The following is a 72,089-nucleotide window of genomic DNA, read 5'->3' as shown; positions in this document are numbered from 1 at the left end:
GACACCGAAGCTGACAAAAACGCCACTCGTTCGCTGAAATGAGGTGGAATTCAAAACATTGAGAATCACCTAAATCGGAACATCGAGAATACGTTTGGGTCTTGCGTCATATCCGCTAACTACGGTGTGCGTGCACCGTGTCCTTAAGTGATACTTGCGGGCTGTAGGACAAACCAAAATGAGATAATATTGACCCGCACGCGGGCCAATATTGCCATGATGGCATATACGCTACTCATTTAAAACAACATAGACGAAAGGAAATGTGGTTGGTGCTGGACTTTAATTGGGAGATATATTGCCTTTTGGTTTTCAACACTTCACTTAGGGCGCTATAGCGTAAAATGATTCCAAACTGTTTTGATTCCAAACTCCTAACGTCAAATTTACGTAACCACCGACGCAAGCATCGGGCGGTGACCCGCAGCTTGTCTGAACAACCCAATCGAACGCTCTCCTCGTTTATAGGAGGTCATCTTTGTTCGCTTTCCAAACCAATAACATTGTCTACACTCAGCGGTTTTTCTTATTTAATTGGCTGACAAAAGGCGAGGAGCACGCTCTAGTGGAGAGGGTTTCGATGGGGCCGAGCCAGAACAGTGAAAATAGATAACCGCATGAAGAGGGTGGTGCCGGCTCCTCCGATTGGTCCACTTCGCATTACTTTGCTTGCGGTGGCTGGTCGAAAATCGCGGCGGCATGCAACGGAAGGATAAGAATGCCGCTAAAACGGATCCTCAGCAAGGAAGAGTTGGCAGAGCGATGTCGTATACGTGCCGAAAGGGCTCAATAACGTTTTACTGTCACGCAAAAAATGTTTATCATGCGCAAATAAATACATGCTCACCGGCAGGTGCGAGTAGCGAGGACCTGAGCGATCGGGGGGCAACGATCTTCTATTCCTTTCGGACCGGGTCAGTCTCTGGCTATTCAGCAAAATTTTCAGTTTTGTTCGGCATATTAATGCATTTTTTTCACGTACACGTCACTTTGACGTGTGAGTTTTCGTGGTTTTGTGAGGTCGCGTGACAGACAGGCGAAGTGGGCGTAGCCAGAAAACATTGGACCAATAATGGTGGAAAGGAGTCAAATCAGGAATGATTATTTTTCTTTTGTGCGGTTTAATCATGCATATTCAGTGTGTACTCGTTATATCAGATGGGGAGCTATCGCGGTTTCGTGACGTCGCGTGACAGACAGGAGAAGTTGGGAGTGGCCCGAAAATGTTTTGACCAATCGTGGAGGCTGATTGCAGAATTGGAATCAAAACAGTTTGAAATCATTTTACGTTATAGCGCCCTTAGAAGCGATCACGACACATCATGCCGGACGGAACTCCAGTCACACTTGTCTAGAGCCACGCACGCTCTAGAAAGCTGTTTTGCGCAGGCTTCCAGGTGTAGATATCCTTAGGCGTGCACTGAACACTAAGCTGTGTCTCATGGTTTCTCTCACTGCTGATGAGCTGCGTAAAACTTAGTATGCCGCCTAGGAGAAAAAAAAATGGCAACAAGGTGTTGCGTTCTTTAAGCGGCGTGTTTTCTTCGACTTTATGCTGTACTCAACGCACACACAGGATACATGGCGCCGCCGTGGTTGCTTACTGGCTATGGTGTTTAGCTGCTAAGCACGAGGTCGCGGGATCAGATCCCGGCCACGGCGGCTGAATTTCGATGGGGGCGAAATGAGGAAAATGCCCGCGTACTTGGATTCAGGTGCACGTTAAAGAACTCCAGGTGGTCCAAATTATTCCTGAGTCCCCACCACGGCCTGCCTCATAATCAGATCGCGGCTTTTGCAAGTAAAACCCAGCAGTTTACTTTTTTAGGATACACGGTACACGTAGCTGTAGACATCACGAAATATCGGTCACCAAGGCGGACTGCCTCAGAATGCTAACAATAACATCGAGAGCGACCTGCTCGTGTGTAGCTTTAAGGTACATAACGGAACAACGTAGCTAAGAGGCGTTCGCGCGCTTTTTTTTTCGCTTAGGTTACTCTAGGAACACTATGAGGCTGCATGTTCCACTGGAAATCTGCGAGTCTGGGTCGCTGTATGTGTTCACTCATGAAACCTGGCAAAGGTTCGGGGAGATGTTTAAGTGGCATGGGTTAGAACCATGCTGCCCTGGCCTGAATGCCTGCTTCGGCCGAACCTTAATCCTTTCTTCGGTGAATATTTTTTTTCAGGAATGAAAAACCAAGGGGAAGAAGTACATTGTCTTGATTTATTGCCACTGTTAACGTGTTGCTTGCAGTCGCGTGGTATGAGTATGTAAGTGTGGCGATAAAAATGCTTGTTAATAAATTTTCTGTGCTTCGTTTGTACCGGTCGATGTATATAGGAACAGTTTGGCTTGCAGATGCAGTTTAGAATCAACATATGGTGTCCCTGGTATGATGTCCCTCGCCGTCGGCGACTGTGAAATTCTGAAGCCATTATTGTTTCAGTCAATACAAGCCCGATTGGCGGTGTTTGCTCGATCGAGGCAAAAGCTTGGCGGCATCCCAGATGTTCGTACGCAAGTGTCGTCACAATTTACCTATGACTGGAGCTTTCGCTAAAACAAGTGAACCGAAGTTGATTGGCGCAGAAATGCAATCTAATATTCGCACTCATAATCGCATTCTTTGAGGCTTTACGTTTGCACTTTGATTGTAGGTTTGCGCTTCCGTGAGTTTATTCGAGTTCCTTGCTAATTGACGCAGTTCGTGTTGGAATACTGTTATTTTTATTTTGACGTGCGTTTCTTTGTGGTTATTGATGACGTATCACTGCATACCAAAACACTGACCAGTCGAATTAACGCTGTCATGTGTTGAAGCAACCACGCCTCCAGAATTCCTAGGACGTTATCGTATTCCCCCGAAAGCACGCTGACCAATGTTGTTTCCTCCTTGACTTCTGTCATTCAGCTGATAAAAGGAGAAATGGATACTTTTCCTTTGAAACAAATATGTATTATTATTACTTGTATTTTATTTATTCTCCATAATCATTGTTTATCAGTCTACTGTGTGACGCTGTATAGCGTCATTAAAACGCCATTTGTGTTCAGAACCAGTGACGTCTCATTGAAGGTTTCGCTGCATGAGGGCATCAGCGTCCGATTTTCTGTTTCGCATGGATATGGAAATTCGTCGCGTTAAAAAGGCGCGGGGAATGACGATTTTCGTAATTTAAACGATGATGTAGCAGGTACCCACCGGTCACTTAACTTTATTTAATAATTAAAACGAAATATTTTAAACATTATTGAGGTGACCATAGTTTATGAGCGCTATAATTACCGCGCTTTATTTTTTAAATGTGTTGTTCATTCACAATTTGAAAAATTTCTCATAAATTAACACCGGCACTGGCATTTTCGTTGTAAGCATGCAAGGTTATGAAGTATGCGTCTTCTCATTCTCTTTTTCCGGGCAATGACAGCCTCGGAATGAAGGCAAGCTTCAAGCTCAGCATAGCACTTGTAGATAACGCCGATGGTTGAGCAAGTTAATCGTAGACTAGGAAAACGTCACCTGCTTACTTTTCGGCTTTTCGCTGTGCGTGCTTGTGATGGGCTTCGCATTCGTATCTGGAAACGCCATTGTGGTCCACTGGCCGTATTATACCGGGTGTTTTTTTTTTTGTAGTGTTAAAAAAATTTAAAACAAGTAATAATCTGTGGCATGTAGCACAGAACTGGTCAGTGAGCTAGATTTCTCGAAAAGGCGGACATTATAACAGCGTATATCAAAATGCATAATTGAAGAACAAAATTTCACTACTGAACTTTTTTACTATATACTTTAGCTCAAGTTTTGCAGTAGAATAATTAAATCCTGTGATTTCACAAGGCGCATTAGCTTAGAACAGCATTTCAAACTAACACCAGTTACAGATGAGCGCTGCCCAACTTGCGGCAGAAATGCGCTACTGTTCTACTTACTAACAAAACAAGCTATGAAGTTTTTATGCACTGAAGCTCAAAATTTACTGCAGCACCAATGGATGTAGCCGGAAATTTTGGGAACGGATATCTCGAAACTGGTGTTATCTTCACAATTTGTACCAAGTGGATACAATTTCGAAGTCAACTGCTACCAATTATAGATATTATATTATGGAATGCTACATCTGTTACAGCTCCTTCAAATAATCCTGTAACCTATGAAAGGAAGGCTATAAGTTGTATCCTACATAAAACGATGAGTTATAAAGGCATATTTTTTATAAGCCGAAAATGCCGGCGAGGCGCATTTACGCATAGGCTATTTCATATTTTACCTTGGTACCTTTGAGGTGACCTGTTGAATTTTTTTTTGCAAATTACGAAAGTCATATTAAACACAACGTTTTCAGGGTTTAGCGTCATGCGGAGAAATCAGCGATCACATTGCACTTACTGCAAGAAAAGTGGCTTTTCGTGATGCACTAGTGGGCGAAGTTTTATTGCATCCCTTTTCACGTGTGCCTTATTTAGGTTATCTATATCAAGATGTACTTAGGAGAGTTTGTAGAATGTGTGTACCTCCTGAATTCAAGCAATTCCAGCCCAACCCATCTCTCGATGAATGTGGACATTAACGTGACTTACATAAAGGCAATGTATATTGCAACAAACCGTATCGCCACCGCAGACACAGAAAGTGGCAATCTCGCTGCTAGCTGAAATGTCACTTCGACAAAGTATATGTGGTATTCAATGCCCCTCAGTTGAAGCGTCGTAGTATTACTCGTATCCTGGCTGCAACTTCGTTGCAAGGTCCTCCATCAAGTGGCGGTGCTCAACGTGGAGGTGTCGCTTGTGGTTCAGGCACTATCGCTTCAATATGGAACTACATGCGCCTTGTATTCGCTTGGCGCATCCATTATGAGATACTGGGCAAGACTTGGCACATGCCAATATCCCAGTATAGCAATCATAAATCTTAAATATTATAAATTATAAATCTATGACCAAATTGACGTTTCTGTGCCCGTTGTTTACAAAAGAACAGTGAAATGGCCGTCCGTGAAACCGTTTATCTACTCTTTAATACGTCACAAAATGACTTCGCATAGAAGGGGTGAAGATTGCCATCCATTGTGTTAAGGGTATTTTAATGGTTCGAATGATGAGTGACTCTATATGAAGCCTTGAGGACACAATTCGGTCTTTCACCAACATGCTTACACCGTCCAAATAATTGGGGTGTCCAGATGCTTGCACGTGCTTCACTAAGGCGATGGTCGACGTGTTTCCCTTTTTTACGCCATTCAGGTTCTCCTTCAAACGTGTTTTTAGCTTTCCAGCCTCACATATACAGGTGTCCCAGCTATCACGCAGCACAATTTAAAAAAAGAGGAACGGCGTTACGCGAAGCAAACCTAGTGTGTATTGTTTCAGTACAGTGGAGTTGCCGCCAGTAATTGTTTCGTTACAATTACCGTTATTAGGTAATTGTAATTAATTATCTAACTCGAGAAGCACTGTCCTAATTATCAAAGTGTCAATGAGAAAGTTCTAGAGAAACATGAAAAACTACCGATGCAGCTTGCGGTCGCTCAATACCTGCTACATAAAAGTGTTTTCCGAGCGTGAAAGAAGCCCGCAAATACACGCTAAGTGCCTCGAGCCGCCAGTCGCGCGGCAATTCTGCGTGTATTCACAGGCTTCTTTCACACTCGGAAAAACGCATTTATGTAGCAGGTATTTAGCAACAGAAAGCTGTATCGGGAGTTTTTGATGTTGCTCTACAATTTTCTCATTGACACTGATAATTAGGACGGTACTTCTCGAGTTAGATAATGAATGCATCATCATCATCAGCCTATATTTTATGTCCACTGCAGGACGAAGACCTCTCCCTGCGATCTCCAATTAACCCTGTCTTGTGCTAGCGTACTCCAACTTGCGCCTGCAAATTTCCTAACTTCATTATCCCATCTGGTTTTCTGCCGACCTCGACTGCGCTTCCCTTTTCTTGGTATCCATCCTGTAACCCTAATGGTCCACCGGTTATCCCTCCTACGCATTACATGGCCTGCCCAGCTCTATTTCTTCCGCGTAATGTCAACTAGAATATCGGCTATCCCCGTTTGTTCTCTGATCCACACCGCTCTCTTCCTGTCTCTTAATGTTAGTCCTAAGATTTTTCGTTTCATCGCTCTTTGTACCGTCCTTCACTTGTTCTCGAGCTTCTTTGTTAACCTCCAAGTTTCTGCCCCACATGTTAGCAGACCTAGTGTGAAGCAAACCTAGTGTGAATTAATTACAATTACCTAATTAAATCTCAGTAACGAAAAAGTTACTGGCGGCTACTTCACTGTACTGGAAGCAATACGCACTAGGTTTGCTTCGCGTAACACCGCTCCTCTTTTCTTAAATCGTGCTGCATGATAGCAGGGACACCATGTATACAAAAAGTGTTTTTCAGAGGGTGAAAGAAGCCAGCGAATGCACGCAAAGTGCCTCGAGCGGCCAGTCGCGCGGCCATTTCACGTGTATTTGCGGGCTTCGTTCACGCTCGGAAAAACACTTTTATGTAACACGTGTTGAGCAACTGAAAGCTGTATCGGTAGTTTTTCGAGTTCCTCTACAATTTTCTCATTGACACTTTTTATCTAATTTTAATATTTGAGAAGCTGATTAATTAATTAAGACGAATTACTTAATTAGGCGTAATGCAACAAAATTTTCTGAGTAGCTACAAGCGACGGCAAACAACGCTGCCTTGCTTCTGTCCAGCTATGGGTCATTTGCATATTTTTGAAATCTTGTTGCATGATAGTTGGGACGCCATGTATATGATTCAACTGGGGTTCGAAGTGCAGCTCGCAGATCTTCGAAGTACTTCTAAGGCCTTGTCTGCACGGGGCACGGCCTACTGCCACGCTTCAAGTGCTTCATCGTCATCAGTCACCGAGGAAATGGATGTTTCTTTTTCTTTTTTTCTAGCAGAAATATAGCATGTTGTGCCGCCCAGCGCAAAACAGTGCGTCTGTCGTTTCACGCAACTTGCCATTGCTTCTTACGGCATGGCAATAAGTAAAAATCTTGTCATCACAAGGAGGCACAACTGCACAGTCTGAATGTCAACAACAAGCGTGGAGCATAAGGAACCGAACAGAACCATGCAAACCGAGCGCACTCGCTAGCTCTGGCATCAGACAAACTACAAAGGAGGCATCTTAGTGCCGACGCGCGCGCCTCCACTCGGCATCATAAATCACTGCAACACGCGCCGCGCTCTCCATCGGCTACGCTGCTTCCACCTCCCCCTTTTAGCCACCGTAGGGGACGCAATGTTGGATGATCATTTTCGTAGATTGTATCACTTGCGCTAGATTTCGCGAGAACCGGCAGTAAACGCATGCGCACGAGGGTCATTCGAACGCGAGAAAGAAGCTCATTGGCTCGCGTGCGCAGAGTCAACACCACCTAGATAGCACAAGGCCTGTTCACTCCGATCAATGAAGTCATGCTACCTGGCCCGAAATTTCCACTGTCAAGCCTGACGTGATGAAGGCAGTGACGTCGAAATCGCCGCTGCTTACTCGCGAGCATCCCCATTAGATTATATATGGCACTCGGGCCGGGTAGCATGACGTCATGGATCGGAGTGAACAGGCCTTGTGCTATCTAGGCGGTGTTGGCTGAGTCACACGAAATCTCGCAAATGTGATCGCCCGAGATTACCGCCCATATATATTCGGAACAGTAGGGGCATAAGTGTCCAGCCTAGAATATCTAATCCTTTTATTGGGCACTGAGAAATAGCAATGATTTTTCCTCGTAGCTGGGAACACAGCTCTTAAGCGATGCCAATAGGAATGAAATAAAAAAGACAGTGCGCTGTCTGGCGCTTGGATGGAATAGCGTACCGTCCTCCTGTAAAACAGTGACGGGCGGTGCGACAATTATAGCGCAGCGTCCTTGTCGTTCTTGCCTGTCCGCGTCGCCTAAGCACAATATTCGTAGTAACTGTATCCCACGAGCAGTTACTAGCCGAAAATCGGTACTACTAGATAGTGTTGCTCACTGCGCCAGCATTTTTGACAAGCCTCGTATCGGCCAAGGCACTGTATCGGCCGCTTAGCAGCAGTAGTCTTGCGTGCTACGTCGAGCTTGTTGCCTCCGTATATTGATAGAATACCGTCCGAGGAGCTCGAGCGCTGCTCTTGACCTCGCTATCCGCTTCAGTGATTTCCGTTCGGGTGAAACTACGAATTTTTCAAACGAAGCCTGTAAACGCTAGCCTGCGCCGGCGATGTAACGCTGAAACTAGTGTGGCTCATACCCGCATTTATATTCGGGTATGAGCCAGTGACAAGAAATAGGCAGAAGGAAGGAAAAAAAGAAAGACGGAAGGGAAGGAAAGACTGACAGAAGCAGGTGCAGGGAAAGCTGCGCCGACGCCGGATCATGTGGCGCGCGCGACTAATCAGGACGGTTTGGTATGTAGCCGGGAGGGAAAGGAAGGGGGTTGGCGCGCACTTCGCGGGTCTTCCCTCGCCTCAGATAAGTTTCGGCGACCGGATGGGAAAGCCGTGCGGGGAGCGCTCCGCCGAGGAGCAGGCTGCGTTTGAGCAACGACTCGCTCGGGAAAGCGCTCGTGGTCGACGTGCCAATTCTAGCATGAGGGCTTCCGAAGCTAAGGCAAAATCCCGAGTTGCAGGAGCGCGATGCTGAGGCAAAGATTCAGTGAAGAGCTGCCTACCCTGAGTTTAGGAGAAACGAAGCGGTACGCCTGCAGCAGCGTCATCTTGCCACAAGCTTCGCTTACCCATATTTTATTTCCTCGACAGGGAAAGGGCCCTGAATTTTTTTCTTTAAGTGGCGCACAGAAACACTTCCTGTTAAAACCTAGCTAATTTCGTGACTTTGCATTGTGGCTTCACCAACAAACTGTTTATTGGGGCCGTGTGTCCAAAACATAGAAGGAGCATAAAGGAGAGAGCGATACAAGAAGGAAAGGCAGGGAGGTAAAGCAAGGTCCCGACCGCTTGGCTACCCTATACGAGCGAAAGCTGGGAAAGAAAGATAAGAACGAGATAATGAGTAGGAGAGTTATTGTGTACGCACTCGCACATAAATGCTCACTCACCCATATGCCCACTCACAAGCGCTCTTATAGTCCAGTGGTTTTCAAAAAGTGCATCAGTGCCTCGGTGACGTTGTACATACTAGTGGTCTTTGGCCAAGGTCCCAGGATCTTAGCTTCCGAGAACGGTCTCTCGTCTAAGCAGCTCGGACTAATACGCAGAACAAGTCGTTAAGGATCGTACTTTGGACAATGACACAGAATGTGTTTTATAGTCTCATCACGTCGGCCAGAGTTGCATGCGGCGTTGTTTACCGTTCTGATAAGGAATGAATAAGCGTTCGTTAACACGACGCCCAACCAGACGGGGTACGCTAGAGTTATTTCACGAAGACGCATGAAAGTCTCCAGTCAATACAGTTGCATGTTGTCAAATTCCGGCGAATTCCAATGCCGAAATTTAATGCTACTGGCAAGTGCCAGTGTAAATATGTTTCTTTCTTTTTAACACATTTTCAGACGAACGCTTACAGAGGACGAATGCATCATTTCATACTCGACTAGGGCCGGCGTAATGCATATATTTTTTACTATATTCTAGTATATTTTACCATCTGCCGCTCACGGCCGACTAATCCCACTGTTAACAGCGGCGGGGGGAGGGGGGAAGGGGGGAAACCACTGGGACCACTGATGAATAGTCGAAAGAGGCAGCATTGTAGTATAGTCCCTACACTATCCCGGCTCAGGGGTGATATAACGCTAAGCCATTCCACCCTGTTTCTATTTCATTTGAGTCAATAGCGCTCCATAATTGTGCCAGAACTTTTGGGCATCACCCGTTTCGGCTGTTGGTCACGCGACGAGATGAAAACTGCGTAAACTTCCCATACGATACGACGTGTACACACTGATTATGCATGATCAAGCCGAGCAGTAGAAACAAAAAAAGGTGTTTGCGACTTTATGCCTATTTAAATTTGTTTCCGGCTGCGTCCATTTTTCCTGTCTGTCACACGATGTCATAAAACGCAAAAACTCCCCCTGTCAAAGTGACCTGCACGCACTAAAAGTGCAATAACATTCCAAACAAAGCTTATATTTCGGGATAGTCGGACACTGCCCGTTCCGAAGGAAGTAGAAGATGCCTGCCGACCGGTCGCTCTAGCGCTCGCTACTCGCAGCTGCCGGTAAGGATGAAATTATTTGCGCATATTTAAAGAAAATGCATGGCGGTATAACGTTGTCGAGTTCTTTCAGCACGTATGCGACATAGCTCTGCCAGCTCTTCCTCGATGAGGACCAGTTTTAGCGGCATTTTGACTTGCGGTTTCACGCAGTGACAATTTCTGACCTGCCACGGCAAGATAAAGAAGGGAAAGCGGACCAATCGCAGACACCTGCACCACTCTCCTTACCCGTTATCTACTTAAACGGCACTAGCTCGACCCCATCGAAACCTTTTCCATTGACGCGCGGCCTTCCCCTCTTGTCAACCAATTATATAAAAAAAGTCAAGGTAGTCAATGCTATACCCTTTTAAAGCAAACAAAAGTTACCGCCTATAAACAAGGAGCACATTTCATCGGGGTATTCAAACAACGCTGAGGGTCAGCACGCGATGCTTGCGTAGGCGCTTACGTAAATTTGACGTACGAGACTGCAACGAAAATCAGAATGAAATAGCTTTACGTTCTACGGCCCCAGGTTTCTACTGTGCAGGGATGCTGGTGGTCCTCCGAGTAACAGGTTCATTCTGCTCAGTCTATACAGCCTCTCAGGATCTAAAGTGTGATCGAAACTTCCAAAGCCAACCATCTACAATGCTTTTTTTTGTAGACTGCATAAACTGCAGCTATGTACAAAGGGTATATTGCTGTGTGGAAGCTGGGTGTACTTGTTAGACACATGTTAATCTTTACCTGAGTTCTGAGCGTGGATTTGTAGCAATGTTATATCCCTATAGGATATTCTCCATTTTTTTGCTTTCTATTCATTAAAGAGAGAACAGCTAGGCAACCGTGGTAGAGCACTTGTATTCCTGTAGTGGTGATTAGAGCACTGCACGGGCTCGGGCTTACCCGAAAGCCCGGGCCCGGCCCGGCCCGTGGGCCGGGCCCGGCCGGGTAAAGCAGTTTTTTCACGGGCTCGGGCCGGGCTCGGGCACGGCGTGTGCTTTTTGAACCTGGCCCAGGCCGGGCTCGGGTTTTTTGACACGGGCCCGGGCCTGGCTCGGGCTTTCTGGTGGTGCGCATGTAACGTGCAGCGAGTTACTCTCGGGCCTCTCAACTCTGAAAAACATTTATCTTTCGGTCTCGGGCCAGGTTCGGGCCGGTTTCGAGCCGGGTTCGGGCCGGTTTCGAGCCGGGCTCGGGCCGGGCTCGGGCCTAAGGTAAAAGGGTGGCGGGCCGGGCCGGGCGGGTAACGTAGAGTATTTGCGGGCCCGGGCCGGGCCCGGGTCTCGCCATAAAAGTTTTGATCGGGCTCGGGCGGGCCGCCCAATCTAAAAACGGGCCCGGGCCGGGCTCGGGCTGCAAAAATCGGCCCGTGCAGTGCACTAGTGGTGGTGTTTCTAAGTAAAAGCGAGAAAGTTTTCTTGTATTTATGCTGCCGAGGCGTTTTAACATAATGCCAATGAGATAGTCCGATTTCTTCCTTATAATTGTTAAACCAGTTACAAATCCACACAACACAGGCACCATTAAGATGGTAGCAATGTGCATCATAGGACTACGCCATTCCAACTTTATTTACGCTGCTACATTTTACGCTTCGGCAGTTGAATTAAATTTGCAAGCGGTGAGCTTATAGCAGATGAGCTCCTCCATTACTTAAGTAAAAAAGTGAGACAGAACTTTCTTTTATCCTTTTGAGAGCGTTTATTTACATTTTTTTTCGTCTTGTACAGGGTCATTTCACAAATCTTGAAAACATGTTTATATGATAAAGATTGTAATTTTTGAAAGCTTACATATCCCACAGGTTGTTCATAACTTTTACAGCTCAGTTTGACCATAAACGTAAATGTGCAAATGACATAAGACAGTATACAGCAGTCGAAAAAAAATTAAATCGCTTTCACCAACCTGCATGGATCGCCCATTGGCAACTGACGGATGTGTTATAGCTTCCATTCCGACATTTCTGCAAACAAACCGCGTTAACCGCTTAATTGAAAGCGCAGCTGAATAAAAGTAATTTTTGGACGAACTAGGAGTTCAGCGCTCTCTTGCATCTCACTGAATATGGTTGCTATTAGACACTTGTCCAGAAAGTTGATTGTTAAAGAACAAGAGAACGTCTTCACCGGTGACAAAATTTGTAATACTCCGTGGACGCAGCTAGATGCAAACGTAGGAACGTTGCTGTGGTAAATAATATTATTAAGAATGTCAATGATAATAATAATAATGAGATTTCATTACTGATAATAATAACCTTAACAGAAAATGTGCAGAAAATCAGTATTTTTGGCATGCTAATCAGCATTTTCAAAATATTTTCCGCATACGAAAACTGCTTGCAATCGCCAGAGGGGGAGGGGGGTCAATGGCGGAGAAAGATGAGATAATGCAACTATTTATTAACGCCATTTTTTCATAGTGTGGGGAACGTTTACTGTTGAAACCTTGGGCCCACATCTACAATATCAACGAAGCAATGTTGATGAGAAGGTCAATATGACATCTCACAATATTATCGCATGCATTCGTCGGTTAATTACATAATGAAGAGACTACGGCCGGTATGAGGAAAGCATTCCTTATGCTCGATTCTATTACTTTCTTTCCACCAACCGTTCACGCCTGGTCGATCCAAGTGTTAATATAGGCGCCACTCCGCTAGGGCCATTGTCGAAGCGCGCGAAAGAAAAAAATAAGTGTTGGTGCAGACGTGTTACAGTACAATGGCCGATGCCTTGCGTACATATATATTATGTTTTCCTGAAATATTGTAGACCATCTTAAGCTTGGCAGGTGGTTCCGTGATGCTCACGAAAGCTCAAAGAAGACCTTTAAATGAGAATTGCTTCCTAGAGCCAGGAGAACCGCATGTGGATAACGCGAACTACAATGAGATAATTGAATGCTTGGACGCACTTTTCACGTTATTCAGCTGCTGATTCTTGAAGGCTGTGGGCGGCTGATGAAAATATCAGATGTAGATCAGATGAATATATTGCGATATATTGAGACGACGCACTTCAATTGTAGAACCTTCACGTTTAACCACATATGTGCGTATTTACCAATAAGCTCTGCAGGACAGTACTGAATTTGGTTTAAATGACAATTTATATTTATTGTCCCACTTTTTCTGCTACATCTGATGTACATATATATCGATAGGAGCGCTGGAAGTGGCATTAAAGCAAATTATTAACCCGCTGCTTTGGCGGGACTAGATTTATGAGAGGAGATAAATACATACGCAAAATAAACCGCGAGGTGAGTCACTCCTGTAACTTATGTTAAAAATATAGTGCACACGTGAATTAATGACCAGAGATGGAAGTCTGGTGTGCTTTCAATGAATGATAGGCGATACGCTATTGAGCACATGTTAATAAACATCGCATGCTCCGTGAATCGCTAAGCATTACGAAAGGAAGCCAGTTGTCACTTGATGGCAAGTCAATGTAAAACATGCATTTCGTTCACAAGCACGCAAAAGCACGAAAACATTTCACCTTCATTTTTAACGTAAATATCTCCCTAAACTTCCTTACTGCGCACTGCTACAACCACGAAACACACTAAATCATTTTGGTGAGATGGCACGGGAATGACAAGGCGTAACAGGGACGAATTCAGCAAGCTTAAACTTTTCGTAAATCAAGCAGCATGCAACAAGAGCGTAACATGAAGCCTGCCATGAACCAGCCACTATCAGAGAAGATACAGTTTTACTTCCGCGAGGCCTAGCACCAAGTTCCATGTCTGCACTGGAATTTCAGCCGATAGTAGCTATAGCATGACCCATTTGGCCAACTTTATACATCCATTTTGAACAATCTGTAGAGAAACGTGCATGAGTGCTTGACAACTCTCCTTTCTCATATTTTCCGTCGTAAACTTCCATGCTCATGCGTATGAACGAAGCATGTGTTCATGTCAATACCGTGCGAAAGGTTAACCTAAGGGTTTATCCAAAACCTTGTTCCATATAGTCGGCACCTAGGCATCGCCAAGGTTGAAGACAAGCGGTCGCCTTGTACATCAATGTCACACTCGTTCAGCAGAGTCATTTAACAATTAGAGAGCCGATCATTACCATATTCGGATAGGTGAGTGACACTAGCTCGACGAATGTGTTAAAGATGTCAACTCATTGCATTTTAGCCGCTGAATTGATATTCCTTTTGAATAATTTACTTTTATTAGGCCGAAAATATTATCAAAACAAATCACACAGATGCTGTTATTATGAAATAAAAGGCTTAGCCATGGGTTACAGTTACGAAGAAAGTCTGTTAGGAGCTGAGCTAAACACACGTCGGTGAAATTATACCAGGCGATAGGCATGATCAATAATTATGAAGTGAAAACTTGTGCACATTTCAATCGCCTGATTAAATAGCATGGCCTGTATAAGATATAAAAATACAGCCGTAGCATTGTTGAGATGCGCCCCAACGAAGTTAAAAAAAGAATGAGAAACATTTGTGTGGGGGTTTATGAAAGAAGCGTAGCCATAACCATGTGTGAACACTCTGGTGTTTTCAGTCTTTCCGTAATATTAGAGGCATTTACCGGAAATTCCTTTCTATCACATGTTTCCATTTATGAATAATCTCACTTTCTACAATGTCGTCAACCAGTACTGAGTGGCACTAGGCCGTGGCCACCAAGCTTTGCAGCACTGTACTGCCTATCTTAATTGTGTGCTGTTGCACGGCACATAAACTCAATAAACCTCAACAACCAATGTGTTATTGTTTCTATGTGCCAGTACTTTGAGCCGGCATATTTGTTCGGTCGAAAACATTTAATCTTGGTAATTTTTCGAGCAGTGTTTGTATATTCTTATCCTTATCTTTTTTCGACCATTTTCGCATCAACAACATATTTCTTCTATTTGCGCAAGGTAATTTACTATCAAGTTCCTACAAAGAAAAGCATGCATTACATTATCTCTTTATAGCAAGTTTGGTTGTTCAGACGCCGAGTATATCAATAAAAATGTGAAACCGCGCTGGAGCTAGACAAACTACCACGCCTCCACGATGAGCAACACAACAACAAGGCCTTGAAAAAAACAAGTCCACTTGTCGAACGTTAGCTCCTGCTCTCACCTTGTTCGCGTGCTGCTCATCGTCTTGAATTTCCATCTCCTGCATTCCCCGCGTTTTCCACGCCTCCACGAGTATTTTGCAATACCAATCCCAAGAAGACGAGGTGTTCCCACCTTGATAGGGCCAACAGTATAGCGATGATTTTTCCTTTTATTTCACCATTTTCTGTATATATATATATATATATATATATATATATATATATATATATATATATGCGCTGTTTTATCCTCCGCCCCGACTAGAAGCTCCTTTGTCTTCTGTATGTTATTTTTTTTTCTTGTTCTTATTTCTTTTTCTGTTGACGAAAAGTGGTTCGGACAAAAAAAGGTATTTTTCTTCTCTGATGATGGCTTTGTTCTTCGTTTCTTGCTTATGATCGCGTACCCTGGGACCAGCTGGTCAGAGGGCACTGTTGTTAGCTCTACGAGGCGCACATCTCTTTCTCGTACCTCTCTTGACAGATATTCTTCCTATCTGTGTTACAGCTTACATAACAAGAATAGTAATATAAACTGGTCCTGGTCTGCCCCGGAGATGAATTGGTAGAAAACAGGCTCAGATTTCCGGGTTCTGTCGACCCCGCCACCCGCAGCCCTAGACAGCATCATCTTTTCCCGTTGGCCCGAAGGCCCCGTTGCTGAAGCGGTGCGCGGGACCTAGGTAACCGGCGTGCGGAGCAACCGTGGACGTTGTTGAGGCGAAGCTGATGCAGCTCGATCGGGGCGCCCGTCCCTTGTACAGTCGCCCCGTGTCCCCGTGCGCCGCTGTTACGGCTCCCACACTGGAGACGGCGCAGGACGACGGCCGGCGGCAACCGACCCGGTAGTTGAGTCCCTGTCGCTTTTGCTCGGCGCACAGGGCTCGAGATGTCTTCCAGCGCTGGAAGTGGTGACGGATAGTGCTGCGTACCTGCAGAGAAGCGAAGCAATTTTGAAGCGCTTTCTGCGAAGTATCTCGGAAGTATTACGTGACGTGGGCAGGCTTCTTAATATGACTCAAGGCGCCGAGCATTTTAGAGATTGAGCGGTTGACTTCATCCGCAATTTTTTTTTCATTTTTGATAAAGGCTGCATATCTAGCTAAAACCTTCAATTCATAGTGAAGCAAGGGCAATGATTTTATATTTGAGGCCAGGATAAATCTAGAGTATGATTCTTCGAACTTGTATTTCAAGGATATTTGTGCGTCCTTTCACCGGTGAAGCAAAAGTACAATGCTCAGCTGTTGAAAAGGCTCAAAGGGTGCCTTCTTGGTGCGTACCAATGCGGTTACGACGTTTTTGCGGAATTCTCAACGTTCTCAAAAAGAAGATCGAAACCATGAGCAGGATTGAGTAAGAATGAACGGAGCATTATTGTGAAAGTCACTTAATTTATTTATGCTGAAGTACAGTAAACGAATGTGTACCATGTACGTGTACCATCATTCAACCTATGGCACAGTTTTCGTGGGACACAATTCACCCCATGGCACAGTTTTCTGCACATTGTTTCGATATTTTGTCGGAAAGGATACGTTGTTCTAGGTATGCTTTCGATACTCACCAACACAAAAATTTGTGGCAGGCTCTAATGATAGCCTGGATGCCCCGATAGCATCGTTATCTATTGTGCTAAAATAAAGAAAAATGTTCCTAAATGAGCAAATGTTCCTTCAATCATTCGAACCACTAGCAAAGCGGGGCCTACCGACAATTTAAGATAGAAACAAAACAAAGGTGAGCAGCTCCAATTACTGTTGCTGTCGAGCGCAGCGAAAGCTTCATTACTTGAGCTTCCCAAGAGAACGAAAACTACCGATGCGCTGGCTAGCAGGAGCAGTGCGAAAACCAGATCGGTAGTGGTGGCAATGCTATTTTTCACGATTCGATCGCTGATGCAAGAAAACATTTTATCAGCGGGCAGTTTTAAAATTTGGACATGTTTTCGCCTAACGAGTTCTTTTCATTGGTGAGAGCTGTGAAAGCTTGTCAGTTGCTGATGTGGCTATCCTGTAAGGTTATTCATTGCAGTTGAATGATTTGATTGTTGATTTCCTAAACTATGTAAACGGGCAGCTGAGCTATAACGTTATGACTCAGCTCCATATCACTAACAAGTAATGATGGCCCAAGAAGACTGGAAATATACCCTTTGGGAAGCACTGGATACTTAACTTACTGTACTATAAATCATTGTATAACGGGACTGATACACACACCTAAAAAGACGAATTCATGATAGCAACAGATTGGATGGAACATTTCCTTAGCGTTTCTTAAAAAATGTACTGCGTTTCCCTACGCCAAAGGGGTGAACAAGCACGAGCAACCTCTGTTTTCATTTCAGTGTCAACAAATCAGTGCAAGTGATCTGCCCTTGAGTATTACCTAAACAAACGCTTTCTAACCATGAGTCACATATTGATATATTGATCTTTCTGCCGTGATCATTTTTCACCGGCTAATAAATGTTAAACGTAATCGCTCGGCGCCTGACATGCCTGCATGTATCGAAAGTTTCTCGAATGTTATTAATAGTTCTATCCTTTGCCTGTAGCACCGACCCTTGTGTAATGTTAGTGTATACGTTACAGGAATTGTGTATTTTTCTGGAAGGTACGCGGGTACCAGCGATTAAGCTGGGACCTTCGATGATTCATGTACAAATGCTGACGCGCTTGAGCCGCTGATAAGGTTTTCGATGATTGCAAACTGTGTTCACAGCTATTTGGGCTTTGAATGTCACTTGATTTTAGGGGCACAAGTTCCCCCAATGAAGAGTGAGGTTCGTCATTCACAGATTTTGCGACGGTATTTTTGAGCGTCACCACAACGAGAGAATATACACATCACCCAAGGAGCCGCCTACTCTTTTGAGGACCTTTTTAGGAGTTGCATGCTTGTTACCTCAAAAATCGAAATGAATGAGAATGACGTTATCTTTTCAGAGCGCAGCTCGTCAGCGCCCGTTTCTGCGGCGCATCGGCGTCGGCGGCCCTCAGCGTTCTTCGTAAACGAGCGTACGAGCATAATGAAGGATGTGTCACAAACGAGCGCGTAATCCAAGCGCGCGCCGCGTGTCATGCAAGCCAGCGAAAGAACACGCCAGCCCCGCGGCAACTTCAACCGATGGGGAGAGCGCATACGCCTCAAACAGCAACGCGAACGGCGGCTAGACGTCTAGAAGAGCATCGACGAAGCGACGTTAACCAGAGAGGGAGAGAGCACACGCGCGCGCCGAGACACCTTCGATCTCACCCGGCGAGTCGAGAAAGAGATTGCTACAGCGTGAGCGTGCGCCAACGGGATGAGTAATCACCCCCCCCCCCCCCCTCGACAACGCTTCGACGGCGGCGGTCGAAGGTACGAGAAAAGACGAGAAGATTCCCAGGCTTTGGCCATGCTACGGGATCACGACTCCAATAGGACGGTTCGAGAACCCCGTCGGAGGCTATGTAACCGCCGTGCGAGTCGGTTCTTTATTCTATGCAGTAGATTTCAGTGCAGTCCGCACCGGTGAAGTGGTGTAACGTGAAGACGAAGCGTCTGCGGAAGAAGGGGATTCCCCGGCAAGCAAGTCGACGAGTTCATCGAGCGTCTGCATTTCCGGAAGAAGTTCCTTCTTCGAGATTTGCTCCGAGCTACGCCGAGATCGTCTGACAAGACCAACACGGGTAAATACGATTGGACACTTAGTGTTCCTATTCATTTTGTAATTTACGTGTTGGACTCTTAGTACAGTAATTATGGACTCTTAGTGTTTGTCGTGAATTATTTTTCTTGTGTATTGTTAATAACCATCTGAATTGTATTGTGTTGTGTCTAGCCTAAGTGTGCACGTGTGTGTGTAACTGCCTCGTGTGAAGAATATATTTTGTTGTGTTTTGACAACTCTGGACTCTGACTTGGTCGTTGGACAGCAACCGGCGTTCGCTGGCGCACCAGAGGGCCCATTCTTAATTGTCCTTGCTTTCGTGGGATTATTTTCGGAAGCTGATAAGTCGGCTTTGGAATTTGGTCCGGCGTTTGCGCCTCGTCCACGGGGTCGGTGACAGGATGAAAGAGCGAAAACGGAGAGCAGCGGGTGATGAAAGATGGCGATAGCGAAAAGAACGCCAGGAGGAAAACGGAGGAGGAGGGTGCAGCTGAATCATGAGGCGAAGCGGAGCAGGAGGGTATGGTGAAGGCGTGCGGAAAAAAGCCTAGTGCCTCGCAAGACGGACTCTGAGGCTATGCTCTGAGGCAATGATGGCTACGAGATGGCGCCAGAGCAGCGCGCGTCATCTGTTAACCGATCACACCACCGATACCGCATATTGGAACAAAGCGTTGCATTAGCGGAGGTCTGCCTATGGCGGCTGCTGTACGTCGCGCCCACGTGTCATCCACGCGCTGCCTCTCACGATCTTCCAATTAGCGGGGCAGTCGCGCCACACTTCGCTCCGTTTGAAACGTGTTGCATGAGCCAGATTGTCCGCTACAGCCAATTTATCGCGAAATGAAAACACGTCATGTTGAAATTAGAAAACTTGCAGGCTCATCAGAAAATCAGATATGGCAGGACAGGGTAATTGGAGATCACCTAGAGAGGCCTTCGTTGTGCAGTGAACATAAAAATAGGGTGATGTTTTAAAACATGGAAAGCCCATACGGAAAATTCACGCGCTGTTGCCGTTGAGCCGTAGTTCTCTTCGTACGGTGATGCCGAACTCGCATGTTTACAGAAGGGGTGGCTGCCACCAACCCCACCTTGGCCTCGTACTACATCTATATGTGCACTGACGGCTCTGAATATACTGCATCGGTGTAGCAAGCTCGACGCCCTGGAATTGACTTGATCCGAAACCAGCTCGAATGTTGTACTGTTATGTGCTTTGCGTGCTGTGCTGCGCTATATTCTGGCGTGCACATGAAGATGCGTTCTTATGAAGCTGCTAAACTTATAAAAACGTGGCGTTTATCATTGTGGTTATGTTAACACGAAAGTGTTTTATGCCGGGTTCCACCAAGACTTCACTGACGTATTTCCGTCACGGAATAGAGGGATCAACCACATGTTTTTTTACTTATTCCCTTCGACGGCTATAAAGGACCAATTGGGCTACAACAGACACCGTAGTTTGAGGCTCCAGGCCTTCACCTCACCAGTCTATTATTTAGAAACGGGCTCCGAAATTGCAATGCACCCATTTTGTGCATTTCGCTTCTGTTATAACGTGGCCTCCGAAACCTGCAAAGCGATCTCTTGACTTGGTACGATGCATCATCGTGTTTCATCAGCTGAGGAGGAGCCAAGTACAAGCGACGGACGCTGACACGACGTGAAAGTCTGATAGGCAGTAAAACTTGCACGTACGGATATTACGTTGCGAAGTTTTCTTTCATAAATTTGGCAGTTTTGGCAGTACGCAGTAAGATAAACAGGAGCACCATCCGTCCTGATAAAGCGTACAAGCGTGTGTCCCAGCGAGCCAGCTGCTTTGTGGCATTAATCACAGCTGGCGCGAGAATTTGTTACTTGCACTAGAGTCTACTAGAATACGGTTGTCTATATTTTTTTATAGTATGCTCTAAAGGCTGTTTCACATGCTGCTACGGGAGCGAAAACATCGCCGCGGTCGCACGCGTCCCAATGCGATTTATTGAGGGCTCAATTCAAATGATTGCGGTTTCAACAGTGCGACTTATGCGATGCCCAGGGTTGCTTGCTGCCAGGTTTTGTCATACACCCCGCATAATTCCTTTAATGTAATGAAAACGACGTGCGCGTTATAAGATAACCTCTCTTTATTAGGACCAAATATTACACTTGTTTAGTCATTCAAAAACGTTTTGAAGTTTACATTTGTTTTGGAGTGCGCAACGGCGGCGCCAGTGTATGATGTACGTAAGCAGCTGTTCGCAGCTGGTTGTTCACGGGCCTTCTATGTGTCGCTCTCCCTGAGATACAGCAAATTGCAAGATGACCTAACATACAGCTACCCTCACCGCATACGCAGTGTTCGGAATTGGGCAGCAGCGACATCGTCATATCAGCGCAACGAAGATCCTCGGGCTACCCGTGCTCAGCGTCAGCTTCTGGAGAATGGAGTATTCGAAAACAAATTGACTCTGTTTATTCGACCCACGGAGTTAAATATGCTATCGTAGGCAATTCATTACGATAGCCTGCACGCTTGGCATGTAAAATTTAATAATCAAGTGAGGTAGGATAACCTTTCAAGATGAATCGCGTGTGGAAAACCGACAGGAAGATAATGCATCTAAACGGCCGTGCGTTCAGCGCAAGGTTGAAACTTCGGGTACTTTGCCGCCTTGTCATTTGCCCTTGCAGTGGTTGCAATCATGTAAACTGATCCGTACGGGCGATTTTTGTATGCTACTCAATAAATTAAGATTGTGACGACCCCAAAAGGCCATGGGGATCGAAAACCTCGTAGTATTGCGAACTCGCATAGGTGTGTCTACAGCATAGGAAGCAAAGGTGAAAATGCACTTCGTTTGCTACGTAGCGCGTCATCGAGCGCATAGAAATTGGAGAATGGAAGCAGTGGCACACGTTTTAACAGCGAAGCAGTTTAATCCAGCCGTAATTTGTGGTGCATATTAGGAAACTACCAAGAAAGAAAATAAAATTAGCTTACTTGCAAGGCGGGATTCAAACCCGCGTACCCGCGGTCCCAAAGCGAGCGTCGTAACCACTACGCTATATAACCAGGCTTGCAGAACATGCATTTATGCGAACCATATGCTTTCGTTCGAGCGTCGTCGTCTTCGTCTACAGCTGGCGCGTTCGTACTCTTGTGCTCTGCGAGGTGAAGATGTTTTGCGCGCTATGAGAGTGAGAGAGAAAGAGACGCATTCACAGAGCGAGTCTCCTGAAACGCGGTGTCGGCATTGGAACGTGGTGTCGGTGTTGCAAGCTGCGCCATGCAACGCATAGTGACGGCCGTAAGTCCGAGACGCGCGAGAAGAAATTATTCTTCATCACGAATAATAAGATGAAACGTTCGCGCGCACTTGCGGAAAATGCTGGGTTACGATAGCCCAGCTTCGCTGTTTCAAGCTTTGCGCGGCTGAGTGCAAGGATAAGCGTTTTTGTTTTTTAGGGGCGAAGCTCCTTGGGGTGTGCGTCTGTCCCTCCTCTGTAGTAGTAGTAGTAGTCGTAGTAGGTAGCCACGTCTACTTTTATGAGACAAAAAAAATTCCGAAAGTTGTGTCCGTAGCGGAATCGAACCAGGGACCCCTCGCTTCTGAACGCGCGGCGCTAACCACTACGCCACGAAGCGCACATGGACACACGCACCACGATGGCAATAAATACCCAACATTAACGAAAGACTGCGCGTTTCTAACGCGTTTGTGCTAGCGCGTTACGGCGCGTGTAAGAAGCTGGTGTAAGACGCTGTGGCCTCTCCGCCTTACCCCCGTATTCATAAACGCTGATGGCGTCGGCAAACGTGGTGCACGTTCCGGCATGTGTAAACGGCTGCGTAAGACGCTGTGGCCTCTCCCCCTTAGAGCACTGCACGTTTCTAACGCGTTTGTGCTAGCGTCCCCTTAAGCGGGAGATGGTGCAATTATAATGAAGGGCGCTGTTATAAAATAGGAATGACGTCACATATGGCGCGTGTCATTGGTGGAAGTCAATCGTTCGATTTAGTGCGGCGAGACTGGGCGAATTACATGGAAGATTCACGGTTTACCGATGATTCCCTCCGGAGCTTCGCCCACTCATCATCATTCACCCCGTGGATATGCGGTGTTTTTTTTATTCTCCCTTCGCATACGTACCGGATTGAGCAATCCACCCTCGCCCGCATTGGACTTGTTGAGCGAGATGCCATTTTCCAAAACTGACCGCGAAATAGCTCTCGGCACAATTTCGACGGAAAATCGCAGCGATCGCTGCGACGTGGAGACGCTGCGACCAACCGGTTTGTCGCAGCCGAAAATCGTAGATTCGGCACAGCGACTGCGATTTTCGTCGCACGCGACGGAAATGGTACTTCCGGTGCGATCAAGTACGCATCATGCGAAACGGGCTTAACTAGACGGCGCGCCTTATCAGACAGATGCAAGGAAGGCGGAAGGGAAGCCTGCGCTTCAATAGATCGCGCTTCTACAACAGCAGCAGAAGAGGTTGCAATTGCGCTCGCAATAAAAGAGGGCTGGACGCCAAACGCTCCATTAACAATAATCACAGACTCAAAGAAAGCTTGCAGAAACTATCTAAGGGGCAAAGTTAAAGCACAGGCGCTCCCAATACTTGTCGGGACTGGATGGGACCCCACGGTTCAATTCATCCAAACTGTGACCTGGGCACCGGGGGACGAGGGCGTCACCGGGAACCTGCATGCGGATGAGGCGGCTCGAGGCTTTACAAATCACCGTGCCGCCCCAGACTCTGCAATAGAGGACCCTACACCCCTAGACCCTTGCTTTGCAACAATTCTGAAATATTTCAGAGAAAATAGAAAGATCTATCCACCCCCGCCCGGTAAACTCAGCGCTGCGGAGGCAACCGTGTTGCGAAGATTACAGACGAACACCTACATAAATTTGCACACACTCCACCTGATCTACCCCACGGCATACAGAGACATATGCCCGTGGTGTGGAGCAACACCAACACTCTTTCACATCACGTGGGAGTGTGCAGAACACGGAGAAGAACATGAAACAAACGGCACGTTGAACGAATGGGAGGCGCTGCTGTCTAGCCGGCCTTGGAAGATCAGCTACGACTGATCCAACGAGCTGAGCGGATAGCCCGTGATAGTGGGGCCTTGGAATAGGGGCACCACCCTGCTGGACAAGCTTCACCTTTAACCCCCTACCCCCTCTGTGGACTGGGGTAGGAGCTTGTGGGATTTCTGATTATAATAAAGTTTTACTACTACTACTACTACTACTAGCACCAGGAGCTGCGTCACCAGCAACAGCGGCTCAAGAGGGGCGTGACCTGTAGCGAGGCATAGTGTGCTTTTCATTTGCGAAGCCGTTTGTTGTAGTGATATGCACGCAATTCAGCTCTTGCCCAAGCGGCACTGTGTGTGCGCGCGCTATAGCGAGTACGGCTTGTCCCCTGCCGAAGTTCGTGGGCACATTCGGTTGCGTTTAAATGCAGAAAGACTTACTTCTGTAAGTACCAGTATCATGGCAGCGGCTGTTAAGCATGTCGCTTTTTTTGTTACGATCGTATGCTTTAGCTTATGTTACATTTGTTAATAAAGAGCCGGCAGATCCCACGCCCTGTGGGAATCGATGTTATGCGACGCAGTGTGCGGGGATGGTGGTGATGCAGTGTATCCTTATGCCTCCCTTTTAGTGAACTGTTTACTGTAACAATTGTACTGTGAAGTGTTTGTTTTGTGCTTGTCGAAGCGGCTGACTGTTTTGGCCACTATGAAAATATCTTACCCATGTATGTTTAATATTCGTAATAAATACCACGAAAGAAAAAGCCGGCAGATCCCACGCCCTGTGGGAATCGACTTTAGGGGAAGCAGTATGCGGGGAGCATACCAAGTCAACGAAATGACCATGAGAGCACCAAGACGTAGGCGGCTCTTTCGTGACCTACATGACACTCATGTCATGACATTCATGTCAAGAGTAGTCAGGAGTCCGTTTAGCTACACTGAAGAGACCTTAAGGCAAAAGCCTGTCATGCTCATGACTATGACTTCGACCATCAACCTTTAGAGTTTTCCGTCACTTAGTACCGCGTCCGAACCCATTCCATTGGTTTTTGAGTGTTTATCTTTTTCCATTGAGTCATTCTTTTTTTTCTGAGTCATGGTTATTACTATGGCTTCTACGCAATCCTTTAGTGTTTTATTCACTTAGTGCCCACGTCAAAACCCATTTCATTGGTTTTTGAGTATTAATCGTTTTTTGCTGAGTCAGTCATTTTTGCTGAATCATGCGGATGATTATGACTTCTACCATCATCCTTGAGTGGCTTAAGAGTGTAAATCTTTTTTTTTTCTCTGAGTCATCGTCATTTTTTGATGAGTCATCCTCATGACTATGACTTGTACTACCATCCTTTAGTGTTTCCTTAATTTAATACCCACGTTCGAAACTATTTGAGTGGTCTTTCAGTGTTAATCTTTTTTCGACGAGCCATTGTCATTTTTCCTCTCGTGGTCATGACTATGCCATCTACCATCATCCTCTAGTGTTTCCTTCACCTAGTACTCTCGGCAGAACCCATTATAGTGGCTTATGAGTGTAAATCTTTTTTTCTCGGAGTCATTCTCATTTTGGCTCAGTCATGGTCATGACTATAGCTTCTACCACAATACTTTAGTGTTTCCTTCACTTAGTGCCCACGTCCAAACCCATTTCAGTGGTTTTTGGTGTGAAGCACCTCATGCGCTCGAGCCGTTGGCGTCTCCTGTCGACGTCGTCACGGTAAGGCAAGCGGCTCGCGCTTGCGCTCGTGCCCCTTCTCCTGCGTTCGTCGTCGTGGTCGTCTTCCACAGCTGGCTGCGTTGCTGCTCATCATTCCAGCGTATAATTTTACTTCTCTTCTTTCGTCGTAATGGGGAGGCCGCGTTTACGGGGTTATGAGCCATTGCTTAAGGCAGTATGAGTCCATTAGCGGTGCATCACTGCATGCTTCGCACCTCCCCAAGTTTCACGTTAGTGGAGCTGCATTTCGTTCAATGGGTCATTTCATACTTACGCATAAAATTTATTTCAGCGCTTAAACCGAGCCTACGACTTAACTCGTGGTAACTGTAATAAATAACAAAAACTTAAATAGTACGAAAGGCTTCCATAATGCCCAAACAGCTGAGGGAAATAAAGAAAACAGTTATCGTTTTTAGAATGTTAATATTTTTCCGTTGAGCCATTGTCCTATTTGTCAAGTCATGGTCATGTCTATGACTTCTACAATCATCCTTTAGTCTTTATTTCATTTAGTGCCCACGTCAGAACCCATTTGAGTGGTTTTTGAGTGTTAATCTTTTTTCGCTCAGTCATTGTCATTTTGCTGAGTCATGCTCATGAATGACTTCTAACAACTTACTTTAGTGCTTCCTTCAAATAATACCCACGTCAGAATTCATTTCAGTGGCTTTTCAGTGTTAATCTTTATCGCTGGCTCATTGTGAAAACCTACATGACACGGACGCAATGACATTGACGTCATGACCTATCACTTATGTTTGTGGTACACTCCTGTCATACTATGCCAATTTCGGTACCGAGTGAACGAAACGACCATAAGAGGACCAAGACGTAGGCGGCTGTTTCATGACCTACATGACATGCATGTCAGGACATAATTTATGTTCGCCATATACTGTTGTCATAGTATGGCAATTTGGGTACATACCAAATTAACGAAAAAACCATGAGAGCATACTGCCAAAGTAGCAAATGTTCGCCAAGAAATGCTTCGCATATAACCCAGAAATGAATAGCTGTGAACTGTCTCCCAACTTTGTACATACATGCGGTAGATCCCTAAGAGAAATTCTGATGCATAGCTTTGCCTACTTTAGCGTATTTTATTAAATTGTGTGTGTGTTAATGAACTTGTAATTTCCGCCATGTTACGGCGTGTATTCTGACATACTTAATCGGGCATCCTATACACAATATGAGTTCTGCCACCAGGCTGACTTCTCCAGGTGCAATTAAAGCTTTCAGGTGTCATTCCCACAAAACACACCTCTTAATTCGGTGACTGGCGGCATCAGTTACTTAAAATTAGTAAGGACAATAATTTTAATACATTCAGGAACATCAGCACATATCTGTGTTATGCTGCAACTCTGCTTAACAGAAATGCAATTTTATTGATGTGACGGTCAAGAATCTAGTAACAGACTGATACACACAAGGCATTTCATACTGTTTTCTACTTGTGTTAGCATAGTGCGGGCAAGCACCATACCGAGCCAATATGCCGGTACTGCTTCGCTCAAACCGCGCGCTATTATTGCCCTTAACGCCGCTACTATAACGGCGATGGGTAACTTCGGCTACGCAACATTTTTTTTTTCACTTTTGTAAATCAGCCGATCGTGTTTTTTTTTACTCATTACAGTCACTTTCTCTGTTATCGCCGCAGGCAGTGACAACAGCGCAAGCTCGCCATCGGCCACTTAGTACTTAGATCGCTGAAAGGGTTCTCGAGCAACACGTTCGTTTCTCGACTTGGCCGCCGCACGGCGCTTATATTTGGTACGAACATCCAGCGAAGGATGAAATGGAAGGGAGTAAGTTAAAAAGCCAACAATAAGAAAGGAAGATAGCGTATTCAGATATTTCGGTAGAATACTGGGTGCCTATTGTCGCCGGGACATTAGTTGGCCGCGCCAATGGCATTGCTAAATAGACGCGTCGGCGCTCCTGTATATTTTACACCGTGGTTGGCAGCCACTTCTTTCTGCATTTGTGTATCATACCGGCTTTCATAGAGTTCCTTGCCCTCTACAGGGATCATATGCGAATGAAGTGCGTGTTTCGCAGTCGGTTGGCGTTCGACGACATCGTTGACCAGCACCATACACGTTAAGGCAGATCCACACGACGGACCAAATCACTCTTTTGGACCGCGGTCCGCGCCTCACGTGACAGGACGACAGCAGTTCGAGCAGACCGCTGTTGGTCCACGCAAGACTGCGGCCCTCGCGGTCCCACCATTCGCCGACGCTTTTCCCTCCAGTTTTGGCGGCGGACCGCATGCAAACCGCAGTGATTTTAGCGTAGTGAACGAATGTTGTCTGGCAACACAGTGTTTTGAGCGAAATACAATCTGAATTTCGGCTCAGCAAAAGCAGTTTCGACGACTGCAATGCGCGATACATGCGTGGCGCGGGCGCGAGGGGTTGGCATGGGTTCGCGAGTTTGTTGAGTCGAGAGCACTGTGGTCGAGTGTGTAGCTGGTTGCTCCGCTGTGTCGTCTGCTATGGCGGTCCGCTGTGTGGATGTGCTCTACGCCGGACAGGACCGCGGCAGACAGTGACGTCGCATCACGTGACCGATCGGCCTGCGGACTTGGTCCGGCGTGTGAATCGGCCTTTACCAGCTGCCTATCCGCGGCATTAGAAGCGCCCCTGCAACCACCTACGACATGGTCACACAACATCCCTATGATTGTGCGAGTGTTGATGGCCTTGCCATTACGCCACTAGAACTAATAATTACGCAATTTTCTCTTTTTTTCTTCCCTTTCCCTCATTTGTATCGAAATAAAGACATTTACTCGCTTTGTAACACGTGTGTTGCCATTTTTTTGACGGTGCGGTGGGCGGGCGAGTGCGGTTGCAATTGTCGGCGCTCCAGCAGACGCCCCGAAAATGAAGTTGTCGAAAAGGGGTGCGCAGTAATTTGCCATGAAAATATAGCCTCAACTACACATGCATGATGCGCGCTCATTCTATCAGTTGCTCGCACTTCTTTCCGTCCTTGTCATTTCATCCGAGCTCTGCTTCCTTCTCGCTCTGAAACGATGCGGTATGTTAAGTGCGCTGCCACTTTGCCTGTGCCCTAACTTTGCGTCAGATTTTTTTAGCTAAGACATTGCGTACTAACGTCGCAGCTTAGTGTATTCCGCGTTATGTTTTAAAGCGTGTAGATGTGTTCAGATAGGCACACTGAAAATAATTTTTTCCTCAGTATGGGAAAGTAAATTTAGTGAGGTCATTTTAGTAACCGTTGCAATGCAATTACAATTCAACAGAGGCCTTTGCCTAGGTTTATTATTTTGTGGCCTATGCTGCGCCTTATTACACACAGTGAATCAATTTTAGCAAAATAATAAAACCCACAAGCTGACTTGGTGATTTTTATAAAGGCCTCTTGCAAATGAAGGCTATTTACGTACGTCGTATTATTGATCGAATTACGGTTGTTTTGCTACTTACCTCTCCATTAAAAAAGCAATAAAGAACTGCCACAGTGAATCCCTGCAAAAGAAAAAAAGAACAACCACTGTAAATTTTACCAGGAGCAATCATATCGCAACGAGGAAGATGTGCATGCCAATGTCAAAATTATGTGTTATAGCCCTTGAAGGTATATTTCTCGAGATAATTTATTCGAATACAACTCCCATGGCAGCACAAATCCATCCGAAATACGGAAAGTAATTAATGAAATGTTCGTTATCACACAGAATGTCATACGAGAAGGTTCGCGTATGTGGTAGGAAAGAGGAATCCTCAAAACGAACTTTTTGAGGGTTCTTGAAGAATGCTTGGTAGTTGATGACTGGCGGGTCATACTGACAAGTTACCGTAGCTCAGCCATCATAAAAAAAGTTTAGTTTTGTAAAAGTTTTAATTGTCGTTCTGTGGCTGAACTTCCAATAGAAGAAGAGTGGGCTATGAGCAACGTTTAGGTTCGGCTCCCAATTACTTTTGACTGCCCGGGGTTCATTCGCGTACCAACCTCTCAACCAACAAATCAGAGGGTGGTACTTGTACGCAAGCCAGCACTTCTAACCCTAAATTCGACAAATACGAAATGCGTTGAACAACGAGGTTGCATTTTTGGCCGCTTTAGCGCTACAATGGAATACAGGGGAGCATAGGAAATAATTCGTCCTGAACGAAAGAAGTAACGGTTTACATACCGGGATACAATGCCGTTCCTCTGAAAGGTACAACTATTCGCGATATGTCCTATTCTGCTAAGAAAGAAACGCTACCCTAACTACTAGCTTAAGCTGACATTCAAGATATGCCGGAGTACTACTTGCCTGAGTAGAGAGGAGTGTGATTTGCAAATAGGTGAAGACAATCTTGGCAGTTTTGTGAGACGGAGTCCAGATCACCAGAAGGTATGTGACTCCGAGCAGTGGAGTCAAGACAAGCAGAGCTTTCGCTGCTTTTCTGCAACAGATTTCCAGTCTTTGTCACGTAAAGTGCGCCGCCGTGGCGAAAGGGATCTCAAATTAGAGCCCGACATTTCGCAGGGAAACGCTTTCGGCTGTTCTACTTTTTAAGAGCTGGCTGTAATCTTAAGGACTTGTACAGCTCTTGATGATGTACCCTAAACTAAGAGCTGGTATCGCCTGTACCTTATATAGGCAAAAGGATATGCACACGCATGTATTTCTTTGACTTCTAAAAACAAAATTTCAACTAATGTTTTAAAGAGTTTATATGTAACTCGTTGATGTAGGGTATACATTTTGTTTAAATGATACTTTCATTTGGCTTACAGGGGACACTTTCAAACGATGCTTTTCTATTCAGCAAGAAATCCCTGCATTGCTTAACCGCGCACGCCTGATAATTGATAGTTTCCACCCAAGGGTGCTTAAGCGCACCGTGGTGCGATTTGGGCAAAACTCCCGTGTCACAATAACCTAAATTTGTCTGCACCTATACACAACGTGAACAACTCTCGCACTTTCTGCAACATCTCTGCCGAATAACACTTGATAAACGCGTGGCGCGTTCGATGATAGGTGTATGCGTTTTCTTTTGTAAAAAAAACAAACAAACATCAGAAATGTTTCTGCAAACCTAGTTTAGGTATCGCAGGCAACAGGTAATGCAGTAGAATAAATCTGAAAAGCGGTTCATTTAATAGTTCTTTACTCTTGTGATAGCTGTTGGTATTATATTTTTTTCTCGAGAGGCAGTACTAAATATACCATGCGAGACCGTAATAACCCGTTGGTTTTCTTTGTCCTAGTACATGCATAGCTAATTTAAATATTAGCCAACATTACGTCTAAAACTAGTCTGTTATGATGGTGATAACCACGTGCTGAGTTTTGTTACCTGTATTGTTGCGTTTCAAGTGTAGTTGTGGCTCGCAGTTTCGTAATTAGTACCCACATTATTTCTCCCATGAAGAACATGTTAACCTGGAAGCAGAAAAAAGAAGTGCTTATAGGTTATGCCTAGACGCACATAGCACTTCGACTACAATATTTAGAGTTCCCTAACTGACAATTAGTAGCATTACTGTGAACAGTTATAATGTCATTACCGCCACAATGCGAACAGGTGCACCTGGAAGTTGCTCGAAACATTGAAATTGTGTTTATTACACCGCGTAGTAAAAGACACTAACGCCTAGAAAGTGCTGATAGCGTTTCATTTTGAATGACAATGGGCATTTAACATTCAAATATCTTAAAAGGTACGTGCGGAGTGGCCAAAAACATATTCGTTAAGCCTCCACGGGCCACTAAAGATGTCGGAATACGGGATACACGAAAACAAAATTTCGTTAAAGCAAATGCATGACTCAATGGAATTGAATAGTGCAATGTCCCCCTGCATGATCTACGCCTTTGTTTCGTCCCCGCATACTGGCCTGGGTTCACAGTCGCGATCATATATTGCCTTTTCGCGATCTCTGTGATCCGAAACTGGTACCGCCCTGTGTAACTGTTATAGAAAACAGAGGTACTGAGGATGCCTGAATTTCTATATATATATTTTAATAAAGCATTAAATACACGAATATAGGACTCATATTGAAAGGACAGCATAAATTTCTTAAGTGCTCGTTGAAAAATGATCAACAAATGAAGAGCTCATGTACATAAAAAATATCGCGACTCGTCTTGAAGCTATGCAGTTTCACAACTTTTGGCGTCTGCAGCTAATTTTTATAGTGCACCAAGTTCAATGTTTTTTTTTTCAGGTTGTTCCTGATTCATTGAATATATCATATTCAAATCTAGCTTTCTATATTGTAATTCTGTTCTTGCCGCTATGTTTAAATTTAATTTCAAGAAAAAACAGCTCATAAACGGGCTAACGTATTATCAAGACGAAAATGCTATGCCAAAGAATTTGGATTCGAAGTCGTTTGATCCTAATGAAACGTTGCTGGGCTCACATCTGTTGCTGGGCTCACATCGGCGTTCAGGTTCCTGTTACTAGTGATATTGATCGGCATGTGAATGATATGATCACCTTGCCAATCGCGTAGGAGTTGTTTTGTAAATAAGATCTTTGAAGGGGCTTATGTGATGTTTCAAACATAAATTACTTGAATTTCCAGAATCTAGCGATTGAATTCAGCGTTTTTGTGACGTGTCATTTTAGCCGTTAATCTTCTGTGCCCAGACAGACAGGTACTTATCGCTGGAGCAATCTTGGAATAGCTCCAACAGAGCATTTAGCGAAGCGCGTAATGTTCGCAAAGAATGAAAGACCATAAGCGGATGGCGTCGGAAAAGTCCGCCGTATTATGATTTACTGTCTGGGGACTTACCAAAAGGACAATGGCAACAGGACAGATGAAGACGCAATCGTAAATGTCTTTCAACTGCCAGACGCACCTGCGAAAAGAACAATGGGGAAGTTTCGGATGTGAAACGGCTAAGAGAGGTTCAATGATTTAACCCTCAAGAAATGCAGAAAACAATGAAAGGGATACACTTTATTTTTGTTGGAAAAGAAATTGTAAAGTATAAATAGTCGCATTTATCTTTCAAATACAAGGCGTTAGCAAGAACTGCAAATATCTTCCTTAAAATTGCAACAAAGGAAAACGGCCTGCAAGATTTATTGCCGACATTGTACGTCACATAAGCCTTAAAATTGGGTAATAGAGGACTCAGGGAAGGCCAGAAGCTTTTTGTTTTCGAAAAGCTAAGGAAGCTCTGCCGCTAGCGTAAAATACGGCAAGAAATTAGAAAAGAACTGGCAGGAAATCAGCGTTATTATTTTTCCGAAGACAACAAAGGATCTGTGGTCGACATCTTTAAAACGCCGTTCGCAGGAGAGACAAAAACACAGAAAAAAAGAGAGAAAAGAAAAGAAAAAGAAGGCAGGAACTTCCGTATTGAACGAGAGCAAGGAAGATGTTTTCTTTGTCTTTTTTTCCTGTTTTTTTATTTCTAGCTTGCTTTATTGTTTCTTTCTTTATATATTTCTTTATTACTTTTTCTGTATTTATTTATTTCTGTCTGTCTTTAAGGTAGCGACCTGACATAATAGGCATTTGGGGTTGCTAAATCAGAGGCTTGGCTACATATTTCTCTCCACCTTAAAGTATTGGTAGATATCTGCCCTGTTTTGAAATGCTACCATGCATCTGTCAGAAAGAAACTGTCGTGCTAAAGCTAGAAAAACATACTGCGCCTATGATGTTGTTTGTAAAATTTTTTATGTACGCTCCACCTGAAAAATTAAAAAAAAACATTAACATGAATCGACTAGAATGCATTCAAATTAGTAAAAAAAACATTCCACTAGTTTCCTTTAAATAGCTGTAAAGCGTGACACTCACGTCATTCTATCATCTGTCTTTTTGTTTAACATGGGACGCTTTATAGAGGAGCTGTTGCTACGCGTAGATATACAAAGTTGAACAATGACTAATACTATTTCAGCCGACAAGCGAGCTATGAAAATGTGATTTGCATAGACACATCTTGGCATCTTGGCGGACACATTGGCACGGAACCTGAAACTGAACAGATGTAAAAAGCTAATGTTTGCTAACTTTTTAGCTTTTGAATGTGGAGTCTATGTTTATAGTATAAATAAAAGTAATGCTCTTTTGTGAGGCGTGTTGTAAATTTTTCGGTGGATATCGTATTTTGAGATACAGATCCTCCATTTTATGATTCTGAGTGGCTAATTTGTCACTCAGGCGAAATCCCGAATACAAAAACGCGCCATCGAGCGACTTAACTCGCCACGTTGTCTTTTCTTCATTGTGCCAGTGGATAGCGAGAATGCAACCTTTATCAACTGTGTCCCGCTTTCAGGCTGGTGAAGATTTCGCAAAAGAGCTGCTTAACCATTTGACGCATACTTCGGCCTCTGTAACTGCCACAAAATACGCGACTATGGCCACGTTGAACAATAATATTGAGCAAAATAAATACTGCAGAAAGGCAGAGCGAAATTGACTTGCCTCTGGATACGACCATCTTTGAGTAAGCAAAAAGAACGCAGAACCTAAAGAGAAAGCTCTAGCAGTTGAGTAAACTTGGCGTGCGTTCGCCAAGTAGGCCGAACCACCTGTCCAAGCGACAGTTGCATTGTTGGCTGGGTGCTTTAGATATAATTTGTGACGCTCTACCTTCAAAGCTGAGGTATTTTGCATGTTAATGACACTCACTGTGAAATTGAACTGCTTCAAACGGCACTACAATATAAAAAGTAGAAAAATTCTGACCGAATCTGTCTTAGGATGAAGGTTGATATTAATGCGATTAGCGTTGCAGTAATGTAGCGACACATTGTATTGCAACTGCAGAGGCCCGTTATGTATGACATGCGCATACATCCGGTTCCTATCTTGCACTTATCAATGAATATACCGTGCCATCAAGCAGTGCCGACGCGATTCACACACACGTGGCGTGTGTGTGAATATATATCAAGAAAAGATTGCCTGAATATACAGGCATGTGAGACGGGCTCGATTCCGCCCATGAACTGGTAAATGTTTGTAATTTTTTTGGTATGTAAGTGAGCCATATACCCAGGGGTGCATAATCAGTGGCACGCATTGAGTGACCCAACATGGCATGAAAGAGGTTCTTTGAAGAACGGTACATGACCAGTCGCACATATACAGTGACCCAAGTAAACGTGAGAGAGGTTCGATGAAGAGGGGCACAAGTCCTGTGACACCCAGTGACGCGATTTGGTTCCACGCTTAGCATTGAACTCTGTTCCTTCAGCACAGCCGCCAGGATGCGCTATTCATTAGACCCGGTGACTCAAGTTGTCAGAGAAACAGTTAATTGCAGAGCCCCTGAGAGTGCCGTGAATTTCCCAAATAATTCTGATCGCATTAACAATCTTCGTAATGTAAGAGACTGATTTGATGACACGGGCAAAGCCACTGTTTGCACACTATATATGTATGTATATATACGCACATGCATGTCAAGACAATTTACAGCGGAGCTGCTACGATCAAAAACTGTATCCACAACATCTTCAAATACATGAAATAGAATACATTGCGTCACCTGTAGTAAACGGCGAAGACGACGTGTCAGTGCTAGAACGACATATTTTCCGTGTGCCGAATTTCTCAGGTATGTTAATTTTCGTGCAATAATTTCTCATAAACGCTACTTAGCGTCTCTGCACACGCGCAGTGTAGTGCACACGTGCGAACAAAAGGGATACCTTGATTATGCACAGGCCTGCCTTGTGTATCTGTTTATACAGGCTGTTATTTTCTAGATGTGCCAATTTTAAAAAAATGCCCGTTGCAGATAGCACAATTAGAACCCTTGATCTAAATTACTCCATGGGGCGGTCATTACTTCTACAAAAAATCAAAATGTTTACTTAAACTATCAACGTAACTACACCGATTAAGTTGGTAATTATTTACTTTGCGTAACATATTGTAATCTACGAATTGTAGTCATTGAGTTCGCAAGGCGTATCCACACAGAACGAATCTTCAGGACTGCACCAGTTTCTACATATTAATATTCATGGAGTCCAACGAAATGCATTGGTGGTCCCATTACTTTTGCGCTGCAATGCATAAAACAGTGTTTTCTTTAAAATATAACTTGAACGCCAGCGCATTTTGCGAGAGACTATGAAAATTGATATATCGATACTGGTGCGGTCCTGAGAAACCGTTCCAAGTAGATACGCCTTGTGAACTCACTAGCTAAAATCCGTACATATAAATATGTGCTGTAAAGTAATTAATTAGAAAGGTAAATAATGTAAATATGTTAAATATGTTAAATATTACTTACGATTTCTCGCAGAAGTAGTGGCTGCCTCATCTAGTAATTTAGATCAACGGTAACTTCGATCTGTCAAAGCCAGTTTAAAAAAAATTGATGCAGCTAAAGAAAAACACGCTATCTGTTAGTTTGGGGCACAAATATTCAGCAGATCAGATTAGGAATAGGAAAACAGATCGAAGCTTTACGGCATAGTGTATATCGTATCACTTGAACATGGTTTCCCGTTGTAGATATTACCAGATATATCTCTATGTCAGAACGCGAGCAGTTACATGGAAGTGTCATTAGTTTAATAATCTCTTCTGTACAGTATCACGACATACACAGGGCGCTTACATGGCTGAAAAATACCTGATCAGGGCAATGTTTCCATTTCCACATCCACAGCGTCTTCAATAATTATTATTAGCAGCTGTGCCATGTATACAGCTTGCAAGTTGCGTGAAATAATTTGATAAACATTATGTCTTTAAATCAGCAAGTGAAGCATTGCTTTTACAATATGGGCGTAGTTATTCAGTTTTACATGAAAATAGTTACTTACAAACCGTCGAAGAGGGCAGGGTCATTGCGATTGGCACTGAAGTAAGCCTTTGTGATCGCCCAAACGGTCACCACTAAGGCTGGTAGCCCTGCGCAGAAAGATTCATGACAGTGAATGACTTTCTGTGAAGCGACATACTTCAATTATCTGCTAAATGTCGTCACAATTTAAATGCAACATTATACAGCTTTTACTGTTACTTCATCCAGTAATAGACATCAAAATAAGGTGTAGCCCTACGTTCTATCACCGATAAAACAAAAAACATTGCAAAGCCTCAGAAATCTGACAGTGCCACAGATTTTTTTTCGACCTACGCATGTCAAACTGCTTTACCCGTCTTCCGCCAATAAACCCACCAGTGAAGCAAATGTACAACTGCTTTTTTTTAATCCTATAGCGCACGTACTATGCCTCCAGGGCTGAACTCGCAAGACTTTTCGGTCGTAATTGCATCTTGCCTTTGACCAGCCACCTTCGCCACTAACAAATCAAGTGCTCGAATTGACTGGCTTTTATTCTTACGAACAGTTCTGGCGTAATCAAATGCCATTATTACAGCAAACCATTTCGACATACCAGCCCCATAGTCCATTGCAGCTGATGGTGACGAAGGCACTGCTAGCGTTTTCAAGGGCATCATACCTGCACGAGTGGCTGTCGCCTGAATCGGCATTCGTTCTGCTTCAAGTGATACTGTGCTGCGATATTCTGCGATAATAGTGGCTCACTCAGATCGTCTGCCTGTGCTCATTCGTTTCTCGCTCTTACTTTCATCTCAACCTTCCTCCTGCCCCTCCCTCGTTTCATAGTGTAGAGTAGCGAACCAGCTGTTCTCTTCTGTTTACCTGTCGCGACTTTGCCCTTTCTCCCTTCTCTGTATCGTTCTTTCTTGCCTAAGCACTTTTTCGTTAATATTATGCCAGATTGGCATGAAAAGTTATACAATTGACCCTGAATAAGATGTTTGTATCTGTATTCTGGTCAGATTATTAAGCCATTTTTGAAAACCATTCCTTGCAACATTTGAGTAGACGGTGTCAGTCTCTGTTCAGCTACCAACACACATTATTGCACGGCTGTGAAATAAAAAAGTCACCAGCCCTTCCCCTGTCGAGAAAATGGGGGTAAGCGAAGCTTGTCGTGTATCTGACCTTCGTGGTGATTTTATTTCTTTCTCTCTCTCGTTATCTCTATTTATCTTTATTTCTCTCGTTCTTTCTTTATTTATTTCCTTCGCTTTCTTTCTTCCTTCTCTCTCTTTATTTATCTCTCTATATATACTTTTTCTCTCTTTATTTCTCTCTATATATATACTTTATCTCTATTTCTTTCTATGTCTCTGTTTATTTCTCTTTCTCTCTTTCTTTCTCTATTTATTTCTGACTTTCTTGCTTTCTTTCTAGCCTTCTCCTTCTCTCTTTCTTTTTTTGTCCCTGATATGTGACATTGAGCTTGGACCCTTTCTGTACTAACGCCAGGATAGGCCCACTTTTCAGCGTGACACCACCACCACTACCACCACCGCCGCCGACACCTGTGAACCTATAAAGCTTCGCTTATAGGTTCACATTGTCCCTAATTCAGCTTGTATTATAGGTCAGTGTGCATTTCTGGCATGCTGCCACTCAGACCGTCAAAAATAAAAGGCACTGCTAGCGCTGATTTGCGTTACGGCAAACGAAAGTAGGCATCACAATTTGTTCTGCTTCAATGACCGAGCCCATGTGACAATAAAAAGGATCATTAAACAGAAGGCAGCCTTAGTGTTCCGTGCAGTGAAAGATTAGTAACAATTAGGGGTTATTTCTGATAACTTGTTGCTACAACTTTGTGGCCTACTTTTTCATCATGTGTTAGAGTAATGCAACGTTTGCACGTATGTTCGAAATATATCCGGCAACTTGGAATCTTTGCGATTACCACATTTGCTTCAATTACCAGACAATAAATGACATTACCTGATAAGTTTATTCAGTGTCTTTTTTTACAGAAATGTGATCTAGCTTATTAGGTAATCAGAAGAAATAAACGTCGCCGCAGCGTGCTAATACTGTCGGCTATGCGAACAAACGATCGTTGTACAGAATGGCTCTGTCATTCGTTTCCATGTCATAATCACCACGACCCCGAACACCCCAGGGTTGCTATATCCTGTTTGTCTGCTTTAGCTGAACTTTCGCAACAGGCTTAGGAGGGTAGCCAGCATCATGCAGACAAATGGCTTGTTGTTTGAAGCCGATGCTAATGTGGTATCAGCATGATTTTTAAGAGTATTAAGGCAGTACATAAATACAGTAGAACCCAAACATACAAATCCAACAAATAACGAACGGAGGGAAAGCTTAGAGGGTTATTGTAGTTTTTATTTCAGATGTACAAGTAATAAATTACAGGGAAATTGAAGCGCGGGAGAAAACAACTTGCTGCCAGGGGGGACCGATACAACAACATTCGCATTTCAAAAACACACTTTGCGTGATAAATACAGAGACGGAATCTATATAATAGCTAAAGATGTGTAGTTAAGAAGTATTAAGCAATCGTCATGAGACATTAAATGTTTTTCTTAAGCTTTGACTTCTTGAGGCCGTTCAACCGGGTTTCTGCCCACCTTGGCTAGGTCTAGGTTACTAAATACTGGAGCTGAACTGAACTCATTCCAGCTGGCTACGCTGATAGGTTGTTTTTGGTTTTTCAGTAAAGCTCAATGAAGTAAAAATCATAACTTTTTTAATATGTAGACAGCAGTACCTACATCGCTGCTAATTAAAAAAAGCCAGAATTATATAAATGCAGGATTCCATACAACCATAAAAAATCAATCTGCGGCGTAATACGACTTGCTGAGGGACTGGTTGGTTTATACTTGACATTCTAAAAAAAACAAAAAATGCAACTGAGAGGAAACAGTCGCTTGTCCTTTGATTATTTTTCCCCTCGGTGGTGCGCGTGCCTGCGTGTCTGAGTGCATGTCTGAGCGCGTACATGCGTGCATGCATGCGAGCACTCGCACTTTCTTAGGGTCAGACTATGGCAATCAGTAATCATCTATACTGACTGAAAATGCAATGGCCCAGTAATGCAACGCTAAGGAATACTTGGTTTGCCAGAAAACCATGCTTTGGCAATATTCAGTGGTTGGAATGTTGGGTACTGTAGCAGCAGCCCTCACCCCATCCGACGAAGGCGTAAACGTGTATCCTCACTAGTTCCACTGAGAATGTCTTCACGACGAGTATGTATAAGTAGAGGCCTTCGACGAACATCCAGAAAAAGTTTGTGCCCATGAGGTAAGTGAGCACGATATAGAGGAAACATGCCCCCTGCAAAGACACAAAACAATGCGTTTGAAAAGTAAGGATGGCGGCAGTAGCACTTTAATATATACTTCAATTACAAGGGGCTTGGGACTAGCGTGTAAAGATAGGAGAATTTATCGATAACGGCTACGAGAATCCTGATGTCCCTTTCGATCTCAAGACACCACCTAGAACATCTAGCACAAAAATAAATTCTGAAGAATATAACTGCTTTACGGCTCTTAAAAAGACTTCAATATATGGTTGTGATGACGTCGACTTGCTTAAGCTATATTGTGCTTTTCAAAGCGGTCTTAAAGTTGCAGGTATTCTTCAACTGCTGAGCAGGGCTATTTCCAGTTTCAAGCGACAATACCAAGAAGAATTCGCATTTATAACTTTTTTTTCTTCCTTTGTACCAACTACAGGGCCCTCGACTGCTTATTGAGTAATAGTTTCCTTGTTTTTACGGGTAAAAAGCAGTAATATAAAATAGTGAAATTTCTTTTTTGTTCTGCCCTACATTTCTTCAAGAAAAAAAAAAGCGAAGGAAACTCGCTGCACATTTCCTGCCCTAGCAACAGCATGCATCCAAGATCCCCGTTCGAAAGAGCTAGAATCATCTCAGTAGAAGCAAAGCTCACACATTATTACAGCTGTGGCCACGCAAATAAGATCAATACTCAAGGTTGTTTTCTGATAATTCTTTTCTGATCATTAGGTGTAGGCATGATGTAGGCAATAAACAAATAAACACGGCACTGGATGTGTAGCTCTTTCTAGAGATAGCGGCTCATAAGGAGACACGTGACGAGAAATCAAACCATAGTCGGTCGAACAGCTGCGGAAAATGGCACTATTTGATCCGCCGCTTTGCTACGACAGTGCCCTCGGCCATGAGAGCCCCACGTCTATATTACTGATTCTTGCCGCTGTGATTCCCTTTAGGTGCACGGACGATCATTCCGTAAGGAGCTCTCCAGACTGCTCCAAAGCCTCATTTTCATTGCTTTCGATATAAGTTGAAGTTTAATCTGGCTATTCAGCCTCTGGCACTTTACCGTTCTGTAGACAGGAGATGGTATAGACTGCAGCGTCGCCGTTGTCATCCACACAATGGAGACCAGAAAGTATGTCACCATGAGGTTCACGTGAATGGTATTTCTTAAGCACCGCAGGTCCCTGAAAAGTATTGTAGAACTCTCACATTACCACCGATTATATTCGGCGTATGTATGCGAGAAAATACCCTTCGTATACTATGCTAGATCTGCTTACGAAAACAAAATTCTTTCTTCTTTTAAAGAGACATTCACGAAAATATTCCTGCTAAATATATCTCAATTACAACTATTAGTACAGCTACAAAAAAAAACAGCAGTATTATTGCTACAACAGTATTGTAGCTGCTGGCATTGCATGTGGTCACCTACTCCCTAATATTGTAGGCTGGAAACAACTCTATTTTACCAGCCCTTTATTTAATTTTCGTTAAGAAAGACTACTTACTTGTAATAAAGAAATATCCAGAGGGCAATGGTTAAAGCGAAGAGAGACAACCCGTAACCAATATAGTACAATGTTGTCTCGTCCACCTAAGAAAAAAGAAGGCAAGTACACCACAGGAAACACGACGCAATGCAACATAAGGTGACTACTATGACGCGTTCAGACAAAGACGGTTGTCACAAAAGTAATTTTGTAATAATTTACAATATTAATCACCACAACAACATTACACAATCTGATTACTTAGCAAGCGACTTCTGCACGGCGATTTGATTGGTTAGGTTTAACGTCCCCGTGCAACGCACGGCTTATGAGAGATCCCATAATGGGCTCCAAATTGTTCTCTTGAGGTGAAGTGTCGGGCCACAACAAGACATGGACCCAAGGAAAATGACAGACACTTGGGGCTTCCTTCCTAGTGTCCTTCTCCAGGTGTTGCTATAGTTCATCACAATTCAACGTGGCTAACCAACAAGCACACATTGCCAACCTCGTCAACAATCAAATTATGTTCAACATATAGCCTTATTCACCGTGCACCAAAGCACGTTACATGAACGATTTCGCATTCCGACGCCGCCTGAAGTCACACACCGGGTCTCCTGATCAGCAGAAGAACGCCAAAAGCCACTGCACAACCGCGGAAGATGAGTCTAGTTTTTAATGGCAACTTAGATGGCCGCATCGTTAAATAGCAGCACAAAATGTAAACGGCTGCATTGGAATGGCACGAACTGTAACTAACCTAACAAACCGTTTTAGGATTTGGGCAGACTTATTACGACGAACGTTGTCGACGGGTGTCCCTTAGTCGAAGCATATTTTGCGCTGACGAAAACATTCCGACCCGCTAATTCATACAGACTGCACCACAAATACGCCTTTAGATTTTTCCGGTCTCTTCTTTGCTACGCTTCGGAGTATAGGTAACACCATAAGCGCTAAGCCATCGATTCCATCACAAGCGTTTTCGTGACAAACGACGCACTGATTAAGGCGCGCACTAGCGCAATTTATCGAGACAACAATATAACATATATAGTGTGCCCCAGCCAAGTTTCAAAGCTGTTCAAAGGAAAAAAAACTAATATTTCGTTAAATAGTCCAAGGTATACAATCATGAGAACTATGGTGTTTGATCGTCAGTGGTGCTACGACCGAACACCGTGAGCTATAAAATCTTACCTTGTACCCTGTTTTTTTTTACTATTTTTTCCGACGAACAGCTTGGCTAACATTAGCTGTTATAGATTTTGATTTATAAGCTAGAAAACATTGAAAAACCACCACGAAAATTACCGATGATAAGAAATGCTACATCCATGCAATGAAGGTATAACAGGTTGCAGACGCATAACGGACGGTCGCAAAACTCCGGCATGCGAAGCTAGGGTATCGCAGTTAAGAGACTTTAGAAACGTTCCCTTATACCTCTGACTGAAAACTTCAAGCGCATGGAAGGACTTTGCTGGGTATGTATGCCGATGTGTCCTAGATATAAAAAGTGGACGCGAAAAAAAAATGAAAGATAAAGACGAATACGGTCATTAATCACAAATATAGAAATTGTTTTTGCAGTTCAATAAGGCCAACAAAAAATTTCACTCGACCCTTCCAGCCACCAATAAATTTTTTTGGAAATCTACCTAAACTATATTGTTGACGTCAAAACGCTTTTTAGGCTACATACCTTCTTAAGTTCTGTTAGCAGCCAATTGTGATGTCGTAAACATTATCCAAGGCTGCCGGCCAATGGCTAGCAGCACTTGCGAACGAAGATCTTTGTGACTTCATTACCTGATCGGAAGGGGCCGAAGGTATGGTCCAGGCAATGAATCTATGTAATGTTGAGCTCTGCCTTCAAAAGCAGTTCTATAAATCAGCTTTAGCTTATACGTTTATTATTTGTGATATATATGCGTATTTCTCCACATTTTATTCAATTCGTGTCCAGGTAACAACTCTCAACAGAGGTTTAACAGCGTGTGTAAATAAATAACTAGAACGTAAGAAGTTTATATTATACAACATATCTTAAATGCGTTGTGCTGTATAGATACAAAAATAATAAATTCGAAATGCTTAGTTCATGTGATTATCAACGCTTATAAACGTTTTCGAAACCGTAATCTAAAGTTGTGTTCTCTAAACGCCGTGACAAAACAAAGTAAATCAAAGTAAAACCTTACATTTAGAGAAGAACCTGTGATAAGATACTCAATACCGTTTGCTACGTACATTGCGGATGAGTGTACCACAGAAGGTTCTGCAGTAGACGTTGACGGCGCGTGCTCAGCGGCCCTCAAGTTTCGCTAAGGCCAGTTCCGATATTATGAAATACTTACAACCGCATGCACGTTGCTGTACAGTAGGAATGGAAAGGTGTCGGTGATATCGCGCTTGCATTAGTGTTCATACACTGAGCCTTGCCAAATTGTTCCTGATGCAGAGAACTACGTTAGAAGCGGTTTCTTTCTCCAGATATCACACGACATGCAACCAAGGCAACAGGGTTATCCGTGTGCCGTGCGATGTTTCCGCCAAACGTCGTTGTAAATCCAACGACAATGTTTCGGCGCCAACACAGCGCTTAAACAAAATTTTCTCTGCCCAGATGTTTCGTCACATGTGCTTCTGCTGCTTTCGTCACTCCAGTCGCTAAAAGAGACATCGCAGAAAGTGATCGACAGAGAGATCGATCATGCTCGAGAAGGTATCGAAAACAAGCCGCCTTGAGGGCACAGATTTTTTTCTCTGAACGTATTATGGCGTCTTTTCTATTTTAATATATGTGATTGATCATGTGAGTACAAGCACTGATGTCCAGATTAATTTCGCACACTTTTACGCTGACGAAAACTATAGGGTCAGCTATAACGCGTCGTCATCAATATGCCGAACGAAATCAGGGCTATATGATTTCTTACCTTACGCAAGCGTTTTGTACTGATAGGTATCTGGCGTTGTCGCATCTCTTCGTGGTAATGATGTCCTTGGCACGGCATAAAATGTTTTTTTTTCTCCAGGAAAATAGATATGCTATTTAAAATACTTGGTCACCCAGGGAGGCTGGACTAACAGAGCCTAAACAGCACGCACACCGTGGACAACAACTTCGCCGTCAGCACCAGTGCCACATGCATGACTTACCTCTCTCTCGACATCGACGAGTGGCTTACAACCAGAGTAATCCGACCTGTCTGCCCACGTTCCGTTCTCGAGGCATGTTCTCGTGGCGTTGTCTGTGCAAAATGTAGAGAAACAATACTTCTTGTGGGGGCGTCAGTCATGACAGTAAAAGAATTACACAAACTGAAATATTTGCAAAATGGCCCTAAAACGGTCGTGCCTTTTTTCGTTGTGTGGCTGCAATCACATGATGATTTATTTGTTTTCGGCAGCCTTTAGAGGGCTCTGAAAAGAGGAGCATTGCATGGCGGTTCATGTAAAAATTAACCGTTTGATCCAATATAAATGCCAGTCTGATTTTCAATTATCTAGCCTAGTTGATAAACTAAGCGCCACTGTGTTGGGCAGAACAAAGCTCACGCATCCAGTAAAATGACGCAGTAGGTAGTTTACCACTGAATTCTGTCACCACTAAGTTGAAGGACGTTGAAATTTGCAAATGTGGCAGTGTCACTAAACCCAGTCCTGAGCGAACACTCAATGCCGGCACATTTATTGCGTTCAGCGAATTCTAAATGTGTGTGATTGGATAGACAACACTAAGCTAATTCAGACCATTGATGTGACACCTAGTCCGCTTAATATATATGTAACTGGAAGGTAAATAGTGTGTATAAAAGAACCAATTATTAGCCTTTTGAAGTAAGCAAGCGGAAATTATCACTTACGCTCATTTCACGTAAAAATGAAATCGATACTCTCCTAAACAAAGTGCAGAAATATTGGTATGAGGTCATTAGTATATTGCAGTCTCAAAGGCAGCTCTTCTGTTGCTCAATCAATATTTCTGACGCTTGATTATTTACGAAAAACCATGAGTGATTGAATACCGCGAAAAACAAACAGCCAAAATGGACAATTTGAAAGGCCGAACGTCGCTAAGGCAAATTATTGTTGAGCTCGTAACATTTGCGCAGTTCACACCTCCACCTAACGCCCTTTATTGACGAGTAATTGATTAGTATTATTTTTATACATAATGAACTTTCCATTGGCACTGGCTGTGGTACGAAGGGAAACTAGAATAGATATAACGTTTCATAAAATATACATTCCTCCCTGACCGGACAGCTTAAAGACGAAAACAAGAAAGGCTAGTAAATTAGCAAGGATACTGTGGAAACTTGGGAATGCTCTAGTGCATGGCATGAGTTGAAAGCAAGCACCAAAAAATGACCACAGCATGTGCGCAAATCCTTCAAACATAAAACAATTGGTGCCAAATGTTCAAAATGTAGCATATCAGTAATTCCTTAAAAGGAAAATATTTCTCCTAGATCAAGGATAAAACAGGAAAGAGAGTAAGAAATCCAAAGTAAAGATAGCAATAACGCTTAATTCTAGCAAAGGAAATGTAGTTTGACAGTACAAAGACAAAACCATATTACTTAATAATAGCCAAGTTCATTAAGGCTCATATGTGGATGTCCCTGCTTTTCGAATAACGAACACCGCACCACGACACAACTGGTTTAACGGACTGTATAGTGTCGCATTATAGAGGTGGCATTCAGGGGTTAGTCTTTACTTCCTATAGGTGGCATTCAGGGCTTAGTCGTTACTTCCCACCAGACGAAACTCCGCTATTGTGCTAGGAAATTATCAGAGCGAGTGGGGACATGAAAAGGTCCGGAAAAAAAACCAGGATATCAATGAACATTGCCTCTTTCTTGCTTTCTCTTTATATGTTTAGTATAAGGGCTTGTTTGCGTTACAGCACATGCTCACATCTTATGACGCCAACGGGCTGACACCCATGTGATGATCCACGCTAAAATATGGTATCACGTACTTCTACATTTTTTTTCTATGAGAAACTTCGGATGTTTGCTCGCATAAAGAAGGGTCTCTCTCCAACCTTAGATAAAACAACAAGGAGAATAGCTGATGAAGTTGCAACAGATAGTCAGTATTCTATAAAAAAATATCAAAGCATAACAGAGCAAGTGCGAAGGTCAGGAAAGCAAATAGAGTGAAAAAAGGCTGCAAGTTTACAAGAGCAACGCCAACATGAATATGTAATGGGAAAGCAGAACACATAAAAAAATGCATCACCTTGCTATCCCATGCTTCAGCAGCCAGGCATTGCATCATCCCTATTTGTTTTGCCTGGCGAGAGATGTGCACTAAGCCTGCATTTAAGACCAGCTGCCGTCCTTTGTTTATCATGTAAAATATGATAGTATAATACAGATAGTCGGCATTCGCAGCTGCGAAGTCTCAGCCGGCTGAACATGTTGTAAGGGCTGACAGGTGATTCATCTCTCATATAACGCGAAAATGCTGTGTTACAAATGTACCCTCTCGGAAACTCGTTCCATGGTACGAGGGCGCTGCAGGTGCAAAGCACTGCTAACCCGACCTTCGTGTTTTGTATGCCTGCACGCATCCCATTTCTTATGTCCGTGACTCAAACACGCTGACTTCCGCGAGCACCTCCTCTTAGAAAAGTGAAGTGATGGCGCCAATTTTTATATTCGAGAACTACGCATCCAAATCTGCGCCTCTCCGCTCTTTTGGTGTAGGTAGGTATTTCCAATGCAGAGCTGCAAAATGCTTGTACCAGCGGAGGCCCTGTATGCCGGACAAGTAATGCCGTTATTGATATAAGGGAAGCCGGCTGTGAATGAGGGGACACGTTCCGCACATTAAGACATGACACATTTACATAGCAACAGATGAAATACAATGCTGCGCTGATAACGATTCGTAGTACAGCTAAACAAAAAGACTGTATGATGATTGTTTGCAGCACTGAGGTTATGCTATTCTGCGTATTTGCTTTCGCCTCAATAACCGTACACGGTAAGGGAAAAATTGCCGCTTCAGGGAGCAACGGAAATTGAGCTATTTGGAGATGCAGGCCACAAAGCGTATCTTTTTTCTTGGGGGGGGGGGGGGGGGGGGGTCACAGTGCCCGAAACGGAGAAGCATGCCGTGAGCACACCGCTGCATATTGCGGGGCAATGATCTCTCAGGGGCTCCAGCTCCGCGAAACGGTCGACGAAATTGCGCCTCAGAATTCATAAATGGGAACTTGCGAAACTCACTCCATGCTTTTAGAAGGCGACGAACCGTACAAGACCCGCCGCGGAGGCGTAGTGGCTATCTTTTCTGTTCTTTTTCTAAAAAGATTTCGAGAATTGAATTTTTTTTTCAGGGCGCGGCTGTGCAACGAGCGCATAAGTTGATCTTGCCGCTATTAAAATTGTTTATTCACTACAGTTGCACCTCAATTTTGTTGCGTGTAGTACATCACCTGGGTTCATTTTCGTGTTCACTTAGTTTCTGTCCTTTGTCCCTCTGCAGCGGCGCAGTCGACAGTCCATGCAATTTTTCGCTGTCGTCTTCGGCGTCGCCGTGATGCTCTGTATAAAAAACACCGACCAAACACTCCGTAGAGATGGTTAACCAGCGAAACTGAAACGTGCGGCCCCGGTGTTTAGCAGTGGGTTGATTCCGACGCTGTATTGAAGCATTTCTCAATTGTTGGTTACTAGTTTGTGTTTCTAGTGGAACGCAAGAGCCAATGGCGGGCGGATGCTTCTAACCACGATGCCGAGTTACCTCGAGATATCGAACGCATGAGTCAACAGCGAGCCGAGGAGACGGCGTTGCGGGCAGAGCAGCGCCAACGTGGGAATGGCGGGAACGCACTCGCCGGGGCCAACGCCCGCTTTCGGCGGGAGTTTCTCGAGCGGCACTTTGGCTTCGGCTGCGACGAAACGTCCACTTTAAAATCACAAAGTGGAACGCAAGCGCCAATGGCGGGCGGATGCTGGTAGCCACGACTATAGTGCCTAGAATATACGTATATTCGGCACTGTACCACCACGCCGAGCTAACTCTAAATATCGAACGCATGCGACAACGGCGAGCCGAGGAGCCGGGATTGCAGGCAGAGCAAGTACGACGCAGAGAACGACGTCACTAACGGAACTGCCAATGGCGCGCGTGCTTGTGTGCGACGTAGAGATCGTCGTAACTGATGGCGCAACCAATGGAGACGTTTAGAGAAACATGGGACGAACGGTTTTTCGTTTCGCCTAGCCATATACAGCTTTCGCTGTAAAATCAAAATGCGATAAGATCGTGAACGCGCGCCGTATGCTGTAGGTGCGAGGGAAATCATGAGTTGCTGAGCCGAAAAGGATGGTGGCTTGGTGCGCGGCGGCGGCGTCGTCTCGCGTGCGCAAGGGAGGAAGGCGGAGAAGGTGTGCGTAGACGTTTAACGTGCGCAAGGGAGGGGGAAGTTGCGCTCGTCCCCGCGCGTCCTATCTTGCAGGCAAATCTGCGGTGTGTTCGAAAGCTAATCGATCCGAGATAATGTGAAAGCTGAATGCTTTGTGTGCACTGTGTTCTCGCGCCTCTGGATGGTGTGGAACCCAGAGATCCTGCGGCAGCGCGAAGGGGCATTCGCTCACCGCTGCTGCCGCTCTTCATCACGCCAGCGTCCTGACAGCGAGTCACCGAGTCAGACGTGTTCATGGCTGCCTCTGCGCGCGTGACACCATGCTTGTTAATTCGTAAAGAAATGTTTACAGCACCTTATACAGCTAATAATACCACTAACCTGGCTGCGTGGTGCTCTTCAATATATATATATATATATATATATATATATATATATATTGAGAGAAGAGGTTTATTGGCGGTGTCCTTCAAGGACGCTACGAGTTCTAAGAACGGCGAGGCAGCGTGGAGCACCGTCTCCAAAAACACCAGCGACCAACAGCGCGAGCAGAGTGGGCCAAGTGTTGGCGATGCCGCTGGACGGAGGCACGTCTTCTTCTTAACAATCGCCCCTGCAGAAAAAGAGCCATCTTGGCGACCTAAGATGTTGTTGGCAGAGGGTCATGTTAGGGCTTGAGACGCGCCACGTGGACGAGGTCACGTCCACGCCGGCGCATGTCGTCAGATGGAGAAATTGGCTCGATGAGAAAATTCACCGGGGACGTTCGCTTCAAGACGCGGTAAAGCCCTTCGTACTTTGCAACGAGTTTTGAGAAAAGGCCTGGAGTTTGGCAAGGAACAGCCAGCCATACAAGAGACCCTGGGGCATACGTGGGACTGGGCAGTGAGTCGGCGCGTCCTTCCTTCTGGCGCTGTTGTTCTTGTGACGTAAAGGTGCGCGCGAGCTGGCGGCACCGTTCGGCTTGTCGGGCGGCTTCGTACACAGGTGGGCACTCGGAAGCGTCAGGACGGTATGGAAGGAGAATGTCGATGGTATGCAATGGCTCCCGTCCATATAGGAGGAAGAAAGGTGAAAATCCCGTAGTAGCTTGCATCGCGGTGTTGTACGCGAACGTTACAAAAGGAAGTACGCGGTCCCAGTTGCCATGACCAGATGCCACGTACATCGCGAGCATATCACCGAGAATGCGGTTAAACAGTTCAGTGAGCCCGTTAGTTTGTGGATGGTAAGCCGTGCTCGTTCGATGAACAATGCGGCATTCCGAAAGCAGAGCTTCGACGACCTCGGAAAGGAAGGCGCGACCTCTATCACTGATAAGTTCTCGAGGTGCGCCATGTCGAAGGACGAAGCGATGTAGGACGAAATAGGCTATATCCCGCGCTGTAGCATTCGGTAGAGCAGCAGTTTCGGCGTAGCGTGTCAAATGGTCCACAGAAATTATGATCCAGCGATTGCCATCCGGTGTCATGGAAAGCGGGCCGTAGAGGTCAATGCCTGCGCATACGTAAGAGGCGCGGCAACAGGTTTCGCTGCCTGCGCATACGTAAGAGGCGCGGCGACAGGCTGCACTGTCTGGGTATAGGGAAGAGGCGCGGCTACAGGTGGCTGGTGGTGGGCGACGGGAACAGCTTGGGCGACCTCTTCGGCAATGACAGTACGGAGCGTCGAAGGCAGACGACAGGACGGCTCCGGCGTGAAGGGGACCAAGGAAAGTTGACGGGCAACCTCTTCGCGCACGAAGTCCTGAATCTGCTGAAGCAGTGGAGAGTGGTCGGAAACGGCAACCAGACTCGCTAGCGAGTCAGCGGTAGACAGAGGCTGCGGAGTCAGGGTGCGTTGCTTCTTCAGCTCTTCGTAGCTCTGGCATAGCGTGACTACTTCAGAAACGGTGCGCGGACTCCTGGTCAAAAGCATCTGGGATGCGCCGTCATCGATGCCTTTGAGGATGTGCTGAACTTTATCAGCTTCGGTCATAGCGGCGTTGACACGTTTACAAAGGTCTACGACGTCTTCAATGTAGCAAGTGAAATTTTCACCAGTCTGCTGTGCACGGGCTCGCAAGCGCTGTTCAGCGCGTAGTTTGCGCACAGCAGGTCGACCAAACGCTTGAGTGAAAGACGTCTTGAAAGTTGACTATGTCGGGATGTCGACTTCGTGGTTATGAAACCAGAGTTGGGCAACGCCAGTGAGATAAAAGATGACGTTGGTCAACTTCTAGACGTAGTCCCACTTGTTATGCGCGCTCATCCGTTCATACGACGTAAACCAGTTCTCCACGTCCGTTTAATCTGTACCGCTGTACTTCGGATCACGTTGCCGAGGAGCCCCGGTGCAGATGACGGGCTGGGGCGCAGGCGCCGGCGGGTCGGTGTTGTCGATCATGATGGGCGGAAGCATTCGGGTTCGAAGCTCCAGGGTGCAAGCGGCGGGGGAAATCCAGCAACCTCCACCAATAAGAAGAGGTTTATTGGCGGTGTCCTTGAAGGACGCTACGAGTTCTAAGAACGGCGAGACAGCGTGGAGCACCGTCTCCAAAAACACCAGCGACCAACAGAGCGAGCAGAGCGGGCCAAGCATTGGCGATGCCGCTGGACGGAGGCGCGTCTTCTTTTTCACTGTATATATATATATATATATATATATATATATATATATATATAGCAATTCCCCTGTGAGAGTGCGATTTGGACGCTCCGTGAGGCCATTTGTATGCGGATGGTATGACGTGGACAGCTTGTGCCTAGTTGCACAGGACTGCAGGATGTGTGCGATAACTTTTGATAGGAATGTCCGGCTACGGTCTGTGAGAAGGTGTCGTGGAACTCCATCTAATAAAATCACGTCGCTTAGACGAAAAGCGGCGACATCTGTGGCGCAGCTTGTAGGAAGCACTCGGGTGATGGCGTAGCGCGCTGCGTAACCCGTGGCCACAGCGATCCACCTGTTCCCAGAGGTAGATAGAGGATAGATAAGTCCTAACCAACCCGAAAGAATGGCTCCGCGCGAATGTCGAGTGGTTGAAGGAACCCGGTAGGGAGCGTCGATGGTGTCTTGCGTCGCTGCCATTTCTGACACGCTGCTACGTATCTTCGAACGGAGCGAGCAAGCCCTGTCCAAAAGAAGCGTCGGCGGATACGGTCGTAGGTACGTGACACACCGAGGTGGCCGGCAGTGCGGAGGTCGTGAAGTTCGTGGAGAACAGCCGAGCGAAGGTGTTTAGGGATCCCAAGGAGTAATGCGGGGCCGTCGGGGTGAACGTTGTGGCGGTAGAGTACGCCATCTTCAATCATGAATAAGCAAAGGGAACTGTCGGCAAGTGACGATTCCAGGCGATCAATGATGATACGCAAGGACCGGTCACGGCGCTGTCACCATGACCGGTCATTGCTCCATGTCGGAGACATGGAGCAATGGAAAAACAGAGAGAACGCAGGCGTCAGTGTCAGTATCAGACATAGAGGTCGGGTCTTCGACTGGGTAGCGAGAGAGACAGTCTGCATCCTGGTGTTGGCGTCCCGACTTGTAAGTCACTGTGTAGGGATATTCTTGTAGTCGGAGGGCCCAACAACCGAGCCGGCCAGTAGGATCCTTGAGCGACGAAAGCCAACAGAGCGCATGATGTTCCGTGATTACTGAGAAGGGTTTGCCACATAAATATGGGCTGAACTTTGTAACAGCCCAGACGAGAGGAAGACATTCGCGCTCGGTAATCGAATAGTTGCGCTCTGCAGTTGTCAGGAGCCGGCTAGCATAGTCTATAACACGGTCGTATCCATGTTGGCGTTGCGGTAAGGCGGCGCCGATCCCATAACCGCTGGCATCGGTTCGCATCTCTGTAGGTGCGGACGGGTCAACGTTCGCCAAGACAGGTGGATTGGTGAGAATGTTGATAAGGCGTGAAAATGCGGCAGTCTGAGAGGAACCCCACGTAAAAGGCACGTCTTTCTTCAGAAGTTCAGTGAGCGGTCGAGCGAGTTTTGTGAAATCTTTCGCGAACCGTGTGAAATAAGAACAGAGCCCCACAAAACTCCGGACGTCTTAGAGACGTCAGGGGAATTCTCGCACTAGATTTGACCAAAGCCTTCGACACCGTGTCGCACGACTTCATCTTAAATGAGATTTCTGCATTGAACTTGGGAGGTAGATTTTTCGCGTTTGTGGAGTCCTTCCTGAGGGGCAGGACGGCGGTCGTCAAAGTGGGGCAGACCAAATCAGAACCATTCGCGCTAGGAAACAGAGGCACACCACAAGGGGCGGTGATCTCGCCCCTCCTGTTTAACATTGCAATGCACGGGCTCTCGAAGCGGCTGGCCGCCGTGCCAAATGTGGGACACGCGCTGTACGCCGATGACATTACGATCTGGTGCCCGGGAGGCTCGGAGGCGGCTGTGGAACAGGCGCTCCAGGAGGCCTTGGATGTGACCGAGTCCTTTCTGGAGGGCACGGGTCTCCGACTCTCCCCGACCAAGTCAGAGCTCATGTTATACAGACCGGCAAGGCAGGGGGTTCGGGGGCTCGTGCCGCTCGAGCAGATCCCCATAGATGTGTACACGCGGGACGGCCAGAAGATCCCCAGGGTGAATTCAATCAGAATTCTAGGATTGTTGCTCGATGCCAGGGGCTGTAATGCCAAAACCATTGCGCATCTGACCGCCAAAACCGAGAATATCCTCAGATTAATCATGAGAGTCTCCAATAAGAAGGGGGGCCTAGGCGAGGACAACCTACTTAGGGCGCATCACGCTTTTCTTATGAGCCACATCAACTATGTGGTTTCGGCCCTGCAGTGGACTAAAACTGAAAGGGACAAGCTTGATACGTTGATGCGGAAAAGCGTCAAGAAGGTACTGGGTATTCCGGTCACGGCGAGCACGGACAGGCTAATGCAGCTCGGCGTTCATAACACCACCCTCGAACTAATAGAGGCGCAACAAGCGGCGCAGATCACGAGGCTTTCGGGCTCCAGCGCGGGTAGGCGCCTCTTGGATGCGGCGGGCTTGCGGCCGCGTTACAGTCACAGTGAGGCGGTTCAGCTGGACGAGAGCTCCAGAGGGACCTACGTCGTCGGTCCCTTCCCTAGAAACGTTCATCCACAGCATAATGCGGGCAGGCGAGCAGCTCGTGCCAGGACGATTTTAAAGACAACGGTCGGCCTGGAAACCTTCGTGGACGCAGCTCAATATGGGCGCTCCGGTAAATTCGCGGTCACTGCGGTCAGCGAGAAGGGCGAGCTCCTATCTGCGGCCTCGGTAGGCGCTGTCACGGCCGACGTGGCAGAGCAGGTGGCGGTAGCGCTGGCGATGCAGGATTTTAAAAGGCCGTATATCTACACTGACTCACGCGCGGCCGTCAGGGCTTTCGCTTCGGGAATGGTTGCGAGACAGGCGGAGGCGCTTCTGAAGAGCAAGTCAAGAACTTATTCTGACCCCGTGCATTACATTACGTGGTTCCCCGCTCACATGGGTGACAACGTGCTGCCGGGCCGTCCGAATCCCAATGAGATTGCTCACCGCCGTGCGCGAGAATTCACGCGCCGCGACGGCGGTGAGGCTTCATTGGATCCGGAGGAGCTCGGCCACAGCGACCCGTTATTAACATTTCATGAAATCGTCTCCACTATAAAGAGGAACGCAGGCGCTTCCCGCCTCCACACCCAAATCTATGTAGAGCTCAATCAATCACGCTTAGGATGCTTCAGACGAGGTCATATCCCTCGCGAGGTTTCCTAAGCAGGATTAATACAGAAATTGACCCACAGTGCCCGGATTGTGGGACGTGTTAGCACTCTAGCACATATGCTCTGGCAGTGTCCTGCGTTACGGGATACGTCACTCACCAGCGAACAGGACTGGGACGAGGCCATCTCAAGTACGGAACTCAAGTTCCAGTCCATGGCCGTCCAGAGGGCCCGTGAAAGAGCGGAGAGGCTTGGCCTCCCGATTCCGACATGGGAGCAGCCAGCGGCGAGCCGGGGGCCCCAGCGGGTCTCCACCGGCTAGTCCCTCAGGACCTCAATAAAAGTTCATTGTCTGTCTGTCTGTCTTTAACAGACTGAGGTACAGGAAAAGCTGCTACTGCTCGAACCTTCTCCGGGTCGGATTGTACGCCGGAAACATCGACGAGACGGCCTAGCACTGTGATCTGTGATAGCCCGAAGTGGGACTTCAATGAGTTTAATTGGAGCCCAGCCTTGCGGAAGACGTCAAAGATAGCTGCGACGCGCTAAAGGTGCGTCTCAAATGTAGGAGAAAGCACAAGGATATCGTAGAGGTAACAAAGGCAAGGGGACCATTTGAAACCTTGAAGCAGAGTCCATCATCCGTTCAAACGTGACGAGGGCATTGCACAGACCGAACGGCATAACCCTGAATTGGTAGAGGTCATCCGGAGTGACGAAAGAGGTCTTTTCTTGGTCTTGCTCATCTACAGAAATCTGCCAATAACCACATCGAATGTCTATGGACAAAAAGTATATGGCACCGTGAAGACAATAAAGAGCAGTCGTCGATTTGCCGTAAAGGGTAAACGTCCTTTTTAGTGTGTCATATGTAAGAGGCCGCCTGTGGCGAGAAAAGAAGACGACGATGTACACGGAGCGTTCCGAAAGGCACAAGCGCGAGGCGCGTGACCCGAGGCGTGGTCGAGGCAGAAGCGAGGCTGAGTTGGCGTTGTCGACGTGGCTCTGGGCCAGGAAGGTCGCATCGTCAGCTACGCTCTGACTTAGAGGTTCGGCCGAGTCCGTGACGCCGGCAGTCCGAGGTGCAGCCATCGACCTCGGAGACGTTCGAGCGTGGCTAGTTGGACCAGCGGCAGCATTACACGGCGGGCTGGGCACTCCAGAGAGGATCCCCCTTCAACGGCAGACCAGCGCGTTCGGTAATACCCGGAACGCCACGACGGCACTTGAGAAAGGAGCTGGGCTGGAAGCAACGGCCGAGAACGTCGTTGGCCTAGTCCATCAGGCCTCTCTGCCACGTCAGCATCAGCGACCGGGTTACAGGCGTGCACCAAGGCGACGGCATCGTCAAGATCGCCGGGAGCAACGACTCTGAAATAGACGCGACGCAACTTGGACGAAGAGAGCCCCATGAGTCAGCGTCAAGAAACGTGAGGACATTCCACGTAAGCGGCGAGATAACCATATACTAGTGTTGCCTGACTTTCGTGCGAGAAACGCCAAGAACTACTGGAGGCGGGTTTAAGATCATTTTCATTGTTTGTCAACGATAAGGTTGTATATTAGTTAACATTTATTTCTTCAGTGTGTGCTAGTTTGAGTGAGTTTTTGGTTAAAGTTTTGAATTGGAGTGCTATAAAATATGCTTGCTGTGCTGCCATGCGTCGTCAATCTCATCTCTCATAACACCCGTACACCCCCGAGATCAGTGACAAAAACACACGACATAGCTGATTCGGTTTAGGTGGCGGTAATCAACGCAGACACGCCACGTGCCATCCTTCTTTTTGACGAGCACGACCGACGTAGCCCAAGGACTCGACGAGGGTTTAACAATGCCTTTGGCGAGCATCTTATTTACTTCCTGTTGAATAACTTGCCGCTCTGCCGTGGATGTGCGATACGGTCGGCGGTGACTGGGAACAGCATCACTAGTGTTTATCCGATGCTTAACAAGGGACATCTGACCAAGTGGTCGATTATGAGTGTCAAATATGTCGCGGTAGGAAAGCAAAATGCGATATAGGGCAGTGGCTTGAGCAGATGCGAGGTCCGGAGTGATCATGGGACGTAATGCGGCGTCGAAGCTCATGTCATCCTGAGGGCAATCAGGAGGATCTGGAGACGCATCGGTTGCAAAAGCAGTGACGTGGTCGTCTGTCCCTGACCGGAGCCTGGCCACTACCATATGCCGTCAGGTCACACTTGCTTCGTCAAGGAAAATTGTCAACGGGGAGGCATATCCGATAAGCGGCAAGGGTTACGACGGAGTGTGGCACAGATATATATATTGTGAGGGCATTTTGGGCATATCGTCGTCGTCATCTGTACATAAGACCCATCATCTTGTGTGAGTGCTATTTGTGCATATCGTCGTCGTCATTTGTACCTACGACTCATCATTATGCTCTGTCTAGTGCGGTGCTTCGTCTCTGCCTCGGATGGCTGCTAGGAAATAAAGGCATCGCATCGGTCTACGTCTCACAAGTGGTGGAGTGTGCACCTTGAGTGCAGATCTCAATACGGCCCAGACCAATGCACTGTTCACCATTTTAATGAAGCATGAAGCTTGTTTTGACGTTTCTTCGTGAGGCCTGGGTCAGACCATTGTTGATTGATTGATTCTAGGGTTTTACGTGCCAAACCGTTGTAACTACTCATCGAATTAAAACGGACGGCTCTCGCATCATTCGCCGTCGCCCGTACCATGTGTCACCTTCGGAGCGAAAAGTTCTAGAAGAACAAATGAACTACATGCTGACACGCAACATTATAAGGCCTTCAGCAAGCCCTTGGTCTTCTCCTGTTGTGTTTGTAAAAAAAAGGATGGTTCTGTGCGCTTTTGGATCGATTATAGGGCGCTAAACAAAATTACCCGTACGGATGTTTATCCAATGTACGGATGTTTATCCGATGCTTTGGATACCTTACAATGTGCCGAGTATTTCTCGAGCCTCGACTTGCGCTCCGGATATTGGCTGATTCTAATGCATGAGCCGGATGAAGAAATGATGAGCCGGATGGACTACATTGCTACACATGATGACCATTTCGAGTTTAGCGTGATGCCTTTTAGACTTTGCAATGCACCAGTTACGTTTTAACGTACGATAGATATTGTACTCCACGACCTAAAATGCAAGACCTGCCTTTGTTACTTGTACGACATTGTCATCTTTTCGTCGAGTTTCTCCCAGCACCTACAACGTCTAGACCAAGTTCTCGCGTGTCTAGCAAAGGCTGGTCTCCAACTCAATACTAAAAAGTGTCGCTTTGCAAGCCGAAGCATTAAAGTATTGGGCCACGTCGACAGTACGCATGGTGTCCAGCCTGATCCCGATAAAATCGCTGCAGTGCTGCAATTTCCGCCACCAATCACACTTAAAGAACTTCGCAGCTTTCTAGGACTAGCGTCCTACTTCCGCCGCTTTGTCCGTGACTTCGCCACCATCGCCGCTCCTCTACACAAACTTCTGACTTCGAGTGTGTCCTTTGTGTGGTCGGACGACTGTGTAGCCGCATTCCAGACCCGCAAGCGATTTCTCACGTAAGAGCCCGTGTTCCGTCATTTCAATGCAACCGCCCCTACTATTCTACACACTGATGCCAGTGGGCATGGAATTAGCGCTGTCCTGCTTCAGCGGAATCAGAAGTCTGAAGAGCAAGTCGTGGCTTATGCAAGTCGTGCTCTTTCTCCAGCGGAGCGCAACTACACAATTGCAGAACAGGAATGCCTCGCCATCGTGTGGTCAATACAAAAATTTTGACCCTATCTCTACGGCCGCCATTTCACAGTTGTGACCGACCATCATGCTCTCTGTTGGTTGTAGTCGCTGAAAAACTTGTCTGGACGCCTCGGCCCTTTGGTACTGCGCTTGCAAGAATATGACTTCACTGTCACGTATAGGTCCGGAAAATTACATCAACACGCCGACTTTTTCGCGCTGCCTGCTGTCTCCAAACGCCCATGCCTCACTTTAGGTCTGCACGTCACCATCTAGCCACACGTCTCAGCCAATGCCCAGTAGCCCGGGACAGTCGGTTGCGTCAGTTGACTTTCTTCGTTCTACTGACCTCGTCTCACTCCAACGTACTAACCCATACTGCCGTACGCTGATCGACCGACTTACGGGCTTGGCACGACCCTCCCAATAGTCGCTGAAGACGACAACTTTCACGTTTTAAGCTTCAAGATGGAGCGTTATTTCGATCAATCTGCCATCCTTCCGGTAACTGATGGGTACTAGTCATACCTCGCTCACTTCGACTTGCAAGTATTAGAAGCATTCCACGACGACGCGACGGCTGGCCACTTGGGCTTTCATAAGACGTACGGCCGCATTAAAACGCCTTGTTTCTGACCAGGCCTTTCCACCTCTGTCGCAAAATACGTTGGCTCCTGTGCGTAATGCCAACACAACAAACGCTCGACATTCCATCCAGTCGGTCCTCTGCAGCCTCTACCATGCCCGTCCACCCCCTTCGAAATTGTGGGCAAAGACTTGTACGGACCCCTCCCACTCATGCCCGCTAATCACTGCTGGGTTGTTACCGCAGTGGATCATCTAATACGGTACTCTGAGACAGCTGCTCTTCGCTCTGTTACTGCCTCCGAAGTCGCCGAATTTTTCGTACACAGTATCGTTTTGCGCCACGGCGCACCTCGTGTCCTACTAAGTGACCGTGGCAAGACGTTCCTATCGCATGTCCTTCACGAAGTCCTCGAGGCCTCCGACACCACCCATAAAACCACATCAGCGTACGATCCGCAAACAAATGGTCTTACAGAGCGTTTTCATCGAACTTCGTCCGACATGATGTCAATGTATTTTCGACCCGATCACACCAAGTGGGACACCATTCCACCTTTCGCGACGTTTGCGTAAATACTGCCGTCCAACGTACAACCAATTACTGTCCCTTTTTCCTTGTGTACGGTCGTGCGCAGTCTTTCGTCTTGGACACTACACTCCTTTCAGCACCTGCTGCTCCATCCGCGTCTCTTCCTGAAGAATTTGCTGCTCGCATCGCCCGCTGCTGTGAAATTGCCCGCGCCAACACCGCTATCATTCAGGACAAAAAGAAACTATGATGAGACGCGTCGCGTTGCTTCGTTCCGCCCAGGCGACGAAGTTCTTTTGTGGACACCTGTTCGCGCACCGGGGCTCTGTGAACAATTTCTCCACAGATATCTCGGCCCCTACACCGTATTGCAAAGAACTTCGGCCGTTAACTACCGCGTCACTCCTGTCAGCTCAGCTACTGACTGCCGCCGCCGCACTACGGAAATCGTTCACGTATCTCGCCTGAAACCCTCCATTCGCCGTATACCTGCCCTTTCTAACTGGCGGTCTTTGCTGACAGCTTTCCTGAAGGGGTGGAAGTTAGTGTGAGCGCATTATGGGCATATCGTCGTCGTCATTTGTACATAAAACTCATCGCCATCTTTTCTCTCGTGCGGTGCTTCGTCTCGGCCTCAGGCGGCTGCTCGGAAATCAAAGCAGCGCATCGGTCGACTCTCACAATATATATATATATATATAATATATATAATAAAGACCTTGAAAGACCTGCGCAGCTTCATTGGGTTAGCGTCATACTTCCGCCGTTTCATCCGCAATTTCGCCACCATAACAGCGCCTTTAACGCAGATTCTTGGTTGTGACCACACTCTTTCGACCTGGTCACCGGATTGCGATGCCGCATTCACGAAGCTGCGTCGCCTCTTGACGTCTCCCCCAATCCTGCGCCATTTCGACCCAAGCGCTCCAACAGAAATCCACACGGATGCCAGTGGCGTCGGCCTTGGTGCCGTTCTCGCTCAGAGAAAGGCTGGCTTCGATGAGTACGTCGTCGCCTTTGCCAGTCGTGCACTCACTAAACCTGAATCGAACTATTCTGTAACCGAAAAAGAGGGCCTGGCTATAATTTGGGCCATGACCAAATTACGCCCGTATTTTTAAGGCCGCCCATTTGACGTGATTACTGACTACCATTCGCTGTGCTGGCTGCCGTCTCTAAAAGAACCATCCGGTCGTCTTGCTCGATGGGCGCTTCAACTGCAGGAGTACGACATTCGAGTGCTGTACCATTCTGGCCGAAAACACTCGGATGCGGATGCCTTGTCTCGTTCGCCACTAACAGACGAGGTTACCTCCCCGAAGGCCCCATTGTCCGAGTCCTCCCTTGCTGCCACGGATATCCTTCTGCAGCAGAAGAAAGACCCTTCGATATTGTCAATGCTCAGTTTCTTGTCCGCCGCATCGACAACCACTACCAATCACGCCTTACGTCGCAAGCACATCGCTTCTCTATTCGTGACGGGCTCTTGTACAATCGTAACTACCTCCCGGACGGCCGCAAATCGTTGCTTGTCATCCCTCGGCATCTACGCGCCGATATTTGTGCAGCGTTCCACGACGATCCCCAGTGCGCACATGCAGGTGTACTAAAGACATACGCGCGTCTACGCCTTCGTTACTACTGGCGTGGGATGTATCGATTCATCAGTCATTATGCCCGCTCCTGTCTCGTTTGCCAACGCCGCAAAGATACCCTTCGTCGTTCAACCTCTCCATTGCAGCCTTTTCCCTACCCAGCACGTGCTTTTGATCGAGTAGGTATCGACATTTATGGACCTCTGCCTACCACATCAGACGGCAACCGCTGGGTAATCGTGGTCATCGACGATCTTAAGCACTATGCGGAAACTTCCTCTTTGTCCAGCGGTTCTGCATGTGATGTCGCCTGGTTTCTCCTGCGCCACATCATCCTTCGCCACGGAGCTCCCAGGGAATTACTCAGTGACAGAGGCCGCGTCTTCCTCTCCGACGTCATAGAGGCTCTCCTCAAAGAATGCCGCATCATTTATCGCACCACTACTGCATACCATCCGCAGACTAATGGCATGATCGAGCGCTTTAATCGAACTGTTGGTGACATGCTAGCCATGTACGTTGCATCGGACCAAACCAAATGGGAATATGCTCTACAATTTCTGACCTACGCTTATAAAACCGCCACGCAGTCTACCACGGTATTTTCGCCCTTCTTTCTCCTGTACGGACGCGAACCTTTTTTCCACAATGGACACTATCCTTCCGTAGCGCCCTGACAACACAGAAACCACTACCTTGTGTGAAGCTGCAGCACACGCAGAAGACTGTCGCAAGCTATCCCGTATATTTACGTCCGAAGACCAACACCGCCAGAAACACTATCGAGGAACTTCCCATGCTCCTGCATGCTATGCTCCTGCATGCTATGCTCCTGGCTCGCTATTGTGGCTTTCGGTTCCATCCCCTACTCCTGGACTGTCACCGAAACTCGCGTCGAAGTACCAGGGCCCATACCACGTGATCAACCAAACGTCTCTTGTCAACTATATCGTGGAACCCCTCGAGCTATCTTTATATCATCGCCGTCGAGGACGCGACATTGTGCATGTCCAGCGTCTCAAGCCATACTTTGATCCGCCTGTGTTGTCCTACCCTAGGTCGCCGGGACGGCTTCCTTTTCCGCGGGGGAGATAAATGTACTTTGAAATAATGAGCAGTGTGGATGTGGCTATGAGAGAAAGAGCGACGAAGAGACATAAACATTGTTTCGGTGCTCGATCGGCTGTGCTACCTTTCACTGCTCTATCGTGCTAGTCACGAACGCTGACTTTCCCAAGTGCTTCGTGAGAATATATATATATATATATATATAATAAGCAAGCGTAATCAATGCTTCGCCTTCAGGACGAAACGGCGACTCTTTAGTGCATAAGCACGAAGTAGCCCGGTTTTCAGTTCTTATGTCATTTCATGGCATGAGGTGTTCTAAGGGATCACTCGTCAGCAAAGCCTTAGAAGGCAATTTCCCTAACGAGCTCTGTGTGATCAGATAAACTAATTCGCACCCTTTTCGTGAGGACATGGACGAATAACGAGGGGGCAAATTTACACCCCCTGCGAATTTCACTTGTCCATGGATTACGAGCTAAAGCACACTTTCAAGTGTTGCTCAGAAATAAAATTACGCGGAAGCAAAACAGCCGCGTCCATGGAAAAAAATTACAATAAAAATGGCGCTGCAACAGAAATTTGTAGTTTAGATTGTTGCTGCGTCCATATTATGGGAAAAAAGAGAACACTGTGATTTATTACACCTGGAGACCCTTTTACCTATTTCTGTTTTCGGAACTTTATGATAGCCATTGGCTACTCTGGACAAAAGCTGCGTAGTGTTACTTCCGCATATTTTCAAAGAATGCTTACTGATACCGAGATCGCACTTGAAGAAGCTATGCGTAGCTCACCGGTCTCTGCGCGTCAAACGCGCTTAAATTGAGTAGTCGCATTATAAATTGGGGCAAATCGTGCCCCTTCTACGAGAATTTTGCTTAAATGTACGTCATGGCCCATTTTTTATAGTGTCACTTTTCCAACAGAGTTTCCAACAGCGCCGTCACTTCATTGATTATGCGTATATAAACAACTGCGGACAAACCCTTGTGGAATGAGAAAAATCCAGCTATTAATACTGTAACAGCAGCCATTTCAGAACAACGCTTCTTGCGTTCCTAAAGATAGTGCCGTAATGCCAATGCAGTGGTGGTCTCACTTAAATATTTCAATTTGAAGAATACTGAGCACACATTTCATTTATTCGAAATAAATGAACTGCTCCAGAATTAGTCTTCGAGCTACAATACAGAAATAATCTTCCATCTGGAAATCTGTTTAGACGCAATACGTCTGCGCAGTATTCCTCGGTACCCTGTAGTTATACGCATGCACTTACACATGCAGATACTGTACAGGAGGACGAAGGAAGCGTGTGTTGTAATAACAGTTCACCAAGTGAAGGCTTTGTTCGGCACACAGAAGCTGCACGTGTGTTGTAAATTAATGTGTCCTTTGATAAAATCGTGACGCTTATTACTGAAATAGATAATATTTCTTGGGCATACTGTTACAGGACGTTTTGTGCCTGAATTCAACGACGGTTTGGCAGCCACTGCCAAACCGTCAAGTACTTAAGACAAGCTTTCGGAGGCACTGCGGCCGCAGCCACCTGATTCGACATAAATGATGTCTTTAATGTCTTCTAAGTTTAGTCTATTGCATTTGTAACCAGGACTTCATCCGTGTAACAATAGGAATTCGATCGAAGTCTATTCCGCAACGAAATTAGGCGCTTCCACTCTGTCTCTGCGTCTTAAGAAACAGTGCAAGTTTCACTCAGACGCCGAAAGCAGACACGGCGCTGTCGGAGCAGTCCGCGAACAATTTAACGCGATTACGAGAGAGAGAGAAAGAGAAAGGAAAGGCAGGATTAAAAGTCCATCAGACGCATGTCCGGCTTGCTATCCTAAGCAGGATTTCCCCTTCGTGTGGTATTGTTTTGCTTTGGCATAAAATATCAGATACCGCACTGAACTTCGATGATCTCAAGTATCACGACTCTCTAGCACCCCTGCGGGGAGGGAGATTCTCGCGGTCTTAGGAATCGGCTCCACTGTAGCGATGGAACGCACATATGAAATGTCAGATTACCTACGGGACAACATTATGGTTGCTCCTTTTCCCAAAAACGTGCATCCACAACACAGTGCGAGCAGGCGCAGAGCTATGGCTGTGGCATTGCCCCGGAGGATAAAAGCCTTGCCTCACACGGTCACTTCCGTTGACGCGGCCCAGTACGAGCACACATCGGACTTCGTCGCAACGGTAGTCAATCACGACGGACACGTCACTTGTGCGGCCTCCATCAGAGACAGCACCCCGGCTAGGGCAGAGCAGGCTGCGATCGCTCTGGCACTTCTCTACGATGAGAGAGCTGAAATATTTACTGACTCGAGGGCGGCGGTTCGGGCATTTGCATCTGGTACCATCGCCGAGGAAGCTCATCGAATTCTCAAAAGCAAAGTCATCCAGCCACATACAATCACGTGGTTCCCGGCACATCTCGAACCCCAACTCGACTCCCTCCCCAACCTCAATGACATCGCACACGTCCAAGCACGCGAACTAAGCCTTCGCGCTGACGCCACTGCGAGTCGAGGCTCCGTCGATTCTAGGCTCGTCGAGTTCCGCAACACTCTCTCCACCTTCAACGAGGTTACCAAACACTACTACCTTGGTAGGAGACTATACTCTCCCCCACACGGCACACTAAGCAGACCTCAAGCTATCACACTACGCATGCTTCAGACGGTATCAATTCCCAACCTGAATTTATTTCACTACATCAATCCAGACTACTTTAGTCCAGACTGCCCTAGCTGCGGACAACGTAGTACTTTAGACCACATGCTCCGGGGATGCCCCTCGTTACAGAGGGGCTCGAAATCGATCCACTGCAGATAAGTGGAGCTCTGATCTTCGGAGCTCAGACCAGTCACGCCAATTTTGGGCTGTCCAGAGAGCCCACGATGCGGCGCTGGAGCTTGGTCTCCCCGTCCCGACGTGGGTGCGGCCCGCGTCTTCGTCGCCTCCCTGAGAGGGGGCAACGGAGCTTCTCAGGACCTTCACTAAAGTTCTTTGTCAGTATGTCTGTCTACCGCACAGAGACAACCAAGGCCGTTGCACTTACTCGACGTGTCGTAGAAAAGGTCGTTGAGGAACGAGAAGCAGGGAAGTACGGCCACGGCTCCAGCGTTCGTCACCGGCCAGCAGGACAGGCCATCCCACGTGCGGTGACAGGAGAGAGGTCCCCCGTTGTCGTCTGCGCAAGCAGGAACAGCCGCGTCGTTGTTGAAGGTGGTGATGCTTACCAACCTCTAACGAACAAGCGAGCCACATGTGCATCAGATTTGTGTTCTTGTTTTGTAATAATAGGCACAAGGACTCCCTGGTGTACCTTTACGCAGTGCCAGCCCCGCATATGCGGGTGGCGATGGCGGATGAAATCACACTGTTAACCATTTAACGGGCAGCTCAACAATATTGCTGACCTAAGAAAAGCATATGCAAAAACAATAAAAATCCAAATATTACCCTGTGCCTTTCAATTTACTTTTATTTTTGTGCCTGCCCAGCAGTGGTATTCAATAAAGTGTCGAGTGTGAGCAGCAGCAGATGTATTGGTCGCAAAACCTGAATGCTTCATCGTTATCTTCTTAGTGAACGTGGGGGTCATATTCTCCCTAATTCGAATTATTTTTTACTTTTTTAAGCAAGCTCTTATTTCTCTACTTCATAAAGGCACATCTCAAGAACACACATTAACCTTGCAAAAGCAAGTGCCAGAGACCGGTTTTGGGCCATACATTTACCTGTCACCACCTGGTCAACAATAATTTTGTCCTACTGTCTCTCACTTTGTTTTTTTAGAGAAACCATTTAATATTTCAAATGGTATGTATTTGAGCAAAGTAAGGAATAACTAAAGCAATAAAACCTTTATAGGTCAAGTCTTTCTTATCTTGCCAGTTAAAGGGTTAAGTAAAAACTTGCACACGTAAAAGAACTCCAGAAAGCACCAATGAAGTGCGTAAGAATTACGTTTTCCAACTTGCCCGGTTCACCATCCTTGTGCAGCTCATTGCTGGTTCCTCGGGACCCTTTGCGTGCGCTAATCTTGACGTCAGTAACCTTAGTGGACTTTCGTCCGTCATAGCCGTTTGGATTCTCCCAATATCTGCAATAAGATCTCCACGTGTCTTGTCCACAGAAGTGCCCGGATCGCAAACTTCGCTTCTTTTTCACTGCTACACGCAATCACAGAAGGCGGCCTCAGCAGGAGATAGCAAAATCGGAAAGCGGACATGCCAGACTTGCAAAATAGTGCTGCCGAGGTGCCTGCAGGCTACATCAAGGTCCGTATTCAGCAACAAGTTCTTACGCTATAATATTTCGTACGAGCAGGGACAAGCGAATCATGATGTTGGACATAGTACAAGCGAAAGTGGCCGGTCAACTGCAAATAGTTATTGCGAGCGAAACGCTTACTGAATCCGGCCGTAGAACAGCATTGTTGAACTGCAGCGAAGCGCTTATGTGCTTCTTAGGAAGTTTTAGGTGTTCGCGATGCCGTTATTCTAGCTCGCAATATAAGACCACTTGGCAATAGCTCTATAAGAGACGTGGTTACCGGCGGCGGCTGCTGCACACAATGTTTTATCTCCAATAGGAGACATTAACACTGCATCAGTTATCCTTCAGTTGTACCGTGACCAGTCATGCCTTTTTTAAAACACCATAAATCAACAAGAAGTACAGTCGTTGGAAACGCGTCTTTCTTCGTCAGTCTGTTACATTACCAACCGCTGTAACGCGCAACATTGTATTGCCGTGTAATTCTGTCAGTCGCTTGTTCTCTCTTTCAGGAGAAAGCAACCTTATATACGTTTCGAAATATCTTGTCGCCAACTGCAGCCCGACTTTGAAACACGAGACCGTTTTGCAGAGATAATAACAGGACATTATGAATGACGAGGAGAGACAGATTAGGCAAAAGCTATGCGAGCTCATCTCTTCGAACGTTAAAAAGAAAAAAAGGAACGCAACAAGAAAGCTTTGCTTGATCCGCTACAGCGGACTGTGGCTCCTTCCATGACCTTGTTTTATTCATGCCGTTTTCGCGCATCCCTCTTTTCTTTTTTGATGCCTCCTTACAGCTCTTTGGATGCCTAGCCTGATCATTTGTTCCGGCGATTCCGCCTTACATTCGCATGCGGTGGAGAATCTGACGACCTTTTCCCAGTCTGGCTTTCGGCGTCTCGCCTTACTTGGCTCTTTCTCGTATCGCCTTGCTTCCTCAGCAAGCAACTCATTTCGGCCAATGCGTGGTGGACCTCGGGCTGGTGATCTGCTTCCAGAAACAGTTGGGAAAGGCATTACAAAGACGGCCTGTGTTGCAGCACAGATGGTAAAAGGCTGATGCTACTCGTCACCCGTGCACGGTGGTATGGTCATTCTGGCGACACAATGGTGGGCTGTCTGAGCCACACATGCAGTCTTCAATAGGAGGCATGAATGTCAAATAGGTGACGGAAAACGATGGCCCATTGATTAGGTTCTAAATAAGATCAACATATACTCGTATTGGCTACAGTTTTCCTACTGACCTTAAGAAACCGTTAAGAAACCTTCTCATAGTACACAAGAGTCGACGCTCAAACGAACAGCTCTAAACCGCGAAAGAGCGAAATATTCCATCTGACTTCGCCTCAAGTGTTATAAGGATAAAGTAAAACATGCTTATTTGTAGTTGAAAAAAGTTAGTGTTACACAAGAGCTCGACATTATACAGAATGGCCAAGAAATGGGACGGCGTCATAAAGGCATTCTGCAATAAAATTTCCCTTTAGCTGACTTGGTAGTAAACAAGCACAGTATATACCATTTAAGTAATCTTTGCAAAGCTGCAGGACCGTTAGTTGTCGGATTTCTTTATCAACAGCCTTTCATAGCACCTAAGCAAACGATGTGTGCACGTAGTAGTAAAAGGCTATGACGTAAATGCCAGTACGCCGTCTCCAAGGAAGGAAGGAAAGAGTGGAGAAGGAAAGGCAGGGAGGTTAACCAGTTCAGCACAACCGGTTTGCTACCCTACACATGGGAGCGGGATGAGGGGGAATGAAAGATGGGGAGCAGAGAGAGAGAGAGAGAGAGCACACAGCACAGCACACACATCGTCAGTCACAGTCCGTCACTCTTGCGTGGTACCTGACATCACTGTCACAGCCGCTTGTCCAAGCCCGTTGCTTTTAAAAACCGAAGTAGTCCATTCGTCGCCTGCCGTCTCCAAAATGTTTCAGCGCACCGCAGGCAGCCGCAGGCTGTGCCTGATCTCGGATATATGGGTTGAAGATACCTGCTAATCCCGAGATTTGCTTAATCACGAGGTCATGCCGCGATCTTAATCCAGAGTCATGCCTAATCTCGGAATAATGATCTAAGTCTTTCATCACTTCTGGCCAACACTAATGGAAGCGTTTTTCTTTTTTTTCACTTTTGGTAATAAAATTAGCGGACTGAAATAGACTTCCAGTTTCAGTAATAATGTCGCCAAATCTTGTTCAGTCTCTGGAAGAACAGATTTTAAGTTAGATGTTTCCTGCTGTTGTTGGGTTTAATTAACTAAATGACAGTGTTATGACTTATTATGTATTCATCATAGTTTTTGTGTTATGTTTATAGCGCATTGTTGTCTATTACTTGACTATCGTACAATTGTACCTACCAACCTATCATTGTCTTTATGATCCGGTATCTGCCCCTCCTGCTTGGGCCAAGTTGGCCTGCAGTATCTTCAAATAAATAATAACGCTTAACTTTGCGAGCCTTTCCCGACCCATGTACCGGGTTTTCAAAGCTAAAGTATTGCACGGAAGCTGTTTTGTATCTTCACTATCTTAATCTGGGCTTTTTATGCCACTCAAAATTCCGTTGCAGTTGGCGTATACATTCCTCAATACAAAGGAATAGAGGTAAAGTTTTTACCAACCGAGAAGGTAAGCTTGGGACTCGTTCAGGGCAGCGATGTAGCAGCGTATCTGAGCGAGCGATAAATTGGCCAAGTAGCTTTCGTCAAAAGGTGCATCCGGCTGTCCCGAGCCATGGTGTTCAATCGTGAAGTTCTCGATGGCGGCAACCAGCGAGTCCAATGCCGCGCTGTGTTCGCTCTCGGTCCACGAAGAGCCGCCAGCATTTACGCTTCCACCTTCCATTGTCCGCTGGGCAAACTCGTTACGTGTTGCTTGGTGCGGCTACTCGTACGAAGCGCCTGCGTGAAATAGAAGTGAAAGCAGTCAGGCGATAAGCACGTGCATGCATCAGCTGAGATGCGTCCGAATTTACAAAAAAATTCATAACCTTCAGCATTTTGTGGAAGCACATGCCAATCATTCCTGACGTTGAACACATTGTTACGAAGCACCGCCGGAGACGAAGCTGAGGACTGTACGGAAAACGACGACGCTCGCGAATTCCACGCGGACTCCCTTCTGTCTTGTATGCCGTTAAAGGCATTGTAAATAGACTGTAACTATATTTTAAATGTATCGGCTCTACGTTGCGACATAATTACCGAAGGATAGTGTGAATCATTCTGAAGGCAGCCGGCTAATGTGAATTCACAAATGCGAAACTTTGTGAATTCTGTCCATGCTGCTCGTGCGCACGAAAAACACCTGCTTCGGAAACTGCGAGCGACAGAAACATTCCTCACGGGAGGGATAATGCAACGCGGCTCTCAAGTTTAGCTGAATGAATGTCAGTTGTAGAACTGGTGCAAGGACACGTAGCAGGCCGACAATACGTGTTTGCATATTCTTCTCATTACTTTCCAAGCTTATTGTTCTTTAGAACCGTATTCCTGCGGTACAAACTAAAACTGTTACACAACCTATAGCTACCCAGCGACATGCAAGAATTGATTGACTGAAGTAGAAAATGTATGTAGCAGCTATTAGTGCCCGTGGAAGCAGTAATGTGCGTTTTCTCAAGTAGTAAAAACAGTTGGAGTGCATGAAATTGTATATGGGGATGACCTTTGCACCTCGGGACCAATAGCCCTACTTTGTTTTATCTAGTGCAACAGAATATACATAGCATTCGCAAAATCAAAACGTGAACTTACACACTGTGGTTCAGTCGTTGCTATGGTGGGCACGTTGCTATTCAGCCACCCATTCCTTCAATCAACTTTTTAAATGCGTAAGCATTTCTATGGTTTCCAGACGAGAAAGTTGTCCGAGCGTCTGTCCGTTCTCGGCATAAGACAATCGCTTTCAATATAGAGCCAGCTGTGGAAGAAGACGGCGACGAACGTGCTAGCAATGGCACGAGCGCGAGGGGCAGTATGGGAACACTGGCATGATCTGCGGCATCGGAGCCAGTTGTGGAAAAAGACAACGACGAACGCGCGAGCAGTGGCACGAGCGCGTTTCTGCGACCACGTGACGTGTGCAATCAGGCACGCACTAGGCACACCTTTAGTAAGCCATAACTATGGAGCCGCCGTGGCTTCAGATCGGAACGTGATCAGCGCACCTGGTGCCTCCAGTGCAGTAGTTTGCTTGCCTCAGCAGTTCCCATTGCGCCGCCTGCCGCAGTACAGCTAGTGTCGCCGCAGCGCTGTCACATTTACCGTAATGGCGCCAAGACGACCGCAGCAGCTGATCACTGCTATTACCAGCAGCGTTGAGTGTGAGCACTCAACACCACGTTGTTACTGCGAAATGCATACCCATCATACAGGTAACTCCCTGCGGAGATTCGACGTAAATTTTTCTGTTTTCTTTTACTGCCCTTATCACCCAGCCCCGATAACTGCCTTTACTTACACATATTTTACGTTCGGTGGCACGCTGAGTGCTCGCTTGTAATAAAAAAAACAGGTTATTTATTTGTGCCAATGTATACTAAAGCGCTGCTAAAAAGCTAAACCAGTATGGTTCTGTACTCTGACCTACATTGATGGATTAGAAAAAGATCATCAAAAGCGGAACTCCTGTTTTCTTTTGCACTGACTTAGAATTCATCCAAAATACTACTACTGGTCGTTAACGCCTAAAAATGCGTTAGGAAGCATCAGTCTTCTTTTGTGTAGGCGCATTTAAACTTTATAGTAAACTACAGAACACAAGAAAATGCACAAAAATTAAAATAATTTGGCACGCGAACATACATTTCCCAAAGTCGCTATGTGCCTAAGCTCATGCGAACGCCATATTTTGTTGTTTTCCGAGCAGTGGAGGCACAGGAAAGAGTTAAATATAGTGACAATATCTCCCCGACCACGAACGTTTAGCAGCCCGCTATCCAAAAAAAAGTCAATAAAGAATTTTTTTTTGCGCGATCATATATGCGCTGCCAATTCAAAAATTGGAAAGGATACTTTGACGTACGACTCTATGAAAGGTGTTTACCAACATTATTTACTAGATAGTTAAGACGGGAGAAAATTTAAGTTCATCACTAATTACATCATTCGCGAGGTTTTGCATCTGGCTATGCGTGATTAAAGGGAAACTGAGACTTCCACCCAAATGTAGCAATTGCTACAATGGAAACCCAACCGGGTTCCTCGAAAGAAAGCCTCGCAGTTGAGGAAAACTTCGTCCTGGTCCGGGACTCGAACCCGGTACCACCGCCTTTCCGGGGCAGCCGCTCTACCATCTGAGCTAACCAGGCTTTTTTTTATTATTGTTCTGAGCTAACCAGGCGGCTAGCAGATGGCAGGGCGAAGTCGAATTTGTCGACAACTCGAAGCGAAGGCAAGTGTTTGATGTAATAGTTCAGCGGAAATCCTCTAGGTGGAGATAAGTAATTAAAGGGAAACTGAGACTTCCACCCAAATGTAGCAATTGCTACAATGGAAACCCAACCGGGTTCCTCGAAAGAAAGCCTCGCAGTTGAGAAAAAATTCGTCCTGGTCCGGGACTCGAACCCGGGACCACCGCCTTTCCGGGGCAGCGTATTCGTCATCTCCACCTAGCGGATTTCCGCTGAACTATTACATCAAAGGCTATGCGTGATACACTCTACTAACAAAGAGTAGGGCCCAACGTCACTTGAGTCCAAGGATTTGCATGTGACGCTACAGTGTTATTTGAAACATTCCCACATTTTACGCGGAAAATAACTGGCACTTTCTTCTGGACTAATACTGCCAATCCATTTTCCTTGCTTCTGGTGTCACATTGCGGATCATCAGCCAGTAAATCTGCTTTCAACGAAAACTTCGTTTCTGTTCATCAAGG

General features: G+C 46.1%; 1 protein-coding gene across 1 annotated transcript; it reads right to left on the bottom strand.

Moving 5' to 3' along the window:
- Nucleotides 1-15,531: 15,531 nt before the first annotated feature.
- LOC119441003 (diuretic hormone receptor-like) lies at nucleotides 15,532-69,055 on the bottom strand. The gene is made up of 12 exons (XM_037705758.2): nucleotides 68,831-69,055; nucleotides 64,973-65,104; nucleotides 44,481-44,572; nucleotides 41,331-41,416; nucleotides 40,883-41,003; nucleotides 39,695-39,845; nucleotides 36,520-36,607; nucleotides 32,504-32,570; nucleotides 31,054-31,139; nucleotides 30,021-30,153; nucleotides 29,185-29,226; nucleotides 15,532-16,221 (listed from the first exon to the last, which is right to left on the bottom strand). The coding sequence occupies exons 1-12, from the start codon at nucleotides 69,051-69,053 to the stop codon at nucleotides 15,907-15,909; spliced, it is 1,536 nt and encodes a 511-aa protein (XP_037561686.2). The 5' UTR covers nucleotides 69,054-69,055; the 3' UTR covers nucleotides 15,532-15,906.
- Between the last annotated feature and the right edge of the window lie 3,034 nt (nucleotides 69,056-72,089).

The sequence above is a fragment of the Dermacentor silvarum genome, chromosome 2, assembly GCF_013339745.2.
Source record: "Dermacentor silvarum isolate Dsil-2018 chromosome 2, BIME_Dsil_1.4, whole genome shotgun sequence".
NCBI classification, from domain to species: Eukaryota; Metazoa; Arthropoda; class Arachnida; order Ixodida; family Ixodidae; genus Dermacentor; species Dermacentor silvarum.
The sequence above is the reverse complement of the archived record's forward strand: the minus strand, read 5'-3'. Positions and strand labels throughout refer to the sequence as shown.

Bases quoted from the DNA above. Each gene is read 5' to 3' on its own strand.
- LOC119441003 (XM_037705758.2), bottom strand. From the start codon at position 69,053: ATGGAAGGTGGAAGCGTAAATGCTGGCGGCTCTTCGTGGACCGAGAGC. The intron at 65,105-68,830 runs GTTGGTAAAAAC...CTGCTTGCGCAG, and splicing joins GTCCCAAGCTTACCTTCTCG to ACGACAACGGGGGACCTCTC. The intron at 39,846-40,882 runs GTAAAGTGCCAG...GTGTCTTTGCAG, and splicing joins CATCTCCTGTCTACAGAACG to GGGGCATGTTTCCTCTATAT.